The sequence below is a fragment of the Leuresthes tenuis genome, unplaced genomic scaffold (genome assembly GCF_036924035.1).
Source record: "Leuresthes tenuis unplaced genomic scaffold, fLeuTen1.0.hap1 SCAF_133, whole genome shotgun sequence".
In the NCBI taxonomy this organism is placed as follows: Eukaryota; Metazoa; Chordata; class Actinopteri; order Atheriniformes; family Atherinopsidae; genus Leuresthes; species Leuresthes tenuis.
Genome location: NW_027325487.1, coordinates 25,495 through 97,428, shown reverse-complemented (window position 1 = coordinate 97,428; position 71,934 = coordinate 25,495). Strand labels below are relative to the sequence as shown.

The window sequence follows — 71,934 nt, the reverse complement described above, 5'->3', positions numbered from 1 at the left end:
GAATGTATGTGAGAGTCCAAACAGACAGAAGGGTTACGGCCGAGCGCTGGACCTTCCAAAAAAGATGAGACAGGCTGGACCTGTGCCATACTAGTTAAGACCTGCCTGTGGATAACAGGTTCATTAAACTCTCACATACACAAACTCACACACGTTCGCACACATACACCCATTCACACACACATTCTTGAACTTGCTGCAAGATTAAACATTTGCATTAACTGACTCCAGCAACTCTGAGTCTCATTGAGAGACTTTTCTCAACAATTGGGTCCTCAAACCAGATCTCAACGTTTTTTCCGCTTTCCAGGGTCGGAGCTGAAACCATGCACGGGGGAGTCCAGTACTCCTAATGAAAGACCCCCTGCTGAATTGCGGTAATTAGGGGCCAGTGTCCACTGAAAGGGGGAAACAGGGACGAGATCGTACTTTTGAATCAATGGCCAGAAGCCATTGGCAGTGCAGGCATCAACAATAATGGTGTTATTTCACCCATTAACACTTAAGGTACCTCATGCAGTGGCTGTGATATGGTTACTTAACAAAATATCTTTACCAGACATCTCTCCTACATAACAGTTCTTCTTTCACAGCCACACCTTGTTGTCGAGAGATGTGCTACACTTAATCCATCCACACTGCTACCTACCCCACAGATGGAAAGCCTCATGATTGCATGTCAGAAATAACCATCAGTGTTTTACCCAGGCCAGACTTAACTGATATACGTTATGAAAATGCAGAAATAACTATATTTATTCAACAGGTCAAGCAAAAAACCCTGATGGCACAAATGCTACAGGATTTGCAGTAGTAACAGAAACTGAAGTTTTCTTAAAACACCAACTACCAAAAAATTACTCTGTTCAAGCAGTCGAATTGGTAGCTTTAACTGAAGCTTGTACATTAAATAACAAAAAGGTTGTTAACGTTTACACTGACAGTCAGTATGCCTTCTCAACTGTACATGTGTTAACACAGCATTGGAAAAACAGGTATGTTGACATCCACAGCTAAATGTATAAACTACAAATATTTTAGCATTATTAGATGTTATTCAATTGCCATCTACAATAGACTCGTATGAATGACCGGAAGGAAAACCATACTGCCAAAGAATTTGTTTAAATATGCTGCAGTATTGAGCCACGGACCATGTCATGTCTCAACAGGAGGGATGGAAGCAATAATGAACAAGGTTTTTACAGCATATGGTTTTACTAATTATTGAATTTTTTTTTTTAGAATAAATAAATGAATAAAGTTTTGTCTAGCAGGTCAAATATGTGCAAAATACATTCCACAGGGCAATCTAAGACCAAAACGAAGATAATTCCCTAAGCCAGTATATCTTTTTCAACATATTTGTTTGTATTTCATTATTTCATTATTGTGTAGATTTCATTGAACTAAATTAATGTTAAGGGAAACGATTCTGCTCAGTGACAACAGAGGTTTTTACCAAATGGTCTGAAATATTTCCATGTGCACAAGCAGATGCACTCTCAGTAGCAAAATCACGCATAAAATAACTCATTTCTAGATTTGAAATTCCTGAAAAGATCTTCAGTGATAATTTGACACACTTTGTAAACTATGTCATCTCACTGATGGCAAAGAACTTAAAATAGATCTTAGAAACCACTGTGATATAGAAGGTTTCGCTAACACATTGGAATTGTTTTACTATTTACATATGCATGTGCAGTGAAGAATTGCTTGCTGCTGATAAATGCAAAGAAGAACAGCTTACACATAGATGCTCACATATAGGCTGCTGAATGCAATGAAGACCTGCTTATCCAGTAAAGTTCAATGTCAATGTGTAATATTCAATTAGGATTTGCAAAACAGTGAAGTTAAACAATGAATGGGTCCATAGTCGGTATGAGAAGACTACAGGAATATTTACCTGGGTGTACGTTCAAACAGAGATGAGAAAATTGTGATAAATTATTGTTTGTTTGTTTGTTAGTATGTATATGAATGTTATGTGTATAAACTGTGTTGAGTTGTAGTTACTCAGTAGTGTCTCAGTGAAACAACCGACGGGGGAAGCCTTGCGGTGACAACAAAAGCAGTGTTTTACTGATCAGTCAAGTTGCTCCAGTGTACTCCATACAAACTGGTTGGCTACTGAAGGGATAGAAAATGGGGAATACTTGTTTTAAAGCAAACAAGGAATTAGATGGGAAAAATACATGTTTTAACGGGACCCAGACAATATTAAATACTCAGACAGATGGGAGAAGAAGTGTAGTTTTGTAGGAAATCACAAAATTATTACATAAAATTAGTGAAATCAATTGAAGAATGCCTTTCTGAAGAGCTGTTTACCACAGATGAGCAGCTTTGCGACCAAGCACATTGTAGATCGCTTTACTGCCAAAATGATCTAGTTTAATGGATTGGTTTAGACATGCATAACAGCATTTTAAGAACAAAGAGAGAAACAAAAAGGGACAACGCTTCATGGTGGAAGGTGATGTATAAATAACTGTGTATATGATGAAGGAGAGACCATTTGAGCAGCACAGCCATTTCGCAGCACAGGGACAGCAGTCCAAGTTAAAGGATCTCCCACGTGGTATCACCTGTCACACTGTGTCAAGGCATCAAAAGAAGAAAAAATCACCAAACTCAAGGACAAAGAGACGAAGACTCCGGTGAACGAAGAGAGAGGACTTACAAACCAGAAATACAAAAGGATGCTCGATATCAAGATCCAGAAGAAGAGGCTAACAATGCCACGAACACTTACGATGCTGGGAATGATGCCAGCAATGAACAGAGAAGAAGATTCAGTGTCATCAATCTGCAACACGTGCCTCTAATGAGGGGGTGAATATAGAATCCTCAACGATTACAACGTCTCTGGGAACTGTGACAACAACAAGGTTTAAACCATTTTGATATATATTGTAACCTATTGGCTAAGGAATAGTGCTGAAAATGAGGTAAATCTAATCCACCACTGTCCTTGGTCTTCTGTAGGGTTTTTAAACTAATACGTGGTGGTTTGTTTTTCCACAGAAATTTGGAGATGCATGAATCTAGTGACTTAAACCAAGTAGCAAATGGTTTTATGGGGATCATTGAGAACAAATAGTTAACTTTTGGTAGTATCATCATTTTAATGGTTGTAACTCTCCCCATAAGTGATATAGGTAAGGACTTCCAACGAGAGAGATCGTCCTCTACTCTCTTTAATAATTGCACATAATTTAGCTTTGTTAGCTCTGAGAGCCTGGAGGAAATGTTTATGCCTAAATATCTAATATTTCCTGACTGTAAAGTGATCGCAGGTATATTCTGGACCCTACAGTTAATGGGCAGAACTGTGGTCTTAGACCATTTGATAGAGTAGTCAGAAAGTGCCGAGAATTTATTTATGAGTGTGATCGTGTGAGTGAGAGACGTCTCTGAGTTCTGAAGGAAAAATAATACATCATCAGCATAAAGACTTATTTTATGCTCAATATTTTGGGGTTGGATGCCTTTAATATTTCTATCTTGTCTGATAGCAGCTGCTAAAGGTTTGATGAAAATAGCAAAAAGTGAGGGAGAAAGTGAGCAACCCTGTCTTGTACCTCTCTGCAGACTGAAGCTTGGAGAAGTTTGATCATTTGTCCTGACACTTGCATTTGGGGAGCTATATAATATCCTTATCCAGTTGATGAAGTGTGACCCAAACCCGAATTTGTTTTATGCTGCGAATAAAAATTTCCAGTTCCCTCCATTAAATGCTTTTTCTGCATCTAGAGAGTCGATTGTGGTTTCCAAGTTGTTGATGGTAGAATAGTCTATGAGATTAACGATGCGGTTTGTGAACGAACTGTTGTGCCTACTGCTCTTCAGCCTGTCAAATGAAACGTAGAATTTAAAACGTGACAAATGAACGAAGACCCAAGGAGTTGAGTCGTAAACTAATCAATACTGTTTCCTGTGCGAGGACCCGTCAGTCGAGGAGTTGAGTCATGAACGAATCAATACTGTTTCCTGTCCTGCTGACTGAGCTTATGAAGCTGCCGCCTGCCATGTGGTGAGGAAGGGTACTGCATGAAAATGAACGAATCACTCACTGAGACAACTCGTTACTCCCGAGTCATATAAAAAATTTGTTCATATCGAACGAATCGCTCACGAACGACACTTCACTATCTATTTGACGAGTTATGCATGAATTCGGATTTTGCAATAAAATTAATTCCTTCTCTCAAACCAAGTTCAAACTGCTTTGTCCTTCATATTTATCTATTTCTAATCTAGTTTCAACAATAAACAACCCCACATCATATTTGCTCTTCGCCCAAAGATCATTGGGCACTTCAGCCAACATGGGTATCGAAGACAAATCTTTTTCAGATTAAAAACATGCTTTAAAATGTGATTCTGTGGTAGGAATTAATTCCACAGTTCTTTGACAATGCATTGTACTCAAAAATGTTTTTTTGTATGCTGACAATCGTTCAGAAAACATCAAATTTGGATCAGCAGGTGAAACGGTCCAATCCGTTTCTTTCTGACATGTAGCAACAAACTCTCCCACACCTTGTCAATGCCAGTGTGCAGGTTTGGCCAAGGAAATGTGAGGGCGAGTACCACAAACATTAAAAAAATCGAATTGCTCTGGAGTGAGCGACACAGCCAATAAAGTAGGCGCACATATTTTTTCACTTCTTCTCATAGTCATTGTCAGGCCCCAAAGAAATGTGTGATGTTCAGTGCAAATCAGCAGGTTGCATGAAATCAGAAAGGGGTGAAACTAACGCTTTTGCTTCTTCCACTAGTTGTTGTGAAAAAGGAGAGCTGGGAAGTTTCCACTCATAAGCATATGTAAGTGCAGATGAATCAAACTGCACTGCTGTAAAAACTTTGTCAGGCTGTAACATAACGTTAACACCCTCTGGTGTAGAAGTTAAAATAATGCCTAATTTACACATGAGATCACAGCCCATCAGGTTAATGGGACACAACTCTGATAACAAAAATGAGTGTTTGAAGGAGAGCCCATCGGGAGTGACACACGCAATGGGCGATGTCATTTTCTCCTTCACAACCTGGCCTGATGCAGACATAGAGTAAACGTGGTTTCCACTTAACTTTGGAGGACAATCAACCTCCCCTGACATCACTACTGATGAACATAAGTTCCTATATTCTGAGAGAAATATCTTTGCTCTAGGACGGAACTAGCATGCAAAACTTTACTACGTGAATCACAGTCGGCAAGCGTTTCTTCACTACACAGAGCAGGAAAAATGTGTGAGTGTGTTTGTGCTATCACCCATTAGTGGAGGCTCCGCTGCCGCGTGACGTCCAGAACCTGCCTCCCACCCTCAGTCAGCCTTTTGCCCAATTTCATCACTTTTCAGCTGTGGACACAACCACAGTAAAAACAAATATTCGGATCATAGCTCTGGCGTGGCCCATTTCGACCTCCTCTCCCACACGTCCACGTCTTCAACTTCGGCCTCGTCCTCTGTTTACACCAACTGCGTAATACATGGTCATGGCTGCCAAATGCAGCTCCTTTTCACACTTGTCCCTTTTGGTTGTCTTACGCGTCTCTACTTGGTTATGAGCATGGCGAGCATATCGGCGAACGTCAGCCAAACGAGGACCCTCACACCATCCCACGTAAATGTTCTTTACTTCAGTGGCGACATCTGGCATGAGGCCTTTAATTATTGCATTGCATGCAATACTCTCCCATGGTCCTGATTCATTACCCAAATCCCTTGGTCTCTGATGACCGCTGTGCTTGCTGACTTCCTCAAGGATGCGGTGTACAAAATCATCAGTCCCTTCACCGGGTTTCTGTTTGCAGGTGTAAATGTGGGACATATTGATTTTGGTTGGAAATTGAGTGGTGATGGCTTGACACAGTCTTTGGATGGCTGCTTCATATTGAGCGTTATCATTATGTCCTCGTTCACTGTTGGTAGGTCGCAAATCCAGTTGTAGCATACTGGCCTCTATTTTGCAGAGGTCGGTCAGTTTGAACTTTTTTGCCAATATGCGACGCAATTCAACCCCAGTCGGGCAGAATTGTGCGCAGAAATCTCGCAACTCGTCAGCAAAATGGGGTCCAGAAATCTCTGGATCTGGTAAGCATTGTTATGCTTCCATGATGTCAGTCTCAGTCCAGGGTCGATAAACCAGTAATGGTCCAGTGGGAACTGCAACTTTAACCATAGGCATGGTTTGAATCTGGTTTTGTTTTTTCTCACGTTTAGATCTCTGAAGTCCAGATTGTGGGTAAAGGATTTTTGTCACTTGCGTTAAAAGTTCTTGGGCAGGTACGCTGGAGAACCAAACGTCTTCCTTTTCCTCATCATCAGACCTATGTAACTGATGTTGTGAGAATGATGGAATTTCTTCCCGAGGGAGGATGGAAGAAGTCCCTTCTTCCCGAGAGCCAGAGGCTTGTGGCAGGGCTGGCTGTTGTTGTTGCAGGCGTCTTGGAGGGCAGGAGTCCAGGTCTGGATCCGGCACAGCGAGAGCGCTCAGGGTGGGGTAAAGAGGTGCAGAAGGAGAAAAAGTGTTATCAGTGGAATATGGTGGTGGTTTAAAAGAAGATTCAGTCTTAATCAGAGCTGAATTATGTTTTCGTCCACATACTAAATTATTATCATCATTCCGTCATGGCATTTGTTTAACATTTTCCTTTCTTTCTCTTAATACACTTTATTTTTTCCAACATTCTATACCTTTCTTACTTCTTATTTAAACTTAATTTTCTTTTTTTTGCTTCATCTCTTTCTCATATTTGCAAAACTTTTCTTCTAATTTTCTTATTTCTAACATACTAAAAGAACCTTTAGGTGGAAAACCTCTGGACCATATTTCTTTTTCATTTCAACATGCTTAGGTCCCCCGGTAGGGTCAAAAGTCTAAGACCTACTGTTTCCCATTCTCAGACTTGGAATGGGGAAATATATTCCTTCACTCAAAGGACGTCTCCAATGAGGACCTTTAATCTGTACTCACACTTCTTCGGAGTACTTCACACTTCTTCGGACTGCTTCAAAAGTTTCACTTACCCATGAAATCTCTGTCTCACTAATGACACAACCGGGAAACCCTCTTTTATTCAAATAAAAACTAAAAAGCAGTCCTATCGTCTCAGACTATCATATTTAAAAAATGATCCCAGCGCTGGTATTCAGGAAAAGGACCTGCCAGTCCTCTCTCTCAGAAAAGGCCTTGGAGGTATGAGGCTGGAACAGCTACTTCAGTCCAGGCTGGCCATGCACTGCGGTCCGGTCCAGAGACACCAGTCGAGGGATCCTGTTCGTGACGCCAAAATTGTGGACATTGAAGGGCATGTTGAAGGTGTGAATGTCCGACCATAGTTGGTAAAAAGCGGGTAAGAAAAGGTTAAAATACCCGACTCTACACAATCAATAGCGGGAGCGGAGTTGTTCGGCTAAAAGAAGGTGTGAAAGTCCGACCATGGTTTGTAAAAAGCGGGTAAGAAAAGGTTCGAATGCCAAAATATACACCATCAAAAGCGGAAGCTGAGGTGTTCGGCTGCAAGTAGGTGTGAATGTCAGATCATAATTTGCAAAAAGCTGATGAGAAAGGTGTGAATGACCAACAAAAGTTGCTGAAAAATGTGATTCTGTGGTAGGAATTAATTCCACAGTTCTTTGACAATGCATTGTACTCAAAAATGTTTTTTTGTATGCTGACAATCGTTCAGAAAACATCAAATTTGGATCAGCAGGTGAAACGGTCCAATCTGTTTCTTTCTGACATGTAGCAACAAACTCTCCCACACCTTGTCAATGCCAGTGTGTAGGTTTGGCCAAGGAAATGTGAGGGCGAGCACCACAAACATTAAAAAAATCGAATTGCTCTGGAGTGAGCGACACAGCCAATAAAGTAGGCGCACATATTTTTTCACTACTGTTTCCCATTCTCAGACTTGGAATGGGGAAATATATTCCTTCACTCAAAGGACGTCTCCAATGACGGTGTGAATGACCGACAATAATTGCTGAAAAATGTGTTAGAAAAGGTAAGAATGCCAGACCATTCATCATCAAAAGCGGGAGTAGAGGTGTTCCGCTGTAAGATGGTGCGAATGTCCGACCATAGTTGGTAAAAAGCGGGTAAGAAAAGGTTCGAATGCCCGAATATATACCATCAAAAGCGGAAGCGGAGGTGTTCGGCTGCAAGAAGGTGTGAATGTCCGACCAAAGTTTGTAAAAAGCAGTTAAGAAAAGGTTCGAATATCCAACCAAACAATCAAAAGTGGGAGCAGAGCTGTTCGACTGCAAGTAGGTGTGAATGTCCACCCATAATTCCTGAAAAATGGGTAAGAAAAGGTGCGAATGCCCAACCATACATCATCAAAAGAAGAAGTGGATGTGTTCTGCTACAAGAAGGTTTGAATGTCCGACCATAGTTTGTAAAAAGTGGGTAAGAAAAAGTTCGAATGCCCGAACATACACCATCAAAAGAGGGAGCGGAGGTGTTCCGCTGTAAGACGGTGTGAATGTCCGACCATAATTGGTAAAAAGCGGGTAAGAAAAGGTTAAAATACCCGACTCTACACAATCAATAGCAGGAGCGGAGTTGTTCGGCTAAAAGAAGGTGTGAAAGTCCGACCATGGTTTGTAAAAAGCGGGTAAGAAAAGGTTCGAATGCCAAAATATACACCATCAAAAGCGGAAGCCGAGGTGTTCGGCTGCAAGTAGGTGTGAATGTCAGATCATAATTTGCAAAAAGCTGATGAGAAAGGTGTGAATGACCGACAATAATTGCTGAAAAATGTGTTAGAAAAGGTAAGAATGCCGGACAATTCATCATCAAAAGCGGGAGAAGAGGTGTTCGGCTGCAAGAAGCTGTGAATGTCCAGCCATAATTACCTAAAAACGGGTAAGAAAAGGTAGTATTGCCAGACCATAACTGATCAAAACAGGGAGCGGAGGTGTTCCGCCGAAAGAAGGTGTGAATGTCCGACCATAATTGGTAAAAAGCGGGTAAGAAAAGGTTAAAATACCCGACTGTACACAATCAATAGCGGGAGCGGAGTTGTTTGGCTACTAAAAGGTGTGAAAGTCCGACCATGGTTTGTAAAAAGCGGGTAAGAAAAGGTTCGAATGCCAAAATATACACCCTCAAAAGAGGGAGCGGAGGTGTTCAGCTGCAAGAAGGTCTGAATGTCCATCAATAATTGCTAGAAAACATGAAAAAAAAATTTCGAATATCCAACCGCACATGTTCGTAAGTGGGAGAGGAGGTGTTCAGCTGCAAGAAGGTGTGAATGTCCACCCATAATTCCTCAAAAATGGGTAAAAAAAAAGGTGCGAATGCCCAACCATACATCATCAAAAGCAGGACTGGATGTGTTTGGCTACAAGAAGGTTTGAATGTCCGACCATAGTTTGTAAAAAGCGGGTAAGAAAAGGCTCGAATGCCCGAACATACACCATCAAAAGAGGCAGCGGAGGTGTTCCGCCATAAGAAGGTGTGAAAGTCCGACAATGGTTTGTAAAAAGCGGGTAATAAAAGGTTCGAATGCCCGAATATACATCATCAAAAGCGGAAGCGGAGGTGTTCGGATGCAAGAAGGTGTGAACGTCCGACCAAAGTTTGTAAAAAGCAGTGAAAAGCGAGAAAAAGCTTTTCGTGAGTTCTGCATGATTTGGGTTTCACTCTAACTATGTTAAAACTGATTTGTCCTTCATATTTACCATGTCTAGAAAGATTTAAACAAAAAAACAACGTTGTACTTTGCAGTAAAAGAAAGAGCAAATCTAAAGTTTCAGGAATCCGAGTATAAGCCTGCTTTCATGAGTTCTGCACGATTTCGGATTTTGCTATAAAATGAATTGCTTTGCTCAAACCAAGAAAACTGCTTTGTCCTTCCATATTCATCAATGTCTAGATCGACTTCAACAAAGAAAAACATTGGACTTTGCAGTAGAAGAAGTTGAAATCCATCTACACATTGATAAATATGAAGGACAAAGCAGTTCCCACTTGCCCATAAGAAAATAAGCTTATTCTCGGATTCCTGATCCTTCAGTTTTGCTCTTTCTTCTACTACTTCATACATTGTCGGGCATTCGCACCTTTTCTTACCCGCTTTTTACAAACTTTAGTCGGACATTAACACCTTCTTGCAGCTTAACCACCTCCGCTCCCTGTTTTGATCATGTATGGTCTGGCAATACTACCTTTTCTTACACATTTGTGAGTAATTATGGCTGGACATTCACACCTACTTGCAGCCGAACACCACCTCTCCCGCTTTTGATGATATATGGACCGGCATTCTTACCTTTTCTAACACATTTTTCAGCAATTATGGTTGGAGATTCACACCTACTCACAGCCGAACACCTCCGCTCCCACATTTGATGGTGTATATTCGGGCATACGAACCTGTTCTTACCCGCTTTTTACAAACCATGGTCGGACTTTCACACCTTCTTGTAGCTGAACAACTCCGCTCCCTCTTTTGATTGTGTACAGTCGGGCATACAAACCTGTTCTTACCCGCTTTTTACAAACTATGGTCGGACATTCAAACCTTCTTGTAGCCGAACACATCCACTCCTGCTTTTGATGATGTATGGTTGGGCATTCGCACCTTTTCTTACCCATTTTTCAGTAATTACGGGTGGATATTCACACCTTCTTGCAGCGGAACACCTCCTCTCCCGCTTATGATTATGTGCGGTTTGATATTCGAAAATTTTCTTTCATGTTTTATAGCAATTATTGATGGACATTCATACCTTCTTGAAGCCGAACACATCCACTCCTGCTTTTGATGATGTATGGTTGGGCATTCGAACCTACTTGTTGCCCGTTTTTCATTAATTATGGGTGGACATTCACACCTTGTCGCAGCCAAACACCTCCGCTCCCTGTTTTGATCATGTATGTTTTGACATTCGCACCTTTTCTCACCTGCTTTTTACTATTGTCGGCCAATCACAGCTTCCTCTCCACCATACTTGTATGGTAGGAAATTCTCACCCACTCTCATCCGAAGACCTCTCCTCCCGCTTTTGTTAATATTTAGTCGGGCATTCGAACCTTTTCTTACCCACTTTTTACAAATTATGGTCGAACATTCACACCTACTTGCAGCTGAATACTTCCGCTCCACCTTTTAGTGATGTATGGTTGGCATTTGCACCTTTTGTTACCCTCTTTTTATACTGATTGCTGAAGATTAAGTTGTTCTTTCTCAAACTACAATTTTTTTTTAATTGTTGAAACTTGATTTGAAGTGGATAAATAAGGAGGACAAACAGTTTTAAGTCACGCTGATAGAAGAAATGAATTTTATAGCAAAATCTGTATTTCGTCATATGTCGAGAGATGCTTATTGCTGAAGAAGTTCTTTCTCATTCTACAAAGTACAACGTTGTTTATCGTTGAAACTTGATTAGACATGAATAAATATGAAGGACAAAGCAGTCTTAACTTGGTTTGAGTTAATTAATTCGTTTTATAGGAGAATCCGAATTCGTGCTTATTTTCGGATTCCTGAAGAATGAGTCTGGTTCTTTCTCATAATACAAAGTTTGTTGTTTATTGTTGAAACTTCATCAGAAGTGAAGAAATAAATGAATGCCTATCAACAAATGTGGGATCTAAACTCTACTGCTTCCTCTAAAATAATTTCTTTTCTCAATTCAGAAATGTGTGTGTGTAAGTCACAACACCCGTGACACCAAAACGGCTTTCTTTTCTCTCTTTTCTCTACACTCTGCACTATGAGCACACACACCAAATCAGAAAGGCTTTTTTCTCTCTTTTCTACATTATGGACTGTGGGGACACAAAACCACTCTCTCTTTTTTTTTTTTGATTGTGTGCCAGGGCGTTGTCTCACGTATTAGATTATGCTTAAGATACGAATGGGTTTATCAGTCACATCAGAATCCATACATACTGATCCTCCCGTAATAAAATGGTCGGATCTTATCAAACACACTTTGTTTCTTGTGACAATCAAGTCAGCGAAACAGCGTATACACGTCAAGACACTGAATCAAGTTTGCCACAAGAACTCATAAGTTTGGCAGTATTGCTCTGCCGTCAGCAATCATACACCCATTTTATTTTCGTGAGACGTGCAGGCACCTGTTCATCTACTGTTCTATCACTATGAATTAGTTTATCTATTATCAATAAGGATACTTCTACAACTACTATCAAAGTATGTCCGGACTTCTTATGTTGTCAGTTGCTATATATGAATAAGTGGGTAGCTACTGACAAGCATTAAGCATGTCACACAGCCCAAACATATAACATTTCAGGACACACCACACAGTTAACAACCACAGTGAAGTGTCAAAGCCCAAACATTCAACAGGACACTTACACAACACATTCAAATCAAACAGTCAGACAACATACAAGAACATATACCCCAGCCGGCATTGCTCCCTGCCTATTTTCCTACAGCTCACTATGTGTGCGCACACCTTTATTCACAAACTCTTCAACTTATACTCTTTTACCGAAGCTGCTACAGCTCGATTGGCCGAATACCCTTAGATCCTATTTCGGTGAATTTGACATCTGCCTTACATGTAACAGATTAGCGGTTTAGCAGTTTTAATTTAGTTTGAGTGAAGGAATTCATTTTATAGCAAAATCCGAAATCGTGAAGCACTCCTGAAAGTAAGCTTATTCTCGGATTCCTGAAACTTTAGATTTGCTCTTTCTTTTACTGCAAAGTACAACGTTGTTTTTTTTGTTTAAATCTTTCTAGACATGGTAAATATGAACGACAAAGCAGTTTTAACATAGTTTGAGTGAAGGAATTCATTTTATAGATAAAATCCCAAGAGTCTGCAGAGAAAAGAGAGTGAATGCGAAGTAGACTTTAACACGGCTATGGGAGCGAGCCGAGTGTCGGCTAACCGGGAGAATTGCTTGAAAGAAACGCGACACCGAATGAGCGGTCAGAACAAAGCCTCAATACGGGATTCTCGCTCACCATGGGGAAGGTGGCTAAACCAACTAGCCTGATGCCCTGCTCCCGCAGTGACGGATAATCGTACTTTGGTTTCTCTTCATAACATACAAGTCTTTCGCCTTTTACTAAAGACTTCCGTGGAGAGCAGCACTAATGAGTTGTTTCTATTATTGGCAGGCTTTACCTTTGCGGGTGAAGCCCTTTCTGTCTGTGCAAAAGAAATCTTGCTACTTTGCAGAGTGACTTCTCTGAGTAGAGTCGCCTTACTTGTTGCGACTGTGCCGATGTTCGAAGCTGGAGTGCAAAGTTGTTGCTTGAATGGTGCTTGCTGGAGCATGCGGGAGTGCAAAGTTATACCATTTAAAAGGGCTGAAGAGTGCTCAGTGCAGCGGGTGGGCGGAGGTGCAACGTGACACTCTGGCCACCTATGGCCATAAAAAGAACACTGCTACAAGTGCGCATTGTGCCAGCATTCTTTCAAGCAATTCTCCCGGTTAGCCCACACTCGGCTCGCTCCCATAGCCGTGTTAAAGTCTACTTCGCATTCACTCTCTTTTCTCAGCAGACTCTTGGGATTTTATCTATAAAATGAATTCCTTCACTCAAACTATGTGAAAACTGCTTTGTCCTTAATATTTACCATGTCTAGAAAGATTTAAACAAAAAAAAACAACGTTGTACTTTGCAGTAAAAGAAAGAGCAAATCTAAAGTTTCAGGAATCCGAGAATAAGCTTACTTTCATGAGTTCTTCACGATTTCGGATTTTGCTATAAAATGAATTCCTTCACTCAAACTAAATTAAAACTGCTAAACCGCTAATCTGTTACATGTAAGGCAGATGTCAAATTCACCGAAATAGGATCTAAGGGTATTTGGCCAATCGAGCTGTAGCAGCTTCGGTAAAAGAGTATAAGTTGAAGAGTTTGTGAATAAAGGTGTGCGCACACATAGTGAGTTGTAGGAAAATAGGCAGGGAGCAATGCCGGCTGGGGTATAGGTTCTTGTATGTTGTCTGACTGTTTGATTTGAATGTGTTGTGTAAGTGTCCTGTTGAATGTTACATGTTTGGGCTTTGACACGCTTCACTGTGGTTGTTAACTGTGTGGTGTGTCCTGAAATGTTATATGTTTGGGCTGTGTGACATGCTTAATGCTTGTCAGTAGCTGCCCACTTATTCATATATAGCAACTGACAACATAAGAAGTCCGGACATACTTTGATAGTAGTTGTAGAAGTATCCTTATTGATAATAGATCACTAATTCATAGTGATAGAACAGTAGATGAACAGGTGCTTGCACATGTCTCACGAAAATAAAATGGGTGTATGATTGCTGACGGCAGAGCAATACTGCCAAACTTATGAGTTCTTGTGGCAAACTTGATTCAGTGTCTTGACGTGTATACGCTGTTTCGCTGACTTGATTGTCACAAGAAACAAAGTGTGTTTGATAAGATCCGACCATTTTATTACGGGAGGATCAGTATGTATGGATTCTGATGTGACTGATAAACCCATTCGTATCTTAAGCATAATCTAATACGTGAGACAACGCCCTGGCACACGATTAAAAAAAAAGAAAGAGAGAGAGCGGTTTTGTGTCCCCACAGTCCATAATGTAGAAAAGAGAGAAAAAAGCCTTTCTGATTTGGTGTGTGTGCTCATAGTGCAGAGTGTAGAGAAAAGAAAGCCGTTTTGGTGTCACGGGTGTTGTGACTTACACACACACATTTCTAAATTGAGAAAGGAAATTATTTTAGAGGAAGCACTAGAGTTTAGATCCCACATTTGTTGATAGGCATTCATTTATTTCTTCACTTCTGATGAAGTTTCAACAATAAACAACAAACTTTGTATTATGAGATAGAACCAGACTCATTCTTCAGGAATCCGAAAATAAGCTCTATTTTATGAGTTATGCACGAATTCGGATTCTCCTATAAAACGAATTCATTAACTCAAACCAAGTTAAGACTGCTTTGTCCTTCATATTTATTCATGTCTAATCAAGTTTCAACGATAAACAATGTTGTACTTTGTAGAATGAGAAAGAACTTCTTCAGCAATAAGCATCTCTCGACATATGACGAAATACAGATTTTGCTATAAAATTAATTCCTTCTATCAGCCTGACTTAAAACTGTTTTTCCTCCTTATTTATCCACTTCAAATCAAGTTTCAACAATTAAAAAAAATTTGTAGTTTGAGAAAGAACAACTTAATCTTCAGCAATCAGTATAAAAAGAGGTGCAAATGCCAACCATACATACCTAAAAGGTGGAGCGGAAGTATTCAGCTGCAAGTAGGTGTGAATGTTCGACCATAATTTGTAAAAAGCGGGTAAGAAAAGGTTCGAATGCCCGACTATATATTAACAAAAGCGGGAGGAGAGGTCTTCGGATGAGAGTGGGTGAGAATTTCCAACCATAATCTATAAAATACGGTGAAAAAAAATATGTGAATGCCTCATAGAACACTAAAAGCGGAAGTGTTCGGCTGCAAGAAGGTGTGAATGTCCGACTATATTTGGTGAAAAGCAGGTGAAGCAAGGTCTGAATGCCCAACCTTACATCATCAAAAGCGAGATCAGAGGTGTTTGGCTGCAAGAAGGCCATAGTTTGCCAAAAGCGGGTAAGGTGCGAATGACCGACTAAATATCAACAAAAGTGGGGGCGGAGGTCTTCGGATGCAAGTGGGTGTGAATATCCCACCATACAAGTATGGTGGAGAGGAAGCTGTGAATGGCCGACCATAGTAAAAGGCGGGTGAGAGAAGGTGTGAATGTCCAACCATAGTTGGTAAAAAAGCGGGTAAGAAAAGGTTAAAATACCCGACTGTACACAATCAATAGCGGGAGCGGAGTTGTTCGGCTACTAAAAGGTGTGAAAGTCCGACCATGGTTTGTAAAAAGCGGGTAAGAAAAGGTGCGAATGCCCGACAATGTATGATCAAAAGAGGGAGTGGAGGTTTTCGGCTGCAAGAAGGTCTGAATGTCCAACCATAATTTGTAAAAACCGGGGAAGAAAAGGCTCGAAAGCCCGACTATACACCATCAAAAGTGGGAGCGGAGGTGTTCAGCTGCAAGACGGTCTGAATGTCCATCAATAATTGCTAGAAAACATGAAAGAAAATTTTCGAATATCAAACTGCACATGATCATAAGCGGGAGAGGAGGTGTTCAGCTGCAAGAAGGTGTGAATGTCTACCCATAATTACTGAAAAATGGGTAAGAAAAGGTGCGAATGCCTAACCATACATCATCAAAAGAGGGAGCGGAGGTGTTCCGCTGTAAGACGGTGTGAATGTCCGACCATAGATGGTAAAAAGCGGGTAAGAAAAGGTTAAATTACCCGACTGTACACAATCAAAAGAGGGAGCGGAGTTGTTCAGCTAAGAGAAGGTGTGAAAGTCCGACCTTGGTTTGTAAAAAGCGGGTAAGAAAAGGTTCGTATGCCCGAATATACACCATCAAAAGCGGAAGCGGAGGTGTTCGGCTGCAAGATATTGTGAACGTCCGACCAAACTTTGTAAAAAGAAGTTAAGAAAAGGTTCGAATATCTAACCAAACATAATCAAAAGCGGGAGCAGAGCTGTTCGACTGGAAGTAGGTGTGAATGTCAGATCATAATTTGCAAAAAGCTGATGAGAAAGGGTGAGAATGCCCGACTATACACCATCAAATGCGGTAGCGGAGTTGTTCGGCTGTGAGTAGGTGTGAATCTCCAACCATAATTGCTGAAAAATGTGTTAGAAAAGGTAAAAATGCCGGTCCATACATCATCAAAATCGGGAGAGGTGGTGTTCAGCTGCAAGAAGGTCTAAATGTCCATCAATAATTGCTAGAAAACATGAAAGAAAATTTTCGAAAATCAAACCGCACATGATCATAAGTGGGAGAGGAGGTGTTCAACTGCAAGAAGGTGTGAATGTCCACCCATAATACCTGAAAAATGGGTAAAAAAAAGGTGCGAATGCCCAACCATACATCATCAAAAGCAGGAGTGCATGTGTTCGGCTACAAGAAGGTGTGAACGTGCAACCAAAGTTTGTAAAAAGCAGTTAAGAAAAGGTTCGAATATCCAACCATACATAATCAAAAGCGGGAGCAGAGCTGTTCGACTGCAAGTAGTTGTGAATGTCAGATCATAATTTGCAAAAAGCTGATGAGAAAGGGTGAGAATGCCCGACTATACACCATCAAATGCGGTAGCGGAGTTGTTCGGCTGTGAGTAGGTGTGAATCTCCAACCATAATTGCTGAAAAATGTGTTAGAAAAGGTAAAAATGCCGGTCCATACATAATCAAAATCGGGAGAGGTGGTGTTCAGCTGCAAGAAGGTCTAAATGTCCATCAATAATTGCTAGAAAACATGAAAGAAAATTTTCGAAAATCAAACCACACATGATCATAAGTGGGAGAGGAGGTGTTCAGCTGCAAGAAGGTGTGAATGTCCACCCATAATACCTGAAAAATGGGTAAAAAAAAGGTGCGAATGCCCAACCATACATCATCAAAAGCAGGAGTGCATGTGTTCAGCTACAAGAAGGTGTGAACGTCCAACCAAAGTTTGTAAAAAGCAGTTAAGAAAAGGTTCGAATATCCAACCATACATAATCAAAAGCGGGAGCAGAGCTGTTCGACTGCAAGTAGGTGTGAATGTCAGATCATAATTTGCAAAAAGCTGATGAGAAAGGGTGAGAATGCCCGACTATACACCATCAAATGCGGTAGCGGAGTTGTTCGGCTGTGAGTAGGTGTGAATCTCCGACCATAATTGCTGAAAAATGTGTTAGAAAAGGTAAGAATGCCGGTGCATACATCATCAAAAGCGAGAGAGGTTGTGTTCGGCTGAAAGTAGGTGTGAATGTCCAGCCATAATTACTCACAAACGGGTAAGAAAAGGTAGTATTGCCAGACCATATATGATCAAAACAGGGAGCGGAGGTGGTTCAGCTGCAAGAAGGTTTGAATGTCCGACTAAAGTTCAAATATATTAACAAAAGCGGGAGGAGAGGTCTTCGGATGAGAGTGGTTGAAAATTTCCGACCATAATGTATAAAATGCGGTGAAAAAAAGGTGTGATAGAACACTAAAAGGTGGAGCGGAAGTGTTCGGCTGCAAGAAGGTGTGAATGTCCGACTATATTTGGTGAAAAGCAGGTGAAGCAAGGTCTGAATGCCCAACCTTACATCATCAAAAGCGAGATCAGAGGTGTTTGGCTGCAAGAAGGCCATAGTTTGCCAAAAGCAGGTAAGGTGCGAATGTCCGACTAAATATCAACAAAATTTGGGGCAGAGGTCTTCGGATGCAAGTGGGTGTGAATATCCCACCATACAAGTATGGTGGAGAGGAAGCTGTGAATGGCCGACCATAGTAAAAGGCGGGTGAGAGAAGGTGCGAATGTCAAACCATACATAATCAAAACAGGGAGCGGAGGTGTTCTGCTGTAAGAAGGTGTGAATGTCCAACCATAGTTGGTAAAAAGCGGGTAAGAAAAGGTTAAAATACCCGACTGTACACAATCAATAGCGGGAGCGGAGTTGTTCGGCTACTAAAAGGTGTGAAAGTCCGACCATGGTTTGTAAAAAGCGGGTACGAAAAGGTGCGAATGTCCGACAATGTATGATCAAAAGAGAGAGCGGAGGTTTTCGGATACAAGAAGGTTTGAATGTCCCACCATAGTTTGTAAAAAGCGGGTAAGAAAAGGTTCGAAAGCCCGACTATACACCATCAAAAGCGGGAGCAGAGGTGTTCCGCTGTAAGACGGTGTGAATGTCCGACCATAGTTGGTAAAAAGCGGGTAAGAAAAGGTTAAAATACCCGACTGTACACAATCAATAGCGGGAGCGGAGTTGTTTGGCTACAAGAAGGTGTGAAAGTCACACCATGGTTTGTAAAAACCGGGAAGAAAAGGCTCGAAAGCCCGACTATACACAATCAAAAAGAAGGTTTGAATGTCCATCAATAATTGCTTTAAAACAAGAAAGTAAATTTTCGAATATCAAACCGTACATGATCATAAGTGGGAGAGGAGGTGTTCAACTGCAAGAAGGTGTGAATGTCCACCCATAATACCTGAAAAATGGGTAAAAAAAAGGTGCGAATGCCCAACCATACATCATCAAAAGCAGGAGTGCATGTGTTCGGCTACAAGAAGGTGTGAACGTGCAACCAAAGTTTGTAAAAAGCAGTTAAGAAAAGGTTCGAATATCCAACCATACATAATCAAAAGCGGGAGCAGAGCTGTTCGACTGCAAGTAGGTGTGAATGTCAGATCATAATTTGCAAAAAGCTGATGAGAAAGGGTGAGAATGCCCGACTATAAAGAAAATTTTCGAAAAAAATCAAACCACACATGATCATAAGTGGGAGAGGAGGTGTTCAGCTGCAAGAAGGTGTGAATGTCCACCCATAATACCTGAAAAATGGGTAAAAAAAAGGTGCGAATGCCCAACCATACATCATCAAAAGCAGGAGTGCATGTGTTCGGCTACAAGAAGGTGTGAACGTCCAACCAAAGTTTGTAAAAAGCAGTTAAGAAAAGGTTCGAATATCCAACCATACATAATCAAAAGCGTAGGTGTGAATGTCAGATCATAATTTGCAAAAAGCTGATGAGAAAGGGTGAGAATGCCCGACTATACACCATCAAATGCGGGAGCGGAGTTGTTCGGCTGTGAGTAGGTGTGAATCTCCGACCATAATTGCTGAAAAATGTGTTAGAAAAGGTAAGAATGCCGGTCCATACATCATCAAAAGCGAGAGAGGTTGTGTTCGGCTGCAAGTAGGTGTGAATGTCCAGCCATAATTACTCACAAACGGGTAAGAAAAGGTAGTATTGCCAGACCATATATGATCAAAACAGGGAGCGGAGGTGGTTCAGCTGCAAGAAGGTTTGAATGTCCGACTAAAGTTCAAATATATTAACAAAAGCGGGAGGAGAGGTCTTCGGATGAGAGTGGTTGAAAATTTCCGACCATAATGTATAAAATGCGGTGAAAAAAAGGTGTGATAGAACACTAAAAGGTGGAGCAGAAGTGTTCGGCTGCAAGAAGGTGTGAATGTCCGACTATATTTGGTGAAAAGCAGGTGAAGCAAGGTCTGAATGCCCAACCTTACATCATCAAAAGCGAGATCAAGGTGTTTGGCTGCAAGAAGGCCATAGTTTGCCAAAAGCAGGTAAGGTGCGAATGTCCGACTAAATATCAACAAAATTTGGGGCAGAGGTCTTCGGATGCAAGTGGGTGTGAATATCCCACCATACAAGTATGGTGGAGAGGAAGCTGTGAATGGCCGACCATAGTAAAAGGCGGGTGAGAGAAGGTGCGAATGTCAAACCATACATAATCAAAACAGGGAGCGGAGGTGTTCTGCTGTAAGAAGGTGTGAATGTCCAACCATAGTTGGTAAAAAGCGGGTAAGAAAAGGTTAAAATACCCGACTGTACACAATCAATAGCGGGAGCGGAGTTGTTCGGCTACTAAAAGGTGTGAAAGTCCGACCATGGTTTGTAAAAAGCGGGTACGAAAAGGTGCGAATGTCCGACAATGTATGATCAAAAGAGAGAGCGGAGGTTTTCGGATACAAGAAGGTTTGAATGTCCCACCATAGTTTGTAAAAAGCGGGTAAGAAAAGGTTCGAAAGCCCGACTATACACCATCAAAAGCGGGAGCAGAGGTGTTCCGCTGTAAGACGGTGTGAATGTCCGACCATAGTTGGTAAAAAGCGGGTAAGAAAAGGTTAAAATACCCGACTGTACACAATCAATAGCGGGAGCGGAGTTGTTTGGCTACAAGAAGGTGTGAAAGTCACACCATGGTTTGTAAAAACCGGGAAGAAAAGGCTCGAAAGCCCGACTATACACAATCAAAAAGAAGGTTTGAATGTCCATCAATAATTGCTTTAAAACAAGAAAGTAAATTTTCGAATATCAAACCGTACATGATCATAAGCGGGAGAGGAGGTGTTCCGCTGTAAGACGGTGTGAATGTCCGACCATAGTTGGTAAATAGCGGGTAAGAAAAGGTTAAAATACCCGACTGTACACAATCAATAGCGGGAGCGGAGTTGTTCGGCTACTAAAAGGTGTGAAAGTCCGACCCTGGTTTGTAAAAGCGGGTAAGAAAAGGTTCGAATGCCCGAACATACACCATCAAAAGAGGGAGCGGAGGTGTTCCGCTGTAAGACGGTGTGAATGTCCGATCATAGTTGGTAAAAAGCGGGTAAGAAAAGGTTAAAATACCCGACTGTACACAATCAAAAGAGGGAGCGGAGTTGTTCAGCTAAGAGAAGGTGTGAAAGTCCGACCATGGTTTGTAAAAAGCGGGTAAGAAAAGGTTCGTATGCCCGAATATACACTATCAAAACCGGAAGCGTAGGTGTTCCGCTGTAAGACGGTGTGAATGTCCGACCATAGTTGGTAAAAAGCGGGTAAGAAAAGGTTAAAATACCCGACTGTACACAATCAATAGCGGGAGCGGAGTTGTTTGGCTACAAGAAGGTGTGAAAGTCACACCATGGTTTGTAAAAACCGGGAAGAAAAGGCTCGAAAGCCCGACTATACACAATCAAAAAGAAGGTTTGAATGTCCATCAATAATTGCTTTAAAACAAGAAAGTAAATTTTCGAATATCAAACCGTACATGATCATAAGCGGGAGAGGAGGTGTTCCGCTGTAAGACGGTGTGAATGTCCGACCATAGTTGGTAAATAGCGGGTAAGAAAAGGTTAAAATACCCGACTGTACACAATCAATAGCGGGAGCGGAGTTGTTCGGCTACTAAAAGGTGTGAAAGTCCGACCCTGGTTTGTAAAAGCGGGTAAGAAAAGGTTCGAATGCCCGAACATACACCATCAAAAGAGGGAGCGGAGGTGTTCCGCTGTAAGACGGTGTGAATGTCCGATCATAGTTGGTAAAAAGCGGGTAAGAAAAGGTTAAAATACCCGACTGTACACAATCAAAAGAGGGAGCGGAGTTGTTCAGCTAAGAGAAGGTGTGAAAGTCCGACCATGGTTTGTAAAAAGCGGGTAAGAAAAGGTTCGTATGCCCGAATATACACTATCAAAACCGGAAGCGTAGGTGTTCGGCTGCAAGAAGGTGTGAACGTCCGACCAAAGTTTGTAAAAAAGCAGTTAAGAAAAGGTTCGAATATCTAACCAAACATAATCAAAAGCGGGAGCAGAGCTGTTCGACTGCAAGTAGGTGTGACTGTCAGAGAATAATTTGCAAAAAGCTGATGAGAAAGGGTGAGAAATCCCGACTATACACCATCAAATGCGGTAGCGGAGTTGTTCGACTGTGAGTAGGTGTGATTCTCCAACCATAATTGCTGAAAAATGTGTTAGAAAAGGTAAGAATGCCGGTCCATACATCATCAAAAGCGGGAGAGGTGGTGTTCGGCTGCAAGTAGGTGTGAATGTCCATTAATAATTGCTTTAAAACATGAAAGAAAATTTTCGAATATCAAACCTTACATGATCATTAGCGGGAGAGGACGTGTTCAGCTGCAAGAAGATGTGAATATCCACCCATAATTACTGAAAAATGGGTAGGAAAAGATGCGAATGTCCAACCATAAATCATCAAAAGCAGGAGTGGAGTTGTTCAGCTACAAGAAGGTATGAAAGTCCAACCATGGTTTGTAAAAAGCGGGTAAGAGAAGGTTCGAATACTGAAAAATGTGTTAGAAAAGGTAAGAATGCCGGACCATATATCATCAAAAGCGGGAGAGGTTGTGTTCGGCTGCAAGAAGGTGTGAATGTCCAGCCATAATTACTCACAAATGGGTAAGAAAAGGTACTATTGCCAGACCATATATGATCAAAACAGGGAGCGGAGGTGGTTCAGCTGCAAGAAGGTTTGAATGTCCGACTAAAGTTTGTAAAAAGCGGGTAAGACAAGGTGTGAATGCCCGACAATGTATGATCAAAAGAGGTGCGGAGGTTTTCAGCTGCAAGAAGGTCTGAATATCCACCCATAATTACTGAAAAATGGGTAAGAAAAGGTGCGAAAGCCCAACCGCACATGATCATAAGTGGATGAGAAGGTGTTCGACTGCAAGTAGGTGTGAATGTAAGATCATAATTTGTAAAAAGCGGGTAAGAAAAGGTAAGAATGCCCAACCATAAATTATCAAAAGTGGCAGCAGAGTTTCGGCTGGTATTTATCAATGTCTAGATAGATTTCAACAAAAAACAACGTTGTACTTTGCAGTAAAAGAAAGTGCAAATCAAAAGTTTTAGGAATCCGAGAATAAGCTTATTTTCATGAGTTCTGCACGATTTCGGATTTTATGTATAAAATGAATTTCTTCACGCAAACTAAGTTAACACTGCTTTGTCCTTCATATGTACCCATTTCTACATATATTTCAAGCATAAACTTCCTCATATTACCCTGAATGAGAAAGAGCCACACTTGTGATTAAGCCATACCTCCCTTTTGAGGAGTTCTGCATGATTTGGGATTTTATCTATAAAATTAATTCCTTCACTCAAACTATGTTAAAACGGCTTTTACCTTCATATTTATCAATGTCTCGATAGATTTAAACAAAAAAAACACGTTGTACTTTGCAATAAAAGAAAGAGCCAATCAAAAGTTTTAGGAATCCGAGAATAAGCTTATTTTCATGAGTTCTGCACGATTTCGGATTTTATGTATAAAATGAATTCATTCACTTAAACCAAGTTAAAACTGCTTTTTCCTTCATATTTATCAATGTCTAGATCGACTTCAACAAAGAACAACATTGTATTTTGCAGTAGAAGAAAGAGCAAAACTGAAGGATCAGGAATCCGAGAATAAGCTTCTTTTCATACGTTCTGCATGATTTGGGATTTTACGTATAAAATGAATTCCTTCACTCAAACTAAGTTAACACTGCTTTGTCCTTCATATGTACCCATTTCTACATATATTTCAAGCATAAACTTCCTCATACTACCCTGAATGAGAAAGAACCACACTTGTGATTAAGCCATACGCCCCTTTTGAGGAGTTCTGCATGATTTGGGATTTTATCTATAAAATCAATTCCTTCACTCAAACTATGTTAAAACGGCTTTTACCTTCATATTTATCAATGTCTCGATAGATTTAAACAAAAAAACAACGTTGTACTTTGCAGTAAAAGAAAGAGCCAATCAAAAGTTTTAGGAATCCGAGAATAAGCTTATTTTCATGAGTTCTGCACGATTTCGGATTTTATGTATAAAATTAATTCATTCACTTAAACCAAGTTAAAACTGCTTTTTCCTTCATATTTATCAATGTCTAGATCGACTTCAACAAACAACAACATTGTATTTTGCAGTAGAAGAAAGAGCAACACTGAAGGATCAGGAATCCGAGAATAAGCTTATTTTCTTATGGGCAAGTGGGAACTGCTTTGTCCTTCATATTTATCAATGTGTAGATGGATTTCAACTTCTTCTACTGCAAAGTCCAATGTTTTTCTTTGTTGAAGTCGATCTAGACATTGATGAATATGGAAGGACAAAGCAGTTTTAACTTGGTTTGAGCAAAGCAATTCATTTTATAGCAAAATCCGAAATCGTGCAGAACTCATGAAAGCAGGCTTATACTCGGATTCCTGAAACTTTAGATTTGCTCTTTCTTTTACTGCAAAGTACAACGTTGTTTTTTTGTTTAAATATTTCTAGACATGGTAAATATGAAGGACAAATCAGTTTTAACATAGTTTGAGTGAAGTAATGCATTTTATAAGCAAAATCCCAAATCATGCAGAACTCACGAAATGCTTTTTCTCACTTTTCACTGCTTTTTACAAACTTTGGTCGGACGTTCACACCTTCTTGCATCCGAACACCTCCGCTTCCGCTTTTGATGATGTATATTCGGGCATTCGAACCTTTTTTTACCCGCTTTTTACAAACCATTGTCGGACTTTCACACCTTCTTGCAGCCGAACACCACCTCTCCCGCTTTTAATGATGTATGGTCCAGTATTCTTACCTTTTCTAACACATTTTTCAGCAATTATGGTCGGACATTCACACCTACTCACAGCTGGACACCTCCGCTCCCGCTTTTGATTATACAATGAAGGGACATCGCTCCTTGTCTTACCAGCTTTTTACAAACTTTAGTCGAACATTCACACCTTCTTGCAGCTGAACACCTCCGCTCCCGCTTTTGATGATGTATAGTCGGGCTTTCGAGCCTTATCTTACCCGGTTTTTAGAAATTATGGTTGGACATTCAGACCTTGCAGCCGAACACCTCCGCTCTCTCTTTTGATCATACATTGTTGGGCATTCGCACCTTGTCTTACCCGCTTTTTACAAACTATAGTCAGACATTCACACCTTGCAGCTGAACCTCCGCTCCCTGTTTTGATCATGTATGGTCTGGCAATACTACCTTTTCTTCCCCCGTTTGTGAGTAATTATGGCTGGACATTCACACCTACTTGCAGTCGAACAGCTCTGCTCCCGCTTTTGATTATGTTTGGTTGGATATTCGAACCTTTTCTTAACTTCTTTTTACATATTTTGGTTGGACGTTCACACCTTCTTGTAGCTGAACACTTCCACTCCTGCTTTTGATGATGTATGGTTGGGCATTCACACCTTTTTTTTGCCCATTTTTAGGAATTATGGGTGGACATTCACACCTTGCAGCTGAACACCTCCTATCCCACTTATGATCATGTGTGGTATGATTTTCGAAAAGTTTCTTTCATGTTTTCTAGCAATTATTGATGGACATGTAGACCTTCTTGCAGCTGAACACCTCCGCTCCCGCTTTTGATCATACATTGTCAGGCATTCGCACCTTGTCTTACCCACTTTTTACAAACTTTAGTCGAACAGTCACACCTTTTTGAAGCCGAACACCACCTCTACCGCTTTTGATGATGTATGGTCCAGCATTCTTACCTTTTCTAACACATTCTTCAGCAATTATGGTCGGACATTCACACCTACTCAGAGCCGAACACCTCCGCTCCCGCATTTGATGGTCTATAGTCGGGCATTCTACAGCGGAAAAGACTCATTCTTATGTTTGGTTAGATATTCGAACCTTTTCTTAACTGCTTTTTACAAACTTTGGTCGGACGTTCACAATATCTTGCAGCCGAACACCTCCGCTTCCGCTTTTGATGGTGTATATTCGGGCATACGAACCTTTTCTTACCCGCTTTTTACAAACCAAGGTCGGACTTTCACACCTTCTCTTAGCTGAACAACTCCGCTCCCTCTTTTGATTGTGTACAGTCGGGTAATTTAACCTTTTCTTACCCGCTTTTTACCATCTATGGTCGGACATTCACACCGTCTTACAGCGGAACACCTCCGCTCCCTCTTTTGATGATGTATGGTTAGGCATTCGCACCTTTTCTTACCCATTTTTCAGTAATTATGGGTAGACATTCACACCTTCTTGCAGCTGAACACCTCCTCTCCTGCTTATGATCATGTGCAGTTTGATATTTGAAAATTTTCTTTCATGTTTTCTAGCAATTATTGATGGACATTCAGACCGTCTTGAAGTTGAACACCTCCGCTCCCACTTTTGATGGTGTATAGTCGGGCTTTCGAGCCTTTTCTTCCCCGGTTTTTACAAATTATGGTTGGACATTCAGACCTTCTTGCAGCCGAAAACCTCCACTCCCTCTTTTGATCATACATTGTCGGGCATTCGCACCTTTTCTTACCCGCTTTTTACAAACCATGGTCGGACTTTCACACCTTCTTGTAGCGGAACAACTCTGCTCCCGCTATTGATTGTGTACAGTCGGGTATTTTAACCTTTTCTTACCCGCTTTTTACCAACTATTGTTGGACATTCACACCGTCTTACAGCGGAACACCGCCGCTCCCTCTTTTGATGGTGTATGTTCGGGCACTCGAACCTTTTCTTACCCGCTTTTTACAAACTATGGTCAGACATTCAAACCTTCTTGTAGCCGAACACATCCACTCCTGCTTTTGATGATGGGTATTCAAACCTACTTGTTGCCCGCTTTTCATTAATTATGGGTGGACATACACACCTTGTCGCAGCCAAACACCTCCGCTCCCTGTTTTGATCATGTATGATTGGACATTCGCACCTTTTCTCACCCGCTTTTTACTATGGTCGGCCATTCACAGCTTCCTCTCAACCATACTTGTATGGTGGGATATTCACACCCACTTGCATCCGAAGACCTCCGCCCCCACTTTTGTTGATATTTAGTCGGTCATTCGCACCTTACCCGCTTTTGGCAAACTATGGCCTTCTTGCAGCCAAACACCTCTGATCTCGTTTTTGATGATGTAAGGTTGGGCATTCAGACCTTGCTTCACCTGCTTTTCACCAAATATAGTCGAACATTCACACCTTCTTGCAGCCGAACACTTCTGCTCCACCTTTTAGTGTTCTATGGGGTATTCACACCTTTTTTTTCACCGCATTTTATTGATTATGGTTGGAAATTCTCACCCACTCTTATCCGAAGACCTCTCCTCCTGCTTTTGTTAATATATAGTCGAGCATTCAAACCTTTTCTTACCCGCTTTTTACAAATTATGGTCGAACATTCACACCTACTTGCAGCCGAACACCTCCGCTCCCGCTTTTGATGGTGTATAGTCGGGCTTTCGAGCCTTTTCTTCCCCGGTTTTTACAAATTATGGTTGTACATTCAGACCTTGCAGCCGAAAACCTCCGCTCCCTCATTTGATCATACATTGTCAGGCATTCGCACCTTGTCTTACCCGCTTTTTATAAACTTTAGTCAGACATTCACACCTTGCAGCTGAACCACCTCCGCTCCCTGTTTTGATAATGTATGGTCTGGCAATACTACCTTTTCTTACCGGTTTGTGAGTAATTATGGCTGTATATTCACACCTACTTGCAGCCGAACACCACTTTTCCCGCTTTTGATGATGTATGGTCCGGCATTCTAGTCTTTTCTAACACATTTTTCAGCAATTATGGTTTGACATTCACACCTACTCACAGCCGAACACTTCCGCTCCCGCATTTGATGGTGTATAGCCGGGCATTCTCACCCTTTCTCATCAGCTTTTTGCAAATTATGATCTGACATTCACACCTACTTGCAGTCGAACAGCTCTGCTCCCGCTTTTGATTATGTTTGGTTGGATATTCGAAACTTTTCTTCACTGCTTTTTACAAACTTTGGTCGGACGTTCACACCTTCTTGTAGCCGAACACATCCACTCCTGCTTTTGATGATGGGTATTCAAACCTACTTGTTGCCCGCTTTTCATTAATTATGGGTGGACATACACACCTTGTCGCAGCCAAACACCTCCGCTCCCTGTTAGGATCATGTATGGTTGGGCATTCGTACCTTTTCTTACCCATTTTGCAGTAATTATGGGTGGACATTCACACCTTCTTGCATTTGAACACCTCCTCTCCCGCTTATGATCATGTGCGGTTGGATATTCGAAAATTCTCTTCCATGTTTTCTAGCAATTATTGATGGACATTCAGACCTTCTTGCAGCTGAACACCTCCGCTCCAGCTGTTGATGGTGTATAGTCGGGCTTTCGAGCCTTTTCTTCCCAGATTTTTACAAAATATGGATGGACATTCAGACCTTGTTTCAGCCGAAAACCTCCTCTCCCTCTTTTTGATCATACATTGTCGGGCATTCACACCTTTTCTTACCCGCTTTTTACAAACCATGGTCGGACTTTCACACCTTTTAGTAGCGGAACAACTCTGCTCCCGCTATTGATTGTGTACAATCGGGTATTTTAACCTTTTCTTACCTGCTTTTTGCCAACTATGGTCGGACATTCACACCTTCTTACAGCGGAACACCTCCGCTCCCTCCTTTGATGGTGTATGTTCGGGCATTCGAACCTTTTCTTACCCGCTTTTTACAAACTATGGTCAGACATTCACACCTTCTTGCAGCCGAACACTTCCGCTCTACCTTTTAGTGTTCTATGGGGTATTCACACCTTTTTTTTCACCGCATTTTATAGATTATGGTTGTAAATTCTCACCCACTCTTATCCGAAGACCTCTCCTCCTGCTTTGGTTAATATATAGTCGGGCATTCAAACCTTTTCTTACCCGCTTTTTACAAATTATGGTCGAACATTCACACCTACTTGCAGCCGAACACCTCCGCTCCCGCTTTTGATGGTGTATAGTCGGGCTTTCGAGCCTTTTCTTCCCCGGTTTTTACAAATTATGGTTGGACATTCAGACCTTGCAGCCGAAAACCTCCGCTCCCTCTTTTGATCATACATTGTCAGGCATTCGCACCTACTTTCAGCCGAATACTTCCGCTCCACCTTTTAGTGATGTATGGTTGGCATTTGCACCTTTTCTTACCCTTTCTTACCCTACTGATTGCTTAAGATGAAGTTGTTTTTTCTCAAACTACAAAATTTTTTTAATTGTTGAAACTTGATTTGAAGTGGATAAATAAGGAGGACAAACAGTTTTAAGTCAGGCTGATAGAAGGAATTAATTTTATAGCAAAATCTGTATTTCGTCATATGTCGAGAGATGCTTATTGCTGAAGAAGTTCTTTCTCATTCTAGAAAGTACAACGTTGTTTATCGTTGAAACTTGATTAGACATGAATACATATGAAGTACAAAGCAGTCTTAACTTGGTTAGAGTTAAGGAATTCGTTTTATAGGAGAATCCGAATTCGTGCATAACTCGTAAAATAGAGCTTATTTTCGGATTCCTGAAGAATGAGTCTGGTTCTTTCTCATAATACAAAGTTTGTTGTTTATTGTTGAAACTTCATCAGAAGTGAAGAAATAAATGAATGCCTATCAACAAATGTGGGATCTAAACTCTAGTGCTTCCTCTAAAATAATTTCCTTTCTCAATTTAGAAATGTGTGTGTGTAAGTCACAACACCCGTGACACCAAAACGGCTTTCTTTTCTCTCTTTTCTCTACACTCTGCACTGTGAGCACACACACCAAATCAGAAAGGCTTTTTTCTCTCTTTTCTACATTATGGACTGTGGGGACACAAAACCGCTCTCTCTTTTTTTTTTTGATTGTGTGCCAGGGCGTTGTCTCACGTATTAGATTATGCTTACGATACGAATGAGTTTATCAGTCACATCAGAATCCATACATACTGATCCTCCCCTAATAAAATGGTCGGATCTTATCAAACACACTTTGTTTCTTGTGACAATCAAGTCAGCGAAACAGCGTATACACGTCAAGACACTGAATCAAGTTTGCCACAAGAACTCATAAGTTTGGCAGTATTGCTCTGCCGTCAGCAATCATACACCCATTTTATTTTCGTGAGACATGTGCAGGCACCTGTTCATCTACTGTTCTATCACTATGAATTAGTTTATCTATTATCAATAAGGATACTTCTACAACTACTATCAAAGTATGTCCAGACTTCTTATGTTGTCAGTTGCTATATATGAATAAGTGGGTAGCTACTGACAAGCATTAAGCATGTCACACAGCCCAAACATATAACATTTCAGGACACACCACACAGTTAACAACCACAGTGAAGTGTCAAAGCCCAAACATGTAACATTCAACAGGACACTTACACAACACATTCAAATCAAACAGTCAGACAACATACAAGAACATATACCCCAGCCGGCATTGCTCCCTGCCTATTTTCCTACAGCTCACTATGTGTGCGCACACCTTTATTCACAAACTCTTCAACTTATACTCTTTTACCAAAGCTGCTACAGCTCGATTGGCCGAATACCCTTAGATCCTATTTCGGTGAATTTGACATCTGCCTTACATGTAACAGATTAGCGGTGTAGCAGTTTTAATTTAGTTTGAGTGAAGGAATTCATTTTATAGCAAAATCCGAAATCGTGAAGAACTCATGAAAGTAAGCTTATTCTCGGATTCCTGAAACTTTAGATTTGCTCTTTCTTTTACTGCAAAGTACAACGTTGTTTTTTTTTTTGTTTAAATCTTTCTAGACATGGTAAATATGAAGGACAAAGCAGTTTTAACATAGTTTGAGTGAAGGAATTCATTTTATAGATAAAATCCCAAGAGTCTGCTGAGAAAAGAGAGTGAATGCGAAGTAGACTTTAACACGGCTCTGGGAGCGAGCCGAGTGTGGGCTAACCGGGAGAATTGCTTGAAAGAAACGCGACACCGAATGAGCGGTCAGAACAAAGCCTCAATACGGTGTTCCCGTGGTGTTTTTGTTGCTGCCTTGTCGATTGCACAGGGGCAAGCGTTTCAACCAAGCAACGCTCACCATGGGGAAGGTGGCTATGGCAACTAGCCTGATGCCCTGCTCCCGCAGTGACGGATAATCGTACTCTGGTTTCTCTTCATAACATACAAGTCTTTCGCCTTTTACTAAAGACTTTCGTGGAGAGCAGCACTAATGAGTTGTTTCTATTTTTGGCAGGCTTTACCTTTGCGGGTGAAGCCCTTTCTGTCTGTGCAAAAGAAATCTTGTTACTGTGCAGAGTGACTTCTCTGAGTAGAGTCGCCTTACTTGTTGCGATTGTGCCGATGTTCGAAGCTGGAGTGCAAAGTTGTTGCTTGAATGGTGCTTGCTGGAGCATGCGGGAGTGCAAAGTTATACCATTTAAAAGGGCTGAAGAGTGCTCAGTTCAGCGGGTGGGCGGAGGTGCAACGTGACACTCTGGCCACCTATGGCCATAAAAAGAACACTGCTACAAGTGCGCATTGTGCCAGCAAGGGCCCTCGGACCTGAAACAGTGGACAGTTATCGCTTCTCGGCCTTTTGGCTAAGATCAAGTGTAGTATCTTTTCTTATCAGTTTAATATGTCCTCTATACGAGGACTACATATTAAATGGATTTTTAAGAATAGGAGTTGAAAAAGAAGCTTGCTCCGTTCACTCCAAGCATCGACCCAGTACTGCAGTGCCGCTGGGAACGGTGCGCTCTTCTCTGCTCTTGTGAAAAAGCAAACAGCGGTGCAGGATGGAAGTTTCAGGGAGCCCAAGATGAAACTTTCTTTTAATCTGCTGAGAAAAGAGAGTGAATGCGAAGTAGACTATAACACAGCTCTGGGAGCGAGCCGAGTGTGGGCTAACCGGGAGAATTGCTTGAAAGAAACGCGACACCGAATGAGTGGTCAGAACAAAGCCTCAATACGGTGTTCCCGTGGTGTTTGTGGCTGCTTTGTCTTTTGCACAGAGTAAAAGACAAGGCAGCCATCGAATAGGGCCCGATTGTTCCTACTTGGTCAGCCGAGGAGCAAGGGGGGGGAGCAAGCGTCTCAACCAAGCAAATCTCACCAAGTAGGAGCAATCGGGCCCTATTCGATGGCTGCAACACCTGAAAGAGATATTGATGCGAGACCCGATCAAAAGCTTTTTCAAAGTCTAAATTTAAGATGACAAGCCGGGTGTTTCTGTCTCTAGCGTAATCAATGATGTCTCGAATCAGTACGAGGCTGTCGGTGAGTTGTCTCTCTGAGATGGCACAAGCCTGGTCTGGGTGAATTACCTCCTCTAAAACAGAGGACATCCGTGTCGTTAAAACCTTGCTAAAAAGTTTACAGTCAAAGTTTATAAGTGTGATGGGCCTCCAATTCTTTAGGTCAGTCTTATCATTTTTATCAGAAGTGAAGAAATAAATAAATGCCTATCAACAAATGTGGGATCTAAACTTTAGTGCTTCCTCTAAAATAATTTCCTTTCTCAATTTAGAAATGTGTGTGTGTAAGTCACAACACCCGTGACACCAAAACGGCTTTCTTTTCTCTACACTCTGCACTATGAGCACACACACCAAATCAGAAAGGCTTTTTTCTCTCTTTTCTACATTATGGACTGTGGGGACACAAAACCGCTCTCTCTTTTTTTTTTATCGTGTGCCAGGGCGTTGTCTCACGTATTAGATTGTGCTTAAGATACGAATGGGTTTATCAGTCACATCAGAATCCATACATACTGATCCTCCCGTAATAAAATGGTCGGATCTTATCAAACACACTTTGTTTCTTGTGACAATCAAGTCAGCGAAACAGCGTATACACGTCAAGACACTGAATCAAGTTTGCCACAAGAACTCATAAGTTTGGCAGTATTGCTCTGCCGTCAGCAATCATACATCCATTTTATTTTCGTGAGACATGTGCAGGCACCTGTTCATCTACTGTTCTATCACTATGAATTAGTTTATCTATTATCAATAAGGATACTTCTACAACTACTCTATCAAAGTATGTCCGGACTTCTTACGTTGTCAGTTGCTATATATGAATAAGTGGGTAGCTACTGACAAGCATTAAGCATGTCACACAGCCCAAACATATAACATTTCAGGACACACCACACAGTTAACAACCACAGTGAAGTGTCAAAGCCCAAACATGTAACATTCAACAGGACACTTACACAACACATTCAAATCAAACAGTCAGACAACATACAAGAACATATACCCCAGCCGGCATTGCTCCCTGCCTATTTTCCTACAGCTCACTATGTGTGCGCACACCTTTATTCACAAACTCTTCAACTTATACTCTTTTACCGAAGCTGCTACAGCTCGATTGGCCGAATACCGAATAATCCTAATTCGGTGAATTTGACATCTGCCTTACATGTAACAGATTAGCGGTTTAGCAGTTTTAATTTAGTTTGAGTGAAGGAATTCATTTTATAGCAAAATCCGAAATCGTGAAGAACTCATGAAAGTAAGCTTATTCTCGGATTCCTGAAACTTTAGATTTGCTATTTCTTTTACTGCAAAGTACAACGTTGTTTTTTTTGTTTAAATCTTTCAAGACATGGTAAATATGAAGGACAAAGCAGTTTTAACATAGTTTGAGTGAAGGAATTCATTTTATTGATAAAATCCCAAGAGTCTGCTGAGAAAAGAGAGTGAATGTGAAGTAGACTTTAACACGGCTCTGGGAGCGAGCCGAGTGCGGGCTAACCGGGAGAATTGCTTGAAAGAAACGCGACACCGAATGAGCGGTCAGAACAAAGCCTCAATACGGTTTTCCCGTGGTGTTTTTGTTGCTGCCTTGTCTTTTGCACAGAGTAAAAGACAAGGCAGCCATCGAATAGGGCCCGATTGTTCCTACTTGGTCAGCCGAGGAGCAAGGGGGGGGGGGGGGGGGGGGGGGGGGCAAGCGTCTCAACCAAGCAAAGCTCACCATGGGGAAGGTGCTATGACAACTAGCCTGATGCCCTGCTCCCGCAGTGACGGATAATCTTACTCTGGTTTCTCTTCATAACGTACAAGTCTTTCGCCTTTTACTAAAGACTTCTGTTGAGAGCAGCACTAATGAGTTGTTTCTATTTTTGGCAGGCTTTACCTTTGCGGGTGAAGCCCTTTCTGTCTGTGCAAAAGAAATCTTGTTACTGTGCAGAGGGACTTCTCTGAGTAGAGTCGCCTTACTTGTTGCGACTGTGCCGATGTTCGAAGCTGGAGTGCAAAGTTGTTGCTTGAATGGTGCTTGCTGGAGCGTGCGGGAGAGCAAAGTTATACCATTTAAAAGGGCTGAAGAGTGCTCAGTGCAGCAGGTGGGCGGAGGTGCAAAGTGACACTCTGGCCACCTATGGCCATAAAAAGAACAGGGGTGTTAGCGGACAAGTGCGCATTGTGCCAGGAAGGGCCCTCGGACGTGAACCAGTGCACAGTTGTCGCTTCTCGGCCTTTTGGCTAAGATCAAGTGTAGTATCTGTTCTTATCAGTTTAATATCTGATATGTCCTCTATACGAGGACTACATATTAAATGGATTTTTAGCAATAGGAGTTGAAAAATTAGCTTGCTCCGTTCACTCCAAGCATTGACCCCGTACTGCAGTGCCGCTGGGAACGGTGCGCTCTTCTCTACTCTTGTGAAAAAGCTAACAGCTGTGCAGGATGCAAGTTTCAGGGAGCCCAAGATGAAACTTTCTTTTAGTCTGCTGAGAAAAGAGAGTGAATGCGAAGTAGACTTTAACACGGCTCTGGGAGCGAGCCGAGTGCGGGCTAACCGGGAGAATTGCTTGAAAGAAACGCCATACCAAATGAACGGTCAGAACAAAGCCTCAATACAGTGTTCCCGTTGTGTTTTTGTTGCTGCCGCTGTTTGCTTTTTCACAAGAGTGCACCTGTTGAGGGGGGTTCTGGGGGGGCCTGGGTGATGGTGGGTCTCAGGCCTGGGCTGCTGCGACTGGTGTGACCGGGGTGTTTGTTTGTTTGTTTTTTGTTGTTGTTTGTTTGTTTTTTGTAGAGGTCCTCCGGAGTGGGGTTGGGTTGAGTGGGGTGGGGCGGGATGGGTACCTTCTGGGGGTATAGTAGCTCCCAGAATATGGTCGCTGCAGGCCCCGAGCCTGGTGGACATCAGGCCCTCCTGTCCTGTGTTGGCTCCCTGGTAGCGGGGATGCCTATTGCAGCCAGTCCCTGGCTGCCCCCAGTGTATATCCCCATACCCCTCTCCCTTCTGGCTCCTGTACACAGCACACACTCACACATGAAGGGTTTTGGGGGCGTGTGTGTTCGGTGGGGTGTAGTGGACTCTGCAGTAGTTGGCCTCTGCAGTTCCCACCCCTGTTTTAATTACACCTTAGACATTACTACTTATCAAACACACTCACACACACACATTAGGTCTTGGGGGGTGGTTACACTGAGTGGCATCTGGTGGGCGGGGCTCTTTGGGTATGTAGGCTTCCCAGAGGGCCACGCTCCCAGTTCTACAAGTTTGGCTGCCCCTCAATTTTAATTGCTCACTATTAGAAAATATTGAAGAGCCAGAAGGGTGAGGGGAGGGGTCTTCTTCGCACACCCCTGCTTCCTGGTTGCTGCTCGGGGCGGGAGGGGCCAGGAGGATTAATTAATTGCTGGTTTGGGGTCTGTGGTGGCTGGGGGGCTGCTGGCCCCCTGGTGTGCCCGCTGCACTACACCCCAGCGGAGTCGAGGGAGGGAGGACGTGTGGATGTATGGGACATGAAAGTGTGTGTGGTAATGATTGGGCCTGGATCTTGGACTTGCTGTCGCCTGGCCTGCCTGTGCTTCTCCCGATGGGGGGGGCGGCGTGGCCTCTCTCCGCTGCTCGCGACTTCACCCACCTGTGGGCACGTCTTGACTCCCAGGGCACTTGGCCAGGGGTGCTGGGGCAGGCGCTGACCCACTGTGTGGCTGTCTGGGGCGCTTGGCCCTCCTGGGTATTGGGTGGGGCCTCTGCCGGGGGGTTTGGGGGCGCTCGGGCTCCTGGGGCCCGGATCCAGTGCACGGCCCATGTCTGGGCGGCTGGGGCCTGGCGATGTCGGTGGGCTGTTGCCCCTGGCTCCCGGAGGGCCTCTGCCCTATGCTTATGGGGGCTCTTTCCGGGGGCTTCCTCTGCAGTCTTCTGGGTGGATGCGTGGTTGCCCCTGCGGTGGGCTTCCTGGGTTCTGTGCTCTGTGGGGGCTGCTGGTGGCCCGGGTCTTGTGGCCCTCTCTGCCTGCTTCTGATTGCTTGGGGGGGCTGTGGATTGTGGCCCTGTATGCTTATACACTCATAACTAAGCACGGTTATCATGTAGGTCCTGTGCCATGGGTGTTGCATGTTCTCACACACACACAACCACATTCATTAGTCCAGTAGCATGGTCGCTAAGCAGTTGATGTATTATCATGTCGTCTCAGGTCATCTATATCCACAGCTGTGTTGTATGCGATGTATGTTCTGTTTTTCTCTTCTTTCCTCTTCTTCTTTCCTTGTCCCCCGGTCCGGTTCAGTTCTATTACATGTCATATATTGTAAACAGAAATAAATAAATGGGCATCAAGGGGAGCTTTACATTTATAAAACTTCCCTTGGCAAAGCAAATCTGTTTGGCATCAAAGGTATTCAGACAACAATTCTGCTGCCATAATGCTGAACACGATAAGGGGGAAAAAAAAAAAGTAAAGAAGACAGTTCTGCCGAAAGCCAGGGACTAGACCTGTTCTAAGTTCTGTACTTTTTAAAAGGGAGCCAACACAGGACAGGAGGGCCTGATGTCCACCAGGCTCGGGGCCTGCAGCGACCATATTCTGGGAGCTACTGTACCCCCAGAAGGTACCCATCCCGCCCCACCCCACTAAACCCAACCCCACTCCGGAGGACCTCTACAAAAAACAAACAAACAACAACAAAAAACAAACAAACAAACCACCCGGTCACACCAGTCGCAGCAGCCCGGGCCTGAGACCCACCATCACCCAGGCCCCCCCAGGCCCCCCCTCAACAGGTGCGCTCTTGTGAAAAAGCAAACAGCGGCAGCAACAAAAACACAACGGGAACACCGTATTGAGGCTTTGTTCTGACCACTCATTTGGTATGACGTTTCTTTCAAGCAATTCTCCCGGTTAGCCCACACTCGGCTCGCTCCCAGAGCTGTGTTAAAGTCTACTTCGCATTCACTCTCTTTTCTCAGCAGACTAAAAGAAAGTTTCATCTTGGGCTCCCTGAAACTTCCATCCTGCACCGCTGTTTGCTTTTTCACAAGAGCAGAGAAGAGCGCACCGTTCCCAGCGGCACTGCAGTACTGGGTCAATGCTTGGAGTGAACGGAGCAAGCTTCTTTTTCAACTCCTATTCTTAAAAATCCATTTAATATGTAGTCCTCGTATAGAGGACATATTAAACTGATAAGAACAGATACTACACTTGATCTTAGCCAAAAGGCCGAGAAGCGATAACTGTCCACTGTTTCAGGTCCGAGGGCCCTTGCTGGCACAATGCGCACTTGTAGCAGTGTTCTTTTTATGGCCATAGGTGGCCAGAGTGTCACGTTGCACCTCCGCCCACCCGCTGCACTGAGCACTCTTCAGCCCTTTTAAATGGTATAACTTTGCACTCCCGCATGCTCCAGCAAGCACCATTCAAGCAACAACTTTGCACTCCAGCTTCGAACATCGGCACAATCGCAACAAGTAAGGCGACTCTACTCAGAGAAGTCACTCTGCACAGTAACAAGATTTCTTTTGCACAGACAGAAAGGGCTTCACCCGCAAAGGTAAAGCCTGCCAAAAATAGAAACAACTCATTAGTGCTGCTCTCCACGAAAGTCTTTAGTAAAAGGCGAAAGACTTGTATGTTATGAAGAGAAACCAGAGTACGATTATCCGTCACTGCGGGAGCAGGGCATCAGGCTAGTTGCCATAGCCACCTTCCCCATGGTGAGCGTTGCTTGGTTGAAACGCTTGCCCCTGTGCAATCGACAAGGCAGCAACAAAAACACCACGGGAACACCGTATTGAGGCTTTGTTCTGACCGCTCATTCGGTGTCGCGTTTCTTTCAAGCAATTCTCCCGGTTAGCCCACACTCGGCTCGCTCCCAGAGCCGTGTTAAAGTCTACTTCGCATTCACTCTCTTTTCTCAGCAGACTCTTGGGATTTTATCTATAAAATGAATTCCTTAACTCAAACTATGTTAAAACTGTTTTGTCCTTCATATTTACCATGTATAGAAAGATTTAAACAAAAAAAAAACAACGTTGTACTTTGCAGTAAAAGAAAAAGCAAATCTAAAGTTTCAGGAATCCGAGAATAAGCTTACTTTCATGAGTTCTTCACGATTTCGGATTTTGCTATAAAATGAATTCCTTCACTCAAACTAAATTAAAACTGCTAAACTGCTAATCTGTTACATGTAAGGCAGATGTCAAATTCACCGAAATAGGATCTAAGGGTATTCGGCCAATCGAGCTGTAGCAGCTTTGGTAAAAGAGTATAAGTTGAAGAGTTTGTGAATAAAGGTGTGCGCGCACATAGTGTGCTGTAGGAAAATAGGCAGGGAGCAATGCCGGCTGGGGTATATGTTCTTGTATGTTGTCTGACTGTTTGATTTGAATGTGTTGTGTAAGTGTCCTGTTGAATGTTACATGTTTGGGCTTTGACACTTCACTGTGGTTGTTAACTGTGTGGTGTGTCCTGAAATGTTATATGTTTGGGCTGTGTGACATGCTTAATGCTTGTCAGTAGCTACCCACTTATTCATATATAGCAACTGACAACATAAGAAGTCTGGACATACTTTGATAGTAGTTGTAGAAGTATCCTTATTGATAATAGATAAACTAATTCATAGTGATAGAACAGTAGATGAACAGGTGCCTGCACATGTCTCACGAAAATAAAATGGGTGTATGATTGCTGACGGCAGAGCAATACTGCCAAACTTATGAGTTCTTGTGGCAAACTTGATTCAGTGTCTTGACGTGTATACGCTGTTTCGCTGACTTGATTGTCACAAGAAACAAAGTGTGTTTGATAAGATCCGACCATTTTATTACGGGAGGATCAGTATGTATGGATTCTGATGTGACTGATAAACCCATTCGTATCGTAAGCATAATCTAATACGTGAGACAACGCCCTGGCACACAATCAAAAAAAAAAAGAGAGAGCGGTTTTGTGTCCCCACAGTCCATAATGTAGAAAAGAGAGAAAAAAGCCTTTCTGATTTGGTGTGTGTGCTCACAGTGAAGAGTGTAGAGAAAAGAGAGAAAAGAAAGCCGTTTTGGTGTCACGGGTGTTGTGACTTACACACACACATTTCTGAATTGAGAAAGGAAATTATTTTAGAGGAAGCACGAGAGTTTAGATCCCACATTTGTTGATAGGCATTCATTTATTTCTTCACTTCTGATGAAGTTTCAACAATAAACAACAAACTTTGTATTATGAGAAAGAACCAGACTCATTCTTCAGGAATCCGAAAATAAGCTCTATTTTACGAGTTATGCACGAATTCGGATTCTCCTATAAAACGAATTCCTTAACTCTAACCAAGTTAAGACTGCTTTGTCCTTCATATTTATTCATGTCTAATCAAGTTTCAACGATAAACAACGTTGTACTTTGTACTTCTTCAGCAATAAGCATCTCTCGACATATGACGAAATACAGATTTTGCTATAAAATTAATTCCTTCTATCAGCCTGACTTAAAACTGTTTGTCCTCCTTATTTATCCACTTCAAATCAAGTTTCAACAATTAAAAAAATGTTGTAGTTTGAGAAAAAACAACTTAATCTTAAGCAATCAGTAGGGTAAGAAAGGGTAAGAAAAGGTGCAAATGCCAACCATACATCACTAAAAGGTGGAGCGGAAGTATTCGGCTGCAAGTAGGTGCGAATGCCTGACAATGTATGATCAAAAGAGGGAGCGGAGGTTTTCGGCTGCAAGGTCTGAATGTCCAACCATAATTTGTAAAAACCGGGGAAGAAAAGGCTCGAAAGCCCGACTATACACCATCAAAAGCGGGAGCGGAGGTGTTCGGCTGCAAGTAGGTGTGAATGTTCGACCATAATTTGTAAAAAGCGGGTAAGAAAAGGTTCGAATGCCCGACTATATATTAACCAAAGCAGGAGGAGAGGTCTTCGGATAAGAGTGGGTGAGAATTTACAACCATAATCTATAAAATGCGGTGAAAAAAAAGGTGTGAATACCCCATAGAACACTAAAAGGTAGAGCGGAAGTGTTCGGCTGCAAGAAGGTGTGAATGTCTGACCATAGTTTGTAAAAAGCGGGATAGAAAAGGTTCGAATGCCCGAACATACACCATCAAAGGAGGGAGCGGAGGTGTTCCGCTGTAAGAAGGTGTGAATGTCCGACCATAGTTGGCAAAAAGCAGGTAAGAAAAGGTTAAAATACCCGATTGTACACAATCAATAGCGGGAGCAGAGTTGTTCCGCTACTAAAAGGTGTGAAAGTCCGACCATGGTTTGTAAAAAGCGGGTAAGAAAAGGTGCGAATGCCCGACAATGTATGATCAAAAGAGGGAGCGGAGTTTTTCGGCTGAAACAAGGTCTGAATGTCCATCCATATTTTGTAAAAATCTGTGAAGAAAAGGCTCGAAAGCCCGACTATACACCATCAACAGCTGGAGCGGAGGTGTTCAGCTGCAAGAAGGTCTGAATGTCCATCAATAATTGCTAGAAAACATGGAAGAGAATTTTCGAATATCAAACCGCACATGATCATAAGCGGGAGAGGAGGTGTTCAAATGCAAGAAGGTGTGAATGTCCACCCATAATTACTGCAAAATGGGTAAGAAAAGGTACGAATGCCCAACCATACATGATCCTAACAGGGAGCGGAGGTGCTTGGCTGCGACAAGGTGTGTATGTCCACCCATAATTAATGAAAAGCGGGCAACAAGTAGGTTTGAATACCCATCATCAAAAGCAGGAGTGGATGTGTTCGGCTATAAGAAGGTTTGAATGTCTGACCATAGTTTGTAAAAAGCGGGTAAGAAAAGGTTCGAATGCCCGAACATACACCATCAAAGGAGGGAGCGGAGGTGTTCCGCTGTAAGAAGGTGTGAATGTCCAACCATAATTGGCAAAAAGCAGGTAAGAAAAGGTTAAAATACCCTATTGTACACAATCAATAGCGGGAGCAGAGTTGTTCCGCTACTAAAAGGTGTGAAAGTCCGACCATGAATTGTAAAAAGCAGGTAAGAAAAGGTGCGAATGCCCGACAATGTATGATCAAAAGAGGGAGCGGAGGTTTTCGGCTGAAAGAAGGTCTGAATGTCCATCCATAATTTGTAAAAATCGGGGAAGAAAAGGCTCAAAAGCCCGACTATACACCATCAACAGCTGGAGCGGAGGTGTTCAGCTGCAAGAAGGTCTGAATGTCCATCAATAATTGCTAGAAAACATGGAAGAGAATTTTCGAATATCAAACCGCACATGATCATAAGCGGGAGAGGAGGTGTTAAAATGCAAAAAGGTGTGAATGTCCACCCATAATTACTGTAAAATGGGTAAGAAAAGGTACGAATGCCCAACCATACATCATCAAAAGCAGGAGTGGATGTGTTAGGCTACAAGAAGGTTTTAATGTCCGACCATAGTTTGTAAAAAGCGGGTGAGAAAAGGTTCGAATGCCCGAACATACACCATCAAAAGAGGGAGCGGAGGTGTTCCACTGTAAGAAGGTGTGAATGTCTGACCATAGTTGGTAAAAAGCGGGTAAGAAAAGGTGAAAATACCCGACTGTACACAATCAATAGCGGGAGCGGAGTTGTTCGGCTACTAAAAGGTGTGAAAGTCCGACCCTGGTTTGTAAAAAGCGGGTAAGAGAAGGTGCGAATGCCCGACAATGTATGATCAAAAGAGGGAGCGGAGGTTTTCGGCTGCAAGAAGGTCTGAATGTCCAACAATAATTTTGTAAAAACCTGGGAAGAAAAGGCTCGAAAGCCAAACTATACATCATCAAAAGCGGGAGCGGAGGTGTTCAGCTGCAAGAAGGTCTGAATGTCCATCAATAATTGCTAGAAAACATGAAAGAAAATTTTCGAATATCAAACCACACATCATCATAAGCGGGAGAGGAGGTGTTAAAATGCAAAAAGGTGTGAATGTCCACCCATAATTACTGCAAAATGGGTAAGAAAAGGTACGAATGCCCAACCATACATCATCAAAAGCAGGAGTGGATGTGTCCGGCTACAAGAAGGTTTTAATGTCCGACCATAGTTTGTAAAAAGCGGGTAAGAAAAGGTTCGAATGCCCGAACATACACCATCAAAAGAGGGAGCGGAGGTGTTCCAATGTAAGAAGGTGTGAATGTCTGACCATAGTTGGTAAAAAGCGGGTAAGAAAAGGTGAAAATACCCGACTGTACACAATCAATAGCGGGAGCGGAGTTGTTCGGCTACTAAAAGGTGTGAAAGTCCGACCCTGGTTTGTAAAAAGCGGGTAAGAGAAGGTGCGAATGCCCGACAATGTATGATCAAAAGAGGGAGCGGAGGTTTTCGGCTGCAAGAAGGTCTGAATGTCCAACAATAATTTTGTAAAAACCGGGGAAGAAAAGGCTCGAAAGCCAAACTATACATCATCAAAAGCGGGAGCGGAGGTGTTCAGCTGCAAGAAGGTCTGAATGTCCATCAATAATTGCTAGAAAACATGAAAGAAAATTTTCGAATATCAAACCACACATCATCATAAGCGGGAGAGGAAGTGTTCAGCTGCAAGAAGGTGTGAATGTCCGACCATAGTTTGTAAAAAATGGGTAAGAAAAGGTGCGAATGCTCAACCATACATCATAAAAAGCAGGAGTGGATGTGTTCGACTAAAAGAAGGTTTGAATGTCCGACCATAGTTCGTAAAATGCGGGTAAGAAAAGGTTCGAATGCCCGAACATACACCATCAAAAGAGGGAGCGGAGGTGATCCGCTGTAAGACGGTGTGAATGTCCAACAATAGTTGGTAAAAAGCGGGTAAGAAAAGGTTAAAATACCCGACTGTACACAATCAATAGCGGGAGCGGAGTTGTTCGGCTACAAGAAGGTGTGAAAGTCCAACCATGGTTTGTAAAAAGCGGGTAAGAAAAGGTTCGAATGCCCGAATATATACCATCAAAAGCGGGAGCAGAGCTGTTCGACTGCAAGTAGGTGTGAATGTCAGATCATAATTTGCAAAAAGCTGATGAGAAATGGTGAGAATGCCCGACTATACACCATCAAATGCGGGAGCGGAAGTGTTCGGCTGCAAGAAGGTGTGAATGTCTGACCATAGTTTGTAAAAAGCGGGAAAGAAAAGGTTCGAATGCCCGAACATACACCATCAAAGGAGGGAGCGGAGGTGTTCCGCTGTAAGAAGGTGTGAATGTCCGACCATAGTTGGCAAAAAGCAGGTAAGAAAAGGTTAAAATACCCGATTGTACACAATCAATAGCGGGAGCAGAGTTGTTCCGCTACTAAAAGGTGTGAAAGTCCGACCATGGTTTGTAAAAAGCGGGTAAGAAAAGGTGCGAATGCCCGACAATGTATGATCAAAAGAGGGAGCGGAGTTTTTCGGCTGAAACAAGGTCTGAATGTCCATCCATATTTTGTAAAAATCTGGGAAGAAAAGGCTCGAAAGCCAGACTATACACCATCAACAGCTGGAGCGGAGGTGTTCAGCTGCAAGAAGGTCTGAATGTCCATCAATAATTGCTAGAAAACATGGAAGAGAATTTTCGAATATCAAACCGCACATGATCATAAGCGGGAGAGGAGGTGTTCAAATGCAAGAAGGTGTGAATGTCCACCCATAATTACTGCAAAATGGGTAAGAAAAGGTACGAATGCCCAACCATACATGATCCTAACAGGGAGCGGAGGTGCTTGGCTGCGACAAGGTGTGTATGTCCACCCATAATTAATGAAAAGCGGGCAACAAGTAGGTTTGAATACCCATCATCAAAAGCAGGAGTGGATGTGTTCGGCTATAAGAAGGTTTGAATGTCTGACCATAGTTTGTAAAAAGCGGGTAAGAAAAGGTTCGAATGCCCGAACATACACCATCAAAGGAGGGAGCGGAGGTGTTCCGCTGTAAGAAGGTGTGAATGTCCAACCATAATTGGCAAAAAGCAGGTAAGAAAAGGTTAAAATACCCTATTGTACACAATCAATAGCGGGAGCAGAGTTGTTCCGCTACTAAAAGGTGTGAAAGTCCGACCATGAATTGTAAAAAGCAGGTAAGAAAAGGTGCGAATGCCCGACAATGTATGATCAAATGAGGGAGCGGAGGTTTTCGGCTGAAAGAAGGTCTGAATGTCCATCCATAATTTGTAAAAATCGGGGAAGAAAAGGCTCAAAAGCCCGACTATACACCATCAACAGCTGGAGCGGAGGTGTTCAGCTGCAAGAAGGTCTGAATGTCCATCAATAATTGCTAGAAAACATGGAAGAGAATTTTCGAATATCAAACCGCACATGATCATAAGCGGGAGAGGAGGTGTTAAAATGCAAAAAGGTGTGAATGTCCACCCATAATTACTGTAAAATGGGTAAGAAAAGGTACGAATGCCCAACCATACATCATCAAAAGCAGGAGTGGATGTGTTAGGCTACAAGAAGGTTTTAATGTCCGACCATAGTTTGTAAAAAGCGGGTGAGAAAAGGTTCGAATGCCCGAACATACACCATCAAAAGAGGGAGCGGAGGTGTTCCACTGTAAGAAGGTGTGAATGTCTGACCATAGTTGGTAAAATGCGGGTAAGAAAAGGTGAAAATACCCGACTGTACACAATCAATAGCGGGAGCGGAGTTGTTCGGCTACTAAAAGGTGTGAAAGTCCGACCCTGGTTTGTAAAAAGCGGGTAAGAGAAGGTGCGAATGCCCGACAATGTATGATCAAAAGAGGGAGCGGAGGTTTTCGGCTGCAAGAAGGTCTGAATGTCCAACAATAATTTTGTAAAAACCGGGGAAGAAAAGGCTCGAAAGCCAAACTATACATCATCAAAAGCGGGAGCGGAGGTGTTCAGCTGCAAGAAGGTCTGAATGTCCATCAATAATTGCTAGAAAACATGAAAGAAAATTTTCGAATATCAAACCACACATCATCATAAGCGGGAGAGGAGGTGTTAAAATGCAAAAAGGTGTGAATGTCCACCCATAATTACTGCAAAATGGGTAAGAAAAGGTACGAATGCCCAACCATACATCATCAAAAGCAGGAGTGGATGTGTCCGGCTACAAGAAGGTTTTAATGTCCGACCATAGTTTGTAAAAAGCGGGTAAGAAAAGGTTCGAATGCCCGAACATACACCATCAAAAGAGGGAGCGGAGGTGTTCCACTGTAAGAAGGTGTGAATGTCTGACCATAGTTGGTAAAAAGCGGGTAAGAAAAGGTGAAAATACCCGACTGTACACAATCAATAGCGGGAGCGGAGTTGTTCGGCTACTAAAAGGTGTGAAAGTCCGACCCTGGTTTGTAAAAAGCGGGTAAGAGAAGGTGCGAATCCCCGACAATGTATGATCAAAAGAGGGAGCGGAGGTTTTCGGCTGCAAGAAGGTCTGAATGTCCAACAATAATTTTGTAAAAACCGGGGAAGAAAAGGCTCGAAAGCCAAACTATACATCATCAAAAGCGGGAGCGGAGGTGTTCAGCTGCAAGAAGGTCTGAATGTCCATCAATAATTGCTAGAAAACATGAAAGAAAATTTTCGAATATCAAACCACACATCATCATAAGCGGGAGAGGAAGTGTTCAGCTGCAAGAAGGTGTGAATGTCCGACCATAGTTTGTAAAAAATGGGTAAGAAAAGGTGCGAATGCTCAACCATACATCATAAAAAGCAGGAGTGGATGTGTTCGACTAAAAGAAGGTTTGAATGTCCGACCATAGTTCGTAAAATGCGGGTAAGAAAAGGTTCGAATGCCCGAACATACACCATCAAAAGAGGGAGCGGAGGTGATCCGCTGTAAGACAGTGTGAATGTCCAACAATAGTTGGTAAAAAGCGGGTAAGAAAAGGTTAAAATACCCGACTGTACACAATCAATAGCGGGAGCGGAGTTGTTCGGCTACAAGAAGGTGTGAAAGTCCAACCATGGTTTGTAAAAAACGGGTAAGAAAAGGTTCGAATGCCCGAATATATACCATCAAAAGCGGGAGCAGAGCTGTTCGACTGCAAGTAGGTGTGAATGTCAGATCATAATTTGCAAAAAGCTGATGAGAAATGGTGAGAATGCCCGACTATACACCATCAAATGCGGGAGCGGAAGTGTTCGGCTGTGAGTAGGTGTGAATGTCAAACCATAATTGCTGAAAAATGTGTTAGAAAAGACTAGAATGCCGGACCATACATCATCAAAAGCGGGAAAAGTGGTGTTCGGCTGAGAGTAGGTGTGAATGTCCAGCCATAATTACTCACAAACCGGTAAGAAAAGGTAGTATTGCCAGACCATAAATTATCAAAACAGGGAGCGGAGGTGGTTCAGCTGCAAGGTGTGAATGTCTGACTAAAGTTTATAAAAAGCGGGTAAGACAAGGTGCGAATGACCGACTAAATATCAACAAAAGTGGGGGCGGAGGTCTTCGGATGCAAGTGGGTGTGAATATCCCACCATACAAGTATGGTGGAGAGGAAGCTGTGAATGGCCGACCATAGTAAAAAGCGGGTGAGAAAAGGTGCGAATGTCCAATCATACATGATCAAAACAGGGAGCGGAGGTGTTTGGCTGCGACAAGGTGTGTATGTCCACCCATAATTAATGAAAAGCGGGCAACAAGTAGGTTTGAATACCCATCATCAAAAGCAGGAGTGGATGTGTTCGGCTACAAGAAGGTTTGAATGTTTGACCATAGTTTGTAAAAAGCGGGTAAGAAAAGGTTCGAGTGCCCGAATATACACCATCAAAAGAGGGAGCGGAGGTGTTCCGCTGTAAGACGGTGTGAATGTCCAACAATAGTTGGTAAAAAGCGGGTAAGAAAAGGTTAAAATACCCGACTGTACACAATCAATAGCGGGAGCGGAGTTGTTCGGCTACAAGAAGGTGTGAAAGTCCGACCATGGTTTGTAAAAAGCGGGTAAGAAAAGGTGCGAATGCCCGACAATGTATGATCAAAAGAGGGAGTGGAGGTTTTCGGCTGCAAGAAGGTCTGAATGTCCAACCATAATTTGTAAAAACCGGGGAAGAAAAGGCTCGAAAGCCCGACTATACACCATCAAAAGTGGGAGCGGAGGTGTTCAGCTTCAAGACGGTCTGAATGTCCATCAATAATTGCTAGAAAACATGAAAGAAAATTTTCGAATAACAAACTGCACATGATCATAAGCAGGAGAGGAGGTGTTCAGCTGCAAGAAGGTGTGAATGTCTACCCATAATTACTGAAAAATGGGTAAGAAAAGGTGCGAATGCCTAACCATACATCATCAAAAGAGGGAGCGGAGGTGTTCCGCTGTAAGACGGTGTGAATGTCCGACCATAGATGGTAAAAAGCGGGTAAGAAAAGGTTAAATTACCCGACTGTACACAATCAAAAGAGGGAGCGGAGTTGTTCAGCTAAGAGAAGGTGTGAAAGTCCGACCTTGGTTTGTAAAAAGCGGGTAAGAAAAGGTTCGTATGCCCGAATATACACCATCAAAAGCGGAAGCGGAGGTGTTCGGCTAAAAGATATTGAGAACGTCCGACCAAAGTTTGTAAAAAGCAGTTAAGAAAAGGTTCGAATATCTAACTAAACATAAGAATGAGTCTTTTCCGCTGTAGAATGCCCGACTATAGACCATCAAATGCGGGAGCGGAGGTGTTCGGCTCTGAGTAGGTGTGAATGTCCGACCATAATTGCTGAAGAATGTGTTAGAAAAGGTAAGAATGCTGGACCATACATCATCAAAAGCGGTAGAGGTGGTGTTCGGCTTCAAAAAGGTGTGACTGTTCGACTAAAGTTTGTAAAAAGTGGGTAAGACAAGGTGCGAATGCCTGACAATGTATGATCAAAAGCGGGAGCGGAGGTGTTCAGCTGCAAGAAGGTCTACATGTCCATCAATAATTGCTAGAAAACATGAAAGAAACTTTTCGAAAATCATACCGCACATGATCATAAGTGCCGGGGGGTTTGGGGGCGCTCGGGCTCCTGGGGCCCGGATCCAGTGCACGGCCCATGTCTGGGCGGCTGGGGCCTGGCGATGTCGGTGGGCTGTTGCCCCTGGCTCCCGGAGGGCCTCTGCCCTATGCTTATGGGGGCTCTTTCCGGGGGCTTCCTCTGCAGTCTTCTGGGTGGATGCGTGGTTGCCCCTGCGGTGGGCTTCCTGGGTTCTGTGCTCTGTGGGGGCTGCTGGTGGCCCGGGTCTTGTGGCCCTCTCTGCCTGCTTCTGATTGCTTGGGGGGGCTGTGGATTGTGGCCCTGTATGCTTATACACTCATAACTAAGCACGGTTATCATGTAGGTCCTGTGCCATGGGTGTTGCATGTTCTCACACACACACAACCACATTCATTAGTCCAGTAGCATGGTCGCTAAGCAGTTGATGTATTATCATGTCGTCTCAGGTCATCTATATCCACAGCTGTGTTGTATGCGATGTATGTTCTGTTTTTCTCTTCTTTCCTCTTCTTCTTTCCTTGTCCCCCGGTCCGGTTCAGTTCTATTACATGTCATATATTGTAAACAGAAATAAATAAATGGGCATCAAGGGGAGCTTTACATTTATAAAACTTCCCTTGGCAAAGCAAATCTGTTTGGCATCAAAGGTATTCAGACAACAATTCTGCTGCCATAATGCTGAACACGATAAGGGGGAAAAAAAAAAAGTAAAGAAGACAGTTCTGCCGAAAGCCAGGGACTAGACCTGTTCTAAGTTCTGTACTTTTTAAAAGGGAGCCAACACAGGACAGGAGGGCCTGATGTCCACCAGGCTCGGGGCCTGCAGCGACCATATTCTGGGAGCTACTGTACCCCCAGAAGGTACCCATCCCGCCCCACCCCACTAAACCCAACCCCACTCCGGAGGACCTCTACAAAAAACAAACAAACAACAACAAAAAACAAACAAACAAACCACCCGGTCACACCAGTCGCAGCAGCCCGGGCCTGAGACCCACCATCACCCAGGCCCCCCCAGGCCCCCCCTCAACAGGTGCGCTCTTGTGAAAAAGCAAACAGCGGCAGCAACAAAAACACAACGGGAACACCGTATTGAGGCTTTGTTCTGACCACTCATTTGGTATGACGTTTCTTTCAAGCAATTCTCCCGGTTAGCCCACACTCGGCTCGCTCCCAGAGCTGTGTTAAAGTCTACTTCGCATTCACTCTCTTTTCTCAGCAGACTAAAAGAAAGTTTCATCTTGGGCTCCCTGAAACTTCCATCCTGCACCGCTGTTTGCTTTTTCACAAGAGCAGAGAAGAGCGCACCGTTCCCAGCGGCACTGCAGTACTGGGTCAATGCTTGGAGTGAACGGAGCAAGCTTCTTTTTCAACTCCTATTCTTAAAAATCCATTTAATATGTAGTCCTCGTATAGAGGACATATTAAACTGATAAGAACAGATACTACACTTGATCTTAGCCAAAAGGCCGAGAAGCGATAACTGTCCACTGTTTCAGGTCCGAGGGCCCTTGCTGGCACAATGCGCACTTGTAGCAGTGTTCTTTTTATGGCCATAGGTGGCCAGAGTGTCACGTTGCACCTCCGCCCACCCGCTGCACTGAGCACTCTTCAGCCCTTTTAAATGGTATAACTTTGCACTCCCGCATGCTCCAGCAAGCACCATTCAAGCAACAACTTTGCACTCCAGCTTCGAACATCGGCACAATCGCAACAAGTAAGGCGACTCTACTCAGAGAAGTCACTCTGCACAGTAACAAGATTTCTTTTGCACAGACAGAAAGGGCTTCACCCGCAAAGGTAAAGCCTGCCAAAAATAGAAACAACTCATTAGTGCTGCTCTCCACGAAAGTCTTTAGTAAAAGGCGAAAGACTTGTATGTTATGAAGAGAAACCAGAGTACGATTATCCGTCACTGCGGGAGCAGGGCATCAGGCTAGTTGCCATAGCCACCTTCCCCATGGTGAGCGTTGCTTGGTTGAAACGCTTGCCCCTGTGCAATCGACAAGGCAGCAACAAAAACACCACGGGAACACCGTATTGAGGCTTTGTTCTGACCGCTCATTCGGTGTCGCGTTTCTTTCAAGCAATTCTCCCGGTTAGCCCACACTCGGCTCGCTCCCAGAGCCGTGTTAAAGTCTACTTCGCATTCACTCTCTTTTCTCAGCAGACTCTTGGGATTTTATCTATAAAATGAATTCCTTAACTCAAACTATGTTAAAACTGTTTTGTCCTTCATATTTACCATGTATAGAAAGATTTAAACAAAAAAAAAACAACGTTGTACTTTGCAGTAAAAGAAAAAGCAAATCTAAAGTTTCAGGAATCCGAGAATAAGCTTACTTTCATGAGTTCTTCACGATTTCGGATTTTGCTATAAAATGAATTCCTTCACTCAAACTAAATTAAAACTGCTAAACTGCTAATCTGTTACATGTAAGGCAGATGTCAAATTCACCGAAATAGGATCTAAGGGTATTCGGCCAATCGAGCTGTAGCAGCTTTGGTAAAAGAGTATAAGTTGAAGAGTTTGTGAATAAAGGTGTGCGCGCACATAGTGTGCTGTAGGAAAATAGGCAGGGAGCAATGCCGGCTGGGGTATATGTTCTTGTATGTTGTCTGACTGTTTGATTTGAATGTGTTGTGTAAGTGTCCTGTTGAATGTTACATGTTTGGGCTTTGACACTTCACTGTGGTTGTTAACTGTGTGGTGTGTCCTGAAATGTTATATGTTTGGGCTGTGTGACATGCTTAATGCTTGTCAGTAGCTACCCACTTATTCATATATAGCAACTGACAACATAAGAAGTCTGGACATACTTTGATAGTAGTTGTAGAAGTATCCTTATTGATAATAGATAAACTAATTCATAGTGATAGAACAGTAGATGAACAGGTGCCTGCACATGTCTCACGAAAATAAAATGGGTGTATGATTGCTGACGGCAGAGCAATACTGCCAAACTTATGAGTTCTTGTGGCAAACTTGATTCAGTGTCTTGACGTGTATACGCTGTTTCGCTGACTTGATTGTCACAAGAAACAAAGTGTGTTTGATAAGATCCGACCATTTTATTACGGGAGGATCAGTATGTATGGATTCTGATGTGACTGATAAACCCATTCGTATCGTAAGCATAATCTAATACGTGAGACAACGCCCTGGCACACAATCAAAAAAAAAAAGAGAGAGCGGTTTTGTGTCCCCACAGTCCATAATGTAGAAAAGAGAGAAAAAAGCCTTTCTGATTTGGTGTGTGTGCTCACAGTGAAGAGTGTAGAGAAAAGAGAGAAAAGAAAGCCGTTTTGGTGTCACGGGTGTTGTGACTTACACACACACATTTCTGAATTGAGAAAGGAAATTATTTTAGAGGAAGCACGAGAGTTTAGATCCCACATTTGTTGATAGGCATTCATTTATTTCTTCACTTCTGATGAAGTTTCAACAATAAACAACAAACTTTGTATTATGAGAAAGAACCAGACTCATTCTTCAGGAATCCGAAAATAAGCTCTATTTTACGAGTTATGCACGAATTCGGATTCTCCTATAAAACGAATTCCTTAACTCTAACCAAGTTAAGACTGCTTTGTCCTTCATATTTATTCATGTCTAATCAAGTTTCAACGATAAACAACGTTGTACTTTGTACTTCTTCAGCAATAAGCATCTCTCGACATATGACGAAATACAGATTTTGCTATAAAATTAATTCCTTCTATCAGCCTGACTTAAAACTGTTTGTCCTCCTTATTTATCCACTTCAAATCAAGTTTCAACAATTAAAAAAATGTTGTAGTTTGAGAAAAAACAACTTAATCTTAAGCAATCAGTAGGGTAAGAAAGGGTAAGAAAAGGTGCAAATGCCAACCATACATCACTAAAAGGTGGAGCGGAAGTATTCGGCTGCAAGTAGGTGCGAATGCCTGACAATGTATGATCAAAAGAGGGAGCGGAGGTTTTCGGCTGCAAGGTCTGAATGTCCAACCATAATTTGTAAAAACCGGGGAAGAAAAGGCTCGAAAGCCCGACTATACACCATCAAAAGCGGGAGCGGAGGTGTTCGGCTGCAAGTAGGTGTGAATGTTCGACCATAATTTGTAAAAAGCGGGTAAGAAAAGGTTCGAATGCCCGACTATATATTAACCAAAGCAGGAGGAGAGGTCTTCGGATAAGAGTGGGTGAGAATTTACAACCATAATCTATAAAATGCGGTGAAAAAAAAGGTGTGAATACCCCATAGAACACTAAAAGGTAGAGCGGAAGTGTTCGGCTGCAAGAAGGTGTGAATGTCTGACCATAGTTTGTAAAAAGCGGGATAGAAAAGGTTCGAATGCCCGAACATACACCATCAAAGGAGGGAGCGGAGGTGTTCCGCTGTAAGAAGGTGTGAATGTCCGACCATAGTTGGCAAAAAGCAGGTAAGAAAAGGTTAAAATACCCGATTGTACACAATCAATAGCGGGAGCAGAGTTGTTCCGCTACTAAAAGGTGTGAAAGTCCGACCATGGTTTGTAAAAAGCGGGTAAGAAAAGGTGCGAATGCCCGACAATGTATGATCAAAAGAGGGAGCGGAGTTTTTCGGCTGAAACAAGGTCTGAATGTCCATCCATATTTTGTAAAAATCTGTGAAGAAAAGGCTCGAAAGCCCGACTATACACCATCAACAGCTGGAGCGGAGGTGTTCAGCTGCAAGAAGGTCTGAATGTCCATCAATAATTGCTAGAAAACATGGAAGAGAATTTTCGAATATCAAACCGCACATGATCATAAGCGGGAGAGGAGGTGTTCAAATGCAAGAAGGTGTGAATGTCCACCCATAATTACTGCAAAATGGGTAAGAAAAGGTACGAATGCCCAACCATACATGATCCTAACAGGGAGCGGAGGTGCTTGGCTGCGACAAGGTGTGTATGTCCACCCATAATTAATGAAAAGCGGGCAACAAGTAGGTTTGAATACCCATCATCAAAAGCAGGAGTGGATGTGTTCGGCTATAAGAAGGTTTGAATGTCTGACCATAGTTTGTAAAAAGCGGGTAAGAAAAGGTTCGAATGCCCGAACATACACCATCAAAGGAGGGAGCGGAGGTGTTCCGCTGTAAGAAGGTGTGAATGTCCAACCATAATTGGCAAAAAGCAGGTAAGAAAAGGTTAAAATACCCTATTGTACACAATCAATAGCGGGAGCAGAGTTGTTCCGCTACTAAAAGGTGTGAAAGTCCGACCATGAATTGTAAAAAGCAGGTAAGAAAAGGTGCGAATGCCCGACAATGTATGATCAAAAGAGGGAGCGGAGGTTTTCGGCTGAAAGAAGGTCTGAATGTCCATCCATAATTTGTAAAAATCGGGGAAGAAAAGGCTCAAAAGCCCGACTATACACCATCAACAGCTGGAGCGGAGGTGTTCAGCTGCAAGAAGGTCTGAATGTCCATCAATAATTGCTAGAAAACATGGAAGAGAATTTTCGAATATCAAACCGCACATGATCATAAGCGGGAGAGGAGGTGTTAAAATGCAAAAAGGTGTGAATGTCCACCCATAATTACTGTAAAATGGGTAAGAAAAGGTACGAATGCCCAACCATACATCATCAAAAGCAGGAGTGGATGTGTTAGGCTACAAGAAGGTTTTAATGTCCGACCATAGTTTGTAAAAAGCGGGTGAGAAAAGGTTCGAATGCCCGAACATACACCATCAAAAGAGGGAGCGGAGGTGTTCCACTGTAAGAAGGTGTGAATGTCTGACCATAGTTGGTAAAAAGCGGGTAAGAAAAGGTGAAAATACCCGACTGTACACAATCAATAGCGGGAGCGGAGTTGTTCGGCTACTAAAAGGTGTGAAAGTCCGACCCTGGTTTGTAAAAAGCGGGTAAGAGAAGGTGCGAATGCCCGACAATGTATGATCAAAAGAGGGAGCGGAGGTTTTCGGCTGCAAGAAGGTCTGAATGTCCAACAATAATTTTGTAAAAACCTGGGAAGAAAAGGCTCGAAAGCCAAACTATACATCATCAAAAGCGGGAGCGGAGGTGTTCAGCTGCAAGAAGGTCTGAATGTCCATCAATAATTGCTAGAAAACATGAAAGAAAATTTTCGAATATCAAACCACACATCATCATAAGCGGGAGAGGAGGTGTTAAAATGCAAAAAGGTGTGAATGTCCACCCATAATTACTGCAAAATGGGTAAGAAAAGGTACGAATGCCCAACCATACATCATCAAAAGCAGGAGTGGATGTGTCCGGCTACAAGAAGGTTTTAATGTCCGACCATAGTTTGTAAAAAGCGGGTAAGAAAAGGTTCGAATGCCCGAACATACACCATCAAAAGAGGGAGCGGAGGTGTTCCAATGTAAGAAGGTGTGAATGTCTGACCATAGTTGGTAAAAAGCGGGTAAGAAAAGGTGAAAATACCCGACTGTACACAATCAATAGCGGGAGCGGAGTTGTTCGGCTACTAAAAGGTGTGAAAGTCCGACCCTGGTTTGTAAAAAGCGGGTAAGAGAAGGTGCGAATGCCCGACAATGTATGATCAAAAGAGGGAGCGGAGGTTTTCGGCTGCAAGAAGGTCTGAATGTCCAACAATAATTTTGTAAAAACCGGGGAAGAAAAGGCTCGAAAGCCAAACTATACATCATCAAAAGCGGGAGCGGAGGTGTTCAGCTGCAAGAAGGTCTGAATGTCCATCAATAATTGCTAGAAAACATGAAAGAAAATTTTCGAATATCAAACCACACATCATCATAAGCGGGAGAGGAAGTGTTCAGCTGCAAGAAGGTGTGAATGTCCGACCATAGTTTGTAAAAAATGGGTAAGAAAAGGTGCGAATGCTCAACCATACATCATAAAAAGCAGGAGTGGATGTGTTCGACTAAAAGAAGGTTTGAATGTCCGACCATAGTTCGTAAAATGCGGGTAAGAAAAGGTTCGAATGCCCGAACATACACCATCAAAAGAGGGAGCGGAGGTGATCCGCTGTAAGACGGTGTGAATGTCCAACAATAGTTGGTAAAAAGCGGGTAAGAAAAGGTTAAAATACCCGACTGTACACAATCAATAGCGGGAGCGGAGTTGTTCGGCTACAAGAAGGTGTGAAAGTCCAACCATGGTTTGTAAAAAGCGGGTAAGAAAAGGTTCGAATGCCCGAATATATACCATCAAAAGCGGGAGCAGAGCTGTTCGACTGCAAGTAGGTGTGAATGTCAGATCATAATTTGCAAAAAGCTGATGAGAAATGGTGAGAATGCCCGACTATACACCATCAAATGCGGGAGCGGAAGTGTTCGGCTGCAAGAAGGTGTGAATGTCTGACCATAGTTTGTAAAAAGCGGGAAAGAAAAGGTTCGAATGCCCGAACATACACCATCAAAGGAGGGAGCGGAGGTGTTCCGCTGTAAGAAGGTGTGAATGTCCGACCATAGTTGGCAAAAAGCAGGTAAGAAAAGGTTAAAATACCCGATTGTACACAATCAATAGCGGGAGCAGAGTTGTTCCGCTACTAAAAGGTGTGAAAGTCCGACCATGGTTTGTAAAAAGCGGGTAAGAAAAGGTGCGAATGCCCGACAATGTATGATCAAAAGAGGGAGCGGAGTTTTTCGGCTGAAACAAGGTCTGAATGTCCATCCATATTTTGTAAAAATCTGGGAAGAAAAGGCTCGAAAGCCCGACTATACACCATCAACAGCTGGAGCGGAGGTGTTCAGCTGCAAGAAGGTCTGAATGTCCATCAATAATTGCTAGAAAACATGGAAGAGAATTTTCGAATATCAAACCGCACATGATCATAAGCGGGAGAGGAGGTGTTCAAATGCAAGAAGGTGTGAATGTCCACCCATAATTACTGCAAAATGGGTAAGAAAAGGTACGAATGCCCAACCATACATGATCCTAACAGGGAGCGGAGGTGCTTGGCTGCGACAAGGTGTGTATGTCCACCCATAATTAATGAAAAGCGGGCAACAAGTAGGTTTGAATACCCATCATCAAAAGCAGGAGTGGATGTGTTCGGCTATAAGAAGGTTTGAATGTCTGACCATAGTTTGTAAAAAGCGGGTAAGAAAAGGTTCGAATGCCCGAACATACACCATCAAAGGAGGGAGCGGAGGTGTTCCGCTGTAAGAAGGTGTGAATGTCCAACCATAATTGGCAAAAAGCAGGTAAGAAAAGGTTAAAATACCCTATTGTACACAATCAATAGCGGGAGCAGAGTTGTTCCGCTACTAAAAGGTGTGAAAGTCCGACCATGAATTGTAAAAAGCAGGTAAGAAAAGGTGCGAATGCCCGACAATGTATGATCAAATGAGGGAGCGGAGGTTTTCGGCTGAAAGAAGGTCTGAATGTCCATCCATAATTTGTAAAAATCGGGGAAGAAAAGGCTCAAAAGCCCGACTATACACCATCAACAGCTGGAGCGGAGGTGTTCAGCTGCAAGAAGGTCTGAATGTCCATCAATAATTGCTAGAAAACATGGAAGAGAATTTTCGAATATCAAACCGCACATGATCATAAGCGGGAGAGGAGGTGTTAAAATGCAAAAAGGTGTGAATGTCCACCCATAATTACTGTAAAATGGGTAAGAAAAGGTACGAATGCCCAACCATACATCATCAAAAGCAGGAGTGGATGTGTTAGGCTACAAGAAGGTTTTAATGTCCGACCATAGTTTGTAAAAAGCGGGTGAGAAAAGGTTCGAATGCCCGAACATACACCATCAAAAGAGGGAGCGGAGGTGTTCCACTGTAAGAAGGTGTGAATGTCTGACCATAGTTGGTAAAATGCGGGTAAGAAAAGGTGAAAATACCCGACTGTACACAATCAATAGCGGGAGCGGAGTTGTTCGGCTACTAAAAGGTGTGAAAGTCCGACCCTGGTTTGTAAAAAGCGGGTAAGAGAAGGTGCGAATGCCCGACAATGTATGATCAAAAGAGGGAGCGGAGGTTTTCGGCTGCAAGAAGGTCTGAATGTCCAACAATAATTTTGTAAAAACCGGGGAAGAAAAGGCTCGAAAGCCAAACTATACATCATCAAAAGCGGGAGCGGAGGTGTTCAGCTGCAAGAAGGTCTGAATGTCCATCAATAATTGCTAGAAAACATGAAAGAAAATTTTCGAATATCAAACCACACATCATCATAAGCGGGAGAGGAGGTGTTAAAATGCAAAAAGGTGTGAATGTCCACCCATAATTACTGCAAAATGGGTAAGAAAAGGTACGAATGCCCAACCATACATCATCAAAAGCAGGAGTGGATGTGTCCGGCTACAAGAAGGTTTTAATGTCCGACCATAGTTTGTAAAAAGCGGGTAAGAAAAGGTTCGAATGCCCGAACATACACCATCAAAAGAGGGAGCGGAGGTGTTCCACTGTAAGAAGGTGTGAATGTCTGACCATAGTTGGTAAAAAGCGGGTAAGAAAAGGTGAAAATACCCGACTGTACACAATCAATAGCGGGAGCGGAGTTGTTCGGCTACTAAAAGGTGTGAAAGTCCGACCCTGGTTTGTAAAAAGCGGGTAAGAGAAGGTGCGAATCCCCGACAATGTATGATCAAAAGAGGGAGCGGAGGTTTTCGGCTGCAAGAAGGTCTGAATGTCCAACAATAATTTTGTAAAAACCGGGGAAGAAAAGGCTCGAAAGCCAAACTATACATCATCAAAAGCGGGAGCGGAGGTGTTCAGCTGCAAGAAGGTCTGAATGTCCATCAATAATTGCTAGAAAACATGAAAGAAAATTTTCGAATATCAAACCACACATCATCATAAGCGGGAGAGGAAGTGTTCAGCTGCAAGAAGGTGTGAATGTCCGACCATAGTTTGTAAAAAATGGGTAAGAAAAGGTGCGAATGCTCAACCATACATCATAAAAAGCAGGAGTGGATGTGTTCGACTAAAAGAAGGTTTGAATGTCCGACCATAGTTCGTAAAATGCGGGTAAGAAAAGGTTCGAATGCCCGAACATACACCATCAAAAGAGGGAGCGGAGGTGATCCGCTGTAAGACAGTGTGAATGTCCAACAATAGTTGGTAAAAAGCGGGTAAGAAAAGGTTAAAATACCCGACTGTACACAATCAATAGCGGGAGCGGAGTTGTTCGGCTACAAGAAGGTGTGAAAGTCCAACCATGGTTTGTAAAAAACGGGTAAGAAAAGGTTCGAATGCCCGAATATATACCATCAAAAGCGGGAGCAGAGCTGTTCGACTGCAAGTAGGTGTGAATGTCAGATCATAATTTGCAAAAAGCTGATGAGAAATGGTGAGAATGCCCGACTATACACCATCAAATGCGGGAGCGGAAGTGTTCGGCTGTGAGTAGGTGTGAATGTCAAACCATAATTGCTGAAAAATGTGTTAGAAAAGACTAGAATGCCGGACCATACATCATCAAAAGCGGGAAAAGTGGTGTTCGGCTGAGAGTAGGTGTGAATGTCCAGCCATAATTACTCACAAACCGGTAAGAAAAGGTAGTATTGCCAGACCATAAATTATCAAAACAGGGAGCGGAGGTGGTTCAGCTGCAAGGTGTGAATGTCTGACTAAAGTTTATAAAAAGCGGGTAAGACAAGGTGCGAATGACCGACTAAATATCAACAAAAGTGGGGGCGGAGGTCTTCGGATGCAAGTGGGTGTGAATATCCCACCATACAAGTATGGTGGAGAGGAAGCTGTGAATGGCCGACCATAGTAAAAAGCGGGTGAGAAAAGGTGCGAATGTCCAATCATACATGATCAAAACAGGGAGCGGAGGTGTTTGGCTGCGACAAGGTGTGTATGTCCACCCATAATTAATGAAAAGCGGGCAACAAGTAGGTTTGAATACCCATCATCAAAAGCAGGAGTGGATGTGTTCGGCTACAAGAAGGTTTGAATGTTTGACCATAGTTTGTAAAAAGCGGGTAAGAAAAGGTTCGAGTGCCCGAATATACACCATCAAAAGAGGGAGCGGAGGTGTTCCGCTGTAAGACGGTGTGAATGTCCAACAATAGTTGGTAAAAAGCGGGTAAGAAAAGGTTAAAATACCCGACTGTACACAATCAATAGCGGGAGCGGAGTTGTTCGGCTACAAGAAGGTGTGAAAGTCCGACCATGGTTTGAAAAAAGCGGGTAAGAAAAGGTGCGAATGCCCGACAATGTATGATCAAAAGAGGGAGTGGAGGTTTTCGGCTGCAAGAAGGTCTGAATGTCCAACCATAATTTGTAAAAACCGGGGAAGAAAAGGCTCGAAAGCCCGACTATACACCATCAAAAGTGGGAGCGGAGGTGTTCAGCTTCAAGACGGTCTGAATGTCCATCAATAATTGCTAGAAAACATGAAAGAAAATTTTCGAATAACAAACTGCACATGATCATAAGCAGGAGAGGAGGTGTTCAGCTGCAAGAAGGTGTGAATGTCTACCCATAATTACTGAAAAATGGGTAAGAAAAGGTGCGAATGCCTAACCATACATCATCAAAAGAGGGAGCGGAGGTGTTCCGCTGTAAGACGGTGTGAATGTCCGACCATAGATGGTAAAAAGCGGGTAAGAAAAGGTTAAATTACCCGACTGTACACAATCAAAAGAGGGAGCGGAGTTGTTCAGCTAAGAGAAGGTGTGAAAGTCCGACCTTGGTTTGTAAAAAGCGGGTAAGAAAAGGTTCGTATGCCCGAATATACACCATCAAAAGCGGAAGCGGAGGTGTTCGGCTGCAAGATATTGAGAACGTCCGACCAAAGTTTGTAAAAAGCAGTTAAGAAAAGGTTCGAATATCTAACTAAACATAAGAATGAGTCTTTTCCGCTGTAGAATGCCCGACTATAGACCATCAAATGCGGGAGCGGAGGTGTTCGGCTCTGAGTAGGTGTGAATGTCCGACCATAATTGCTGAAGAATGTGTTAGAAAAGGTAAGAATGCTGGACCATACATCATCAAAAGCGGTAGAGGTGGTGTTCGGCTTCAAAAAGGTGTGACTGTTCGACTAAAGTTTGTAAAAAGTGGGTAAGACAAGGTGCGAATGCCTGACAATGTATGATCAAAAGCGGGAGCGGAGGTGTTCAGCTGCAAGAAGGTCTACATGTCCATCAATAATTGCTAGAAAACATGAAAGAAACTTTTCGAAAATCATACCGCACATGATCATAAGTGGGATAGGAGGTGTTCAGCTGCAAGGTGTGAATGTCCACCCATAATTCCTGAAAAATGGGCAAAAAAAAGGTGTGAATGCCCAACCATACATCATCAAAAGCAGGAGTGGAAGTGTTCAGCTACAAGAAGGTGTGAACGTCCAACCAAAATATGTAAAAAGAAGTTAAGAAAAGGTTCGAATATCCAACCAAACATAATCAAAAGTGGGAGCAGAGCTGTTCGACTGCAAGTAGGTGTGAATGTCAGATCATAATTTGCAAAAACCTGATGAGAAAGGGTGAGAATGCCCGACTATACATCATCAAATGCGGGAGCGGAGTTGTTCGGCTGTGAGTAGGTGTGAATCTCCGACCATAATTGTTGAAAAATGTGTTAGAAAAGGTAAAAATGCCGGTCCATACATCATCAAAATCGGGAGAGGTTGTGTTCGGCTGCAAGTAGGTGTGAATGTCCAGCTATAATTACTCACAAACGGGTAAGAAAAGGTAGTATTGCCAGACCATATATGATCAAAACAGGGAGCGGAGGTGGTTCAGCTGCAAGAAGGTTTGAATGTCAAACTAAAGTTAAAATATATTAACAAAAGCGGGAGGAGAGGTCTTCGGATGAAAGTGGTTGAAAATTTCCAACCATAATGTATAAAATGCGGTGAAAAAAAAGGTGTGATAGAACACTAAAAGGTGGAGCGGAAGTGTTCGGCTGCAAGAAGGTGTGAATGTCCGACTATATTTGGTGAAAAGCAGGTGAAGCAAGGTCTGAATGCCCAACCTTACATCATCAAAAGCAAGATCAGAGTTGTTTGGCTGCAAGAAGGCCATAGTTTGCCAAAAGCGGGTAAGGTGCGAATGTCCGACCAAATATCAACAAAATTTGGAGCGGAGGTTTTCGGATGCAAGTGGGTGTGAATATCCCACCATACAAGTATGGTGGAGAGGAAGCTGTGAATAGCCGACCATAGTTTGGAAAAAGCGGGTAAGAAAAGGTTTGAATGCCCGACTATACACCATCAAAAGAGGGAGCGGAGGTGTTCCGCTGTACGAAGGTGTGAATGTCCGACCATACTTGGTAAAAAGCGGGTAAGAAAAGGTTAAAATACCCGACTGTACACAATCAATAGCGGGAGCGGAGTTGTTCGGCTACAAGAAGGTGTGAAAGTCCGACCATGGTTTGTAAAAAGCAGTTAAGAAAAGGTTCGAATATCCAACCAAACATAATCAAAAGCGGGAGCAGAGCTGTTCGACTTGAAGTAGGTGTGAATGTCCAGCCATAATTACTCACAAACGGGGGAAGAAAAGGTAGTATTGCCAGACCATACCTGATCAAAACAGGGAGCGGAGGTTCAGCTGCAAGGTGTGAATGTCTGACTATAGTTTGTAAAAAGCGGGTAAGACAAGGTGCGAATGCCCAACAATGTATGATCAAAAGAGAGAGCGGAGGTGTTCGGCTGCAAGGTCTGAATGTCCAACCATAATTTGTAAAAACCGGGTAAGAAAAGGCTCGAAAGCCCGACTATACATCATCAAAAGCGGGAGCGGAGGTCTTCAGCTGCAAGAAAGTGTGAATGTTCGACTAAAATTTGTAAAAAGCTGGTAAGACAAGGAGCGATGTCCCGACATTGTATGATCAAAAGCGGGAGCGGAGGTGTCCAGCTGTGAGTAGGTGTGAATGTCCGACCATAATTGCTGAAAAATGTGTTAGAAAAGGTAAGAATACTGGACCATACATCATCAAAATTGGGAAAGGTGGTGTTCGGCTGCAAGAAGGTGTGAAAGTCTGACAATGGTTTGTAAAAAGCGGGTAAAATAAGGTTCGAATGCCCGAATATACATCATCAAAAGCGGAAGCGGAGGTGTTCGGATGCAAGAAGGTGTGAACGTCCAACCAAAGTTTGTAAAAAGCAGTGAAAAGCGAGAAAAAGCATTTCGTGAGTTCTGCATGATTTGGGATTTTGCTTATAAAATGCATTACTTCACTCAAACTATGTTAAAACTGATTTGTCCTTCATATTTACCATGTCTAGAAATATTTAAACAAGAAAACAACGTTGTACTTTGCAGTAAAAGAAAGAGCAAATCTAAAGTTTCAGGAATCCGAGTATAAGCCTGCTTTCATGAGTTCTGCACGATTTCGGATTTTGCTATAAAATGAATTGCTTTGCTCAAACCAAGTTAAAACTGCTTTGTCCTTCCATATTCATCAATGTCTAGATCGACTTCAACAAAGAAAAACATTGGACTTTGCAGTAGAAGAAGTTGAAATCCATCTACACATTGATAATTATGAAGGACAAAGCAGTTCCCACTTGCCCATAAGAAAATAAGCTTATTCTCGGATTCCTGATCCTTCAGTGTTGCTCTTTCTTCTACTGCAAAATACAATGTTGTTCTTTGTTGAAGTCGATCTAGACATTGATAAATATGAAGGAAAAAGCAGTTTTAACTTGGTTTGAGTGAATGAATTCATTTTATACATAAAATCCGAAATCGTGCAGAACTCATGAAAATAAGCTTATTCTCGGATTCCTAAAACTTTTGATTGGCTCTTTCTTTTACTGCAAAGTACAACGTTGTTTTTTTGTTTAAATCTATCGAGACATTGATAAATATGAAGGTAAAAGCCGTTTTAACATAGTTTGAGTGAAGGAATTGATTTTATAGATAAAATCCCAAATCATGCAGAACTCCTCAAAAGGGGCGTATGGCTTAATCACAAGTGTGGTTCTTTCTCATTCAGGGTAGTATGAGGAAGTTTATGCTTGAAATATATGTAGAAATGGGTACATATGAAGGACAAAGCAGTGTTAACTTAGTTTGAGTGAAGGAATTCATTTTATACATAAAATCCCAAATCATGCAGAACGTATGAAAAGAAGCTTATTCTCGGATTCCTGATCCTTCAGTTTTGCTCTTTCTTCTACTGCAAAATACAATGTTGTTCTTTGTTGAAGTCGATCTAGACATTGATAAATATGAAGGAAAAAGCAGTTTTAACTTGGTTTGAGTGAATGAATTCATTTTATACATAAAATCCGAAATCGTGCAGAACTCATGAAAATAAGCTTATTCTCGGATTCCTAAAACTTTTGATTTGCTCTTTCTTTTATTGCAAAGTACAACGTTGTTTTTTTGTTTAAATCTATCGAGACATTGATAAATATGAAGGTAAAAGCCGTTTTAACATAGTTTGAGTGAAGGAATTAATTTTATAGATAAAATCCCAAATCATGCAGAACTCCTCAAAAGGGAGGTATGGCTTAATCACAAGTGTGGCTCTTTCTCATTCAGGGTAATATGAGGAAGTTTATGCTTGAAATATATGTAGAAATGGGAACATATGAAGGACAAAGCAATGTTAACTTAGTTTGCGTGAAGAAATTCATTTTATACATAAAATCCGAAATCGTGCAGAACTCATGAAAATAAGCGTATTCTCGGATTCCTAAAACTTTTGACTTGCACTTTCTTTTACTGCAAAGTACAACGTTGCTTTTTGTTGAAATCTATCTAGACATTGATAAATACCAGCCGAAACTCTGCTGCCGCTTATGATAATTTATGGTTGGGCATTCTTACCTTTTCTTACCCGCTTTTTACAAATTATGATCTTACATTCACACCTACTTGCAGTCGAACACCTTCTCATCCACTTATGATCATGTGCGGTTGGGCTTTCGCACCTTTTCTTACCCATTTTTCACTAATTATGGGTGGACATTCAGACCTTCTTGCAGCCGAAAACCTCCACTCCTCTTTTGATCATACATTGTCGGGCATTCACACCTTGTCTTACCCGCTTTTTACAAACTTTAGTCGGACATTCAAACCTTCTTGCAGCTGAACCACCTCCGCTCCCTGTTTTGATCATATATGGTCTGGCAATAGTACCTTTTCTTACCCGTTTGTGAGTAATTATGGCTGGACATTCACACCTTCTTGCAGCCGAACACAACCTCTCCCGCTTTTGATGATATATGGTCCGGCATTCTTACCTTTTCTAACACATTTTTCAGCAATTATGTTCGGACATTCACACCTACTCACAGACGAACACCTCCGCTCCCACATTTGATAGTGTATAGTCGGGCATTCTCACCCTTTCTCATCAGCTTTTTGCAAATTATGATCTGATATTCACACCTACTTGCAGTCGAACAGCTCTGCTCCCGCTTTTGATTATGTTTGGTTGGATATTCGAACAATTTCTTAATGCTTTTTACAAACTTTGGTCGGACGTTCACACCGTCTTGCAGCCGAACACCTCCGCTTCCGCTTTTGATGGTGTATAGTCGGGCATTCGAGCCTTTTCTTACCCACCTATTACTTACTATGGTTGGACATTCAAACCTTCTTGTAGCCGAACACATCCGCTCCTGCTTTTGATGATGTATGATTTGGCATTCGCACCTTTTCTTACCCATTTTTCAGTAATTATTGGTCGGATGTTCAGACCTTCTTGCACCTGAACACCTCTGCTCCCGCTTTTGATGGTGTATAGTCGGGCTTTCGAGCCTTTTCTTCCCCGATTTTTACAAATTATGGTTGGACATTCAGACCTTGCAGCCGAAAACCTCCGCTCCCTCTTTTGATCATACATTGTCGGGCATTCGCCCCTTGTCTTACACGGTTTTTACAAACTTTAGTCAGACATTCACACCTTGCAGCTGAACCACCTCCATTCCCTGTTTTGATCATCTACTTGCAGCCGAAAAACCACCTCTCCCGCTTTTGATGATGTATTGTCCGGCATTCTAGTCTTTTCTATCACATTTTTCAGCAATTATGATCTGACATTCACACCTACTTGCAGTCGAACAGCTCTGCTCCCGCTTTTGATTATGTTTGGTTAGATAATCGAACCTTTTCTTAACTGCTTTTTTACAAACTTTGGTTGGACGTTCACACCTTCTTGCAGCCGAACACCTACGCTTCCGGTTTTGATAGTGTATATTCGGGCATACGAACCTTTTCTTACCCACTTTTTACAAACCATGGTCGGACTTTCACACCTTCTCTTAGCTGAACAACTCCGCTCCCTCTTTTGATTGTGTACAGTCGGGTATTTTAACCTTTTCTTACCCGCTTTTTACCAACTATGGTCGGACATTCACACCGTCTTACAGCGGAACACCTCTGCTCCCGCTTTTGATGGTGTATAGTCGGGCATTCGAACCTTTTCTTACCCGCTTTTTACAAACTATGGTGGGACATTCAAACCTTCTTGTATCCGAAAACCTCCGCTCTCTCTTTTGATCATACATTGTCGGACATTCGCACCTTTTCTTACCCGCTTTTTACAAACCATGGTCGGACTTTCACACCTTCTTGTAGCCGAACACATCCGCTCCCGCTATTGATTGTGTACAGTCGGGTATTTTAACCTTTTCTTACCCGCTTTTTACCAACTATGGTCGGACATTCCCACCTTCGTACAGCGGAACACCTCCGCTCCCTCTCGGGTAAGAAAAGGTAGTATTGCCAGACCATATATGATCAAAACAGGGAGCGGAGGTGGTTCAGCTGCAAGAAGGTTTGAATGTCAAACTAAAGTTAAAATATATTAACAAAAGCGGGAGGAGAGGTCTTCGGATGAAAGTGGTTGAAAATTTCCAACCATAATGTATAAAATGCGGTGAAAAAAAAGGTGTGATAGAACACTAAAAGGTGGAGCGGAAGTGTTCGGCTGCAAGAAGGTGTGAATGTCCGACTATATTTGGTGAAAAGCAGGTGAAGCAAGGTCTGAATGCCCAACCTTACATCATCAAAAGCAAGATCAGAGTTGTTTGGCTGCAAGAAGGCCATAGTTTGCCAAAAGCGGGTAAGGTGCGAATGTCCGACCAAATATCAACAAAATTTGGAGCGGAGGTTTTCGGATGCAAGTGGGTGTGAATATCCCACCATACAAGTATGGTGGAGAGGAAGCTGTGAATAGCCGACCATAGTTTGGAAAAAGCGGGTAAGAAAAGGTTTGAATGCCCGACTATACACCATCAAAAGAGGGAGCGGAGGTGTTCCGCTGTACGAAGGTGTGAATGTCCGACCATACTTGGTAAAAAGCGGGTAAGAAAAGGTTAAAATACCCGACTGTACACAATCAATAGCGGGAGCGGAGTTGTTCGGCTACAAGAAGGTGTGAAAGTCCGACCATGGTTTGTAAAAAGCAGTTAAGAAAAGGTTCGAATATCCAACCAAACATAATCAAAAGCGGGAGCAGAGCTGTTCGACTTGAAGTAGGTGTGAATGTCCAGCCATAATTACTCACAAACGGGGGAAGAAAAGGTAGTATTGCCAGACCATACCTGATCAAAACAGGGAGCGGAGGTTCAGCTGCAAGGTGTGAATGTCTGACTATAGTTTGTAAAAAGCGGGTAAGACAAGGTGCGAATGCCCAACAATGTATGATCAAAAGAGAGAGCGGAGGTGTTCGGCTGCAAGGTCTGAATGTCCAACCATAATTTGTAAAAACCGGGTAAGAAAAGGCTCGAAAGCCCGACTATACATCATCAAAAGCGGGAGCGGAGGTCTTCAGCTGCAAGAAAGTGTGAATGTTCGACTAAAATTTGTAAAAAGCTGGTAAGACAAGGAGCGATGTCCCGACATTGTATGATCAAAAGCGGGAGCGGAGGTGTCCAGCTGTGAGTAGGTGTGAATGTCCGACCATAATTGCTGAAAAATGTGTTAGAAAAGGTAAGAATACTGGACCATACATCATCAAAATTGGGAAAGGTGGTGTTCGGCTGCAAGAAGGTGTGAAAGTCTGACAATGGTTTGTAAAAAGCGGGTAAAATAAGGTTCGAATGCCCGAATATACATCATCAAAAGCGGAAGCGGAGGTGTTCGGATGCAAGAAGGTGTGAACGTCCAACCAAAGTTTGTAAAAAGCAGTGAAAAGCGAGAAAAAGCATTTCGTGAGTTCTGCATGATTTGGGATTTTGCTTATAAAATGCATTACTTCACTCAAACTATGTTAAAACTGATTTGTCCTTCATATTTACCATGTCTAGAAATATTTAAACAAAAAAACAACGTTGTACTTTGCAGTAAAAGAAAGAGCAAATCTAAAGTTTCAGGAATCCGAGAATAAGCTTACTTTCATGAGTTCTGCACGATTTCGGATTTTGCTATAAAATGAATTGCTTTGCTCAAACCAAGTTAAAACTGCTTTGTCCTTCCATATTCATCAATGTCTAGATCGACTTCAACAAAGAAAAACATTGGACTTTGCAGTAGAAGAAGTTGAAATCCATCTACACATTGATAAATATGAAGGACAAAGCAGTTCCCACTTGCCCATAAGAAAATAAGCTTATTCTCGGATTCCTGATCCTTCAGTGTTGCTCTTTCTTCTACTGCAAAATACAATGTTGTTCTTTGTTGAAGTCGATCTAGACATTGATAAATATGAAGGAAAAAGCAGTTTTAACTTGGTTTGAGTGAATGAATTCATTTTATACATAAAATCCGAAATCGTGCAGAACTCATGAAAATAAACTTATTCTCGGATTCCTAAAACTTTTGATTGGCTCTTTCTTTTACTGCAAAGTACAACGTTGTTTTTTTGTTTAAATCTATCGAGACATTGATAAATATGAAGGTAAAAGCCGTTTTAACATAGTTTGAGTGAAGGAATTGATTTTATAGATAAAATCCCAAATCATGCAGAACGTATGAAAAGAAGCTTATTCTCGGATTCCTGATCCTTCAGTTTTGCTCTTTCTTCTACTGCAAAATACAATGTTGTTCTTTGTTGAAGTCGATCTAGACATTGATAAATATGAAGGAAAAAGCAGTTTTAACTTGGTTTGAGTGAATGAATTCATTTTATACATAAAATCCGAAATCGTGCAGAACTCATGTAAATAAGCTTATTCTCGGATTCCTAAAACTTTTGATTTGCTCTTTCTTTTATTGCAAAGTACAACGTTGTTTTTTTGTTTAAATCTATCGAGACATTGATATATATGAAGGTAAAAGCCGTTTTAACATAGTTTGAGTGAAGGAATTAATTTTATAGATAAAATCCCAAATCATGCAGAACTCCTCAAAAGGGAGGTATGGCTTAATCACAAGTGTGGCTCTTTCTCATTCAGGGTAATATGAGGAAGTTTATGCTTGAAATATATGTAGAAATGGGTACATATGAAGGACAAAGCAGTGTTAACTTAGTTTGCGTGAAGAAATTCATTTTATACATAAAATCCGAAATCGTGCAGAACTCATGAAAATAAGCTTATTCTCGGATTCCTAAAACTTTTGATTTGCACTTTCTTTTACTGCAAAGTACAACGATGTTTTTTGTTGAAATCTATCTAGACATTGATAAATACCAGCCGAAACTCTGCTGCCGCTTTTGATAATTTATGGTTGGGCATTCTTACCTTTTCTTACCCGCTTTTTACAAATTATGATCTTACATTCACACCTACTTGCAGTCGAACACCTTCTCATCCACTTATGATCATGTGCGGTTGGGCTTTCGCACCTTTTCTTACCCATTTTTCAGTAATTATGGGTGGACATTCAGACCTTCTTGCAGCCGAAAACCTCCGCTCCTCTTTTGATCATATATGGTCTGGTAATAGTACCTTTTCTTACCCGTTTGTGAGTAATTATGGCTGGACATTCACACCTTCTTGCAGCCGAACACAAACTCTCCCGCTTTTGATGATATATGGTCCGGCATTCTTACCTTTTCTAACACATTTTTCAGCAATTATGGTCGGACATTCACACCTACTCACAGACGAACACCTCCGCTCCCACATTTGATAGTGTATAGTCGGGCATTCTCACCCTTTCTCATCAGCTTTTTGCAAATTATGATCTGATATTCACACCTACTTGAAGTCGAACAGCTCTGCTCCCGCTTTTGATTATGTTTGGTTGGATATTCGAACATTTTCTTAATGCTTTTTACAAACTTTGGTTGGACGTTCACACCGTCTTGCAGCCGAACACCTCCGCTTCCGCTTTTGATGATGTATAGTCGGGCATTCGAGCCTTTTCTTACCCACCTATTACTTACTATGGTTGGACATTCAAACCTTCTTGTAGCCGAACACATCCGCTCCTGCTTTTGATGATGTATGATTTGGCATTCGCACCTTTTCTTACCCATTTTTCAGTAATTATTGGTCGGACATTCAGACCTTCTTGCACCTGAACACCTCTGCTCCCGCTTTTGATGGTGTATAGTCGGGCTTTCGAGCCTTTTCTTCCCCGATTTTTACAAATTATGGTTGGACATTCAGACCTTGCAGCCGAAAACCTCTTTTGATCATACATTGTCGGGCATTCGCCCCTTGTCTTACACGGTTTTTACAAACTTTAGTCAGACATTCACACCTTGCAGCTGAACCACCTCCATTCCCTGTTTTGATCATGTGTGGTCTGGAAATACTACCTTTTCTTCCCCCGTTTGTGAGTAATTATGGCTGGACATTCACACCTACTTGCAGCCGAAAAACCACCTCTCCCGCTTTTGATGATGTATTGTCCGGCATTCTAGTCTTTTCTATCACATTTTTCAGCAATTATGATCTGACATTCACACCTACTTGCAGTCGAACAGCTCTGCTCCCGCTTTTGATTATGTTCGGTTGGATATTCAAACCTTTTCTTAACTGCTTTTTACAAACTTTGGTCGGACGTTCACACCTTCTTGCAGCCGAACACCCCCGCTTCCGCTTTTGATGGTATATATTCGGGTATTCGAACCTTCTCTTACCCACTTTTTACAAACCATGGTTGGACTTTCATACCTTCTTGTAGCTGAACAACTCCACTCCTGCTTTTGATGATTTATGGTTGGACATTCGCATCTTTTCCTACCCATTTTTCAGTAATTATGGGTGGATATTCACATCTTCTTGCAGCTGAACACCTCCTCTCCCGCTAATGATCATGTAAGGTTTGATATTCGAAAATTTTCTTTCATGTTTTAAAGCAATTATTAATGGACATTCACACCTACTCACAGACGAACACCTCCGCTCCCACATTTGATAGTGTATAGTCGGGCTTTCTCACCCTTTCTCATCAGCTTTTTGCAAATTATTCTCTGACATTCACACCTACTTGCAGTCGAACAGCTCTGCTCCCGCTTTTGATAATGTTTGGTTAGATATTCGAACCTTTTGTTAACTGCTTTTTTACAAACTTTGGTCGGACGTTCACACCTTCTTGCAGCCGAACACCTACACTTCAGGTTTTGATAGTGTATATTCGGGCATACGAACCTTTTCTTACCCGCTTTTTACAAACCATGGTCGGACTTTCACACCTTCTCTTAGCTGAACAACTCCGCTCCCTCTTTTGATTGTGTACAGTCGGGTATTTTAACCTTTTCTTACCCGCTTTTTACCAACTATGATCGGACATTCACACCGTCTTACAGCGGAACACCTCCGCTCCCTCTTTTGATGGTGTATGTTCGGGCATTCGAACCTTTTCTTACCCGCTTTTTACAAACCAGGGTCGGACTTTCACACCTTTTAGTAGCCGAACAACTCCGCTCCCGCTATTGATTGTGTACAGTCGGGTATTTTAACCTTTTCTTACCCGCTTTTTACCAACTATGGTCGGACATTCACACCGTCTTACAGCGGAACACCTCCTCTCCCGCTTATGATCATGTACGGTTTGATATTCGAAAATTTACTTTCTTGTTTAAAAGCAATTATTGATGGACATTCAAACCTTCTTTTTGATGGTGTATAGTCGGGCTTTCGAGCCTTTTCTTCCAACTTTTTACAAACCATGGTCGGACTTTCACACCTTCTTGTAGCCGAACAACTCCGCTCCCGCTATTGATTGTGTAAAGTCGGGTATTTTAACCTTTTCTTTCCCGCTTTTTACCAACTATGGTCGGACATTCACACCGTCTTACAGCGGAACACCTCTGCTCCCACTTTTGATGGTGTATAGTCGGGCATTCGAACCTTTTCTTACCCGCTTTTTACAAACCATGGTCGGACTTTCACACCTTTTTGTAGCCGAACAACTCCGCTCCCGCTATTGATTGTGTAAAGTCGGGTATTTTAACCTTTTCTTTCCCGCTTTTTACCAACTATGGTCGGACATTCACACCGTCTTAAAGCGGAACACCTCTGCTCCCACTTTTGATGGTGTATAGTCGGGCATTCGAACCTTTTCTTACCCGCTTTTTACAAACTATGGTGGGACATTCAAACCTTCTTGTATCCGAAGACCTCCGCTCTCTCTTTTGATCATACATTGTCGGACATTCGCACCTTTTCTTACCCACTTTTTACAAACCATGGTCGGACTTTCACAACTTCTTGTAGCCGAACACATCCGCTCCCGCTATTGATTGTGTACAGTCGGATATTTTAACCTTTTCTTACCCGCTTTTTACCAACTATGGTCGGACATTCACACCTTCGTACAGCGGAACACCTCCGCTCCCTCTTTTGATGGTGTATGTTCGGGTATTCAAACCTTTTCTTACCCGCTTTTTCCAAACTATGGTCGGCTATTCACAGCTTCCTCTCCACCATACTTGTATGGTTGGATATTCACACCTACTTGCATCCGAAGACCTCTGCCCCAAATTTTGTTGATATTTAGTCGGACATTCGCACCTTACCCGCTTT

At 42.4% G+C, this 71,934-nt stretch overlaps 9 non-coding genes across 9 annotated transcripts; 5 read left to right on the top strand and 4 right to left on the bottom strand.

Moving 5' to 3' along the window:
• The first annotated feature begins 13,042 nt into the window (after nucleotides 1-13,042).
• Nucleotides 13,043-13,156, top strand: LOC140287424 (U5 spliceosomal RNA). The gene has a single exon (XR_011911598.1). It is a non-coding gene; the product is annotated as a U5 spliceosomal RNA (small nuclear RNA).
• Nucleotides 13,157-31,254: 18,098 nt separating this feature from the next.
• On the top strand, nucleotides 31,255-31,368 carry LOC140287423 (U5 spliceosomal RNA). Its single transcript, XR_011911597.1, has one exon. It is a non-coding gene; the product is annotated as a U5 spliceosomal RNA (small nuclear RNA).
• Nucleotides 31,369-31,676: 308 nt separating this feature from the next.
• On the top strand, nucleotides 31,677-31,860 carry LOC140287430 (U2 spliceosomal RNA). The gene has a single exon (XR_011911603.1). It is a non-coding gene; the product is annotated as a U2 spliceosomal RNA (small nuclear RNA).
• Nucleotides 31,861-34,141: 2,281 nt separating this feature from the next.
• LOC140287426 (U5 spliceosomal RNA) lies at nucleotides 34,142-34,255 on the top strand. Its single transcript, XR_011911599.1, has one exon. It is a non-coding gene; the product is annotated as a U5 spliceosomal RNA (small nuclear RNA).
• Nucleotides 34,256-34,571: 316 nt separating this feature from the next.
• Nucleotides 34,572-34,762, top strand: LOC140287421 (U2 spliceosomal RNA). The gene has a single exon (XR_011911595.1). It is a non-coding gene; the product is annotated as a U2 spliceosomal RNA (small nuclear RNA).
• Nucleotides 34,763-37,395: 2,633 nt separating this feature from the next.
• On the bottom strand, nucleotides 37,396-37,579 carry LOC140287429 (U2 spliceosomal RNA). Its single transcript, XR_011911602.1, has one exon. It is a non-coding gene; the product is annotated as a U2 spliceosomal RNA (small nuclear RNA).
• A 308-nt stretch (nucleotides 37,580-37,887) lies between these two features.
• Nucleotides 37,888-38,001, bottom strand: LOC140287422 (U5 spliceosomal RNA). Its single transcript, XR_011911596.1, has one exon. It is a non-coding gene; the product is annotated as a U5 spliceosomal RNA (small nuclear RNA).
• An 11,505-nt stretch (nucleotides 38,002-49,506) lies between these two features.
• LOC140287428 (U2 spliceosomal RNA) lies at nucleotides 49,507-49,690 on the bottom strand. Its single transcript, XR_011911601.1, has one exon. It is a non-coding gene; the product is annotated as a U2 spliceosomal RNA (small nuclear RNA).
• A 308-nt stretch (nucleotides 49,691-49,998) lies between these two features.
• LOC140287431 (U5 spliceosomal RNA) lies at nucleotides 49,999-50,112 on the bottom strand. Its single transcript, XR_011911604.1, has one exon. It is a non-coding gene; the product is annotated as a U5 spliceosomal RNA (small nuclear RNA).
• Between the last annotated feature and the right edge of the window lie 21,822 nt (nucleotides 50,113-71,934).